The sequence below is a fragment of the Culex pipiens genome, chromosome 2 (assembly GCF_016801865.2).
Source record: "Culex pipiens pallens isolate TS chromosome 2, TS_CPP_V2, whole genome shotgun sequence".
NCBI classification, from domain to species: domain Eukaryota; kingdom Metazoa; phylum Arthropoda; class Insecta; order Diptera; family Culicidae; genus Culex; species Culex pipiens.
Genome location: NC_068938.1, coordinates 154,244,374 through 154,316,462, shown reverse-complemented (window position 1 = coordinate 154,316,462; position 72,089 = coordinate 154,244,374). Strand labels below are relative to the sequence as shown.

At 37.9% G+C, this 72,089-nt stretch overlaps 3 protein-coding genes across 3 annotated transcripts; 1 reads left to right on the top strand and 2 right to left on the bottom strand.

The window, feature by feature from the left end:
- Nucleotides 1–40,248: 40,248 nt before the first annotated feature.
- On the bottom strand, nt 40,249–40,602 carry LOC120424590 (uncharacterized). Its single transcript, XM_039588753.1, has one exon. It carries the CDS (start codon nt 40,600–40,602, stop codon nt 40,249–40,251), a length of 354 nt encoding a protein of 117 aa, XP_039444687.1.
- A 6,765-nt stretch (nt 40,603–47,367) lies between these two features.
- LOC120424589 (eggshell protein 1-like) lies at nt 47,368–48,244 on the bottom strand. The gene is made up of 2 exons (XM_039588752.1): nt 48,233–48,244; nt 47,368–47,703 (listed from the first exon to the last, which is right to left on the bottom strand). The coding sequence occupies exons 1-2, from the start codon at nt 48,242–48,244 to the stop codon at nt 47,368–47,370; spliced, it is 348 nt and encodes a 115-aa protein (XP_039444686.1).
- Nucleotides 48,245–51,808: 3,564 nt separating this feature from the next.
- Nucleotides 51,809–52,317, top strand: LOC120424587 (paraneoplastic antigen Ma6E-like). The gene is made up of 2 exons (XM_052708952.1): nt 51,809–52,130; nt 52,161–52,317. Exons 1-2 carry the CDS (start codon nt 51,849–51,851, stop codon nt 52,221–52,223), a joined length of 345 nt encoding a protein of 114 aa, XP_052564912.1. The 5' UTR covers nt 51,809–51,848; the 3' UTR covers nt 52,224–52,317.
- The last annotated feature ends 19,772 nt before the right edge of the window (nt 52,318–72,089 follow it).

Here is a 72,089-nt window from a genome sequence, read left to right as displayed (position 1 = left end):
AAAGAGGCTAATTGATGTTTACTAAGTCTCACCCAAACAACCCACCATTTTTTAATATCGATACCTCAGCAACTAATGGACTGATTTTCAATGTTAAAATATGAAACATTCGTGAAATTTTACGATCTCTTGGAAAAAAATATTCTAAAAATTTTTAAACCAACACTAACATTTTAAAAGGGCGTAATATTGAATGTTTGGCCCTTTTGAAATGTGAGTCTTGACTTGAAAGTTTTGAAAATATTGTTTTCGAAATGATCGGAAAATTTCACAAATATATCATATTTTAACATTGAAAATCGGACCATTAGTTGCTGAGATTTCGACATTAGAAAATGATGGATTTTTTGGGTAAGACTTAGAAAACATAAATTTTCCTGTTTTTAAACCTTTGCATGGCAATATCTCAGCAACTTAGGGTCATATCAACAAAATTCAAGAAAGCAAAATATAGAGAATTTTCTCAGCTTTTCAAAAATATTTTTTTCAAAGTTGGGCAAACATGTGCACTCATTTAAAAAAATGAAAAACTGCAACTATTTTCAAAAAAAGTCACCTAAAAATGGATTTAACTTGAAAACGGTGCACTATATCAAAATTTCACTAATGTACTTTTTGATTGCAGATTTGATTTAACATCGAAAAATGAAGTTGAAAAATTTTTACGATCAATATTTAAATTTTTTGAAAAAATCAGCATTAATTAAAAAAATCATAACTCGCTCAAAGATTTTTTGCACAACTGGGAAATTTCTGAAAAATTGGTATTTTATGTCCTCTAAAACATATCAAAAAATAAAAAGAAATTAAAAGTAGTGTGTTTTTGCCAATCAAGTTTTAGTGATAAAAAGTTCAATAAAAAATCACCAAAAATTTTTTTACCGTGTACCATTTTTTCCAGTGTAGTCCGTATCCATACCTACAACTTTGCCAAAGACACCAAACCGATCAAAAAATTCCTTCAAAAGATACAGATTTTTGAATTTTTTTACATCATTTTTGTATGGACAGCTGCCAAATTTGTATGGAAAATTATATGGACAAACCAATGATGCAAAATGGCTTCTTTGGGCATATCGAAGGCACCAAAAAAGTTTCAGCAGGATTAAAAAATACAAAAATTAAAATTGAAGAAAAAAGACCGATTTCGTAGAGAATTGCTCTAATCAAATAATGCGTCATAAATTTTGAAGATTTGGTCAACCTATCTAAAGTTATAGTCACATGAGTAAAATTTATGTACTTTTTTGAAGCCGGATCTCAGAAAACTTGATTAAAATTATGTCCGGATCTATCTTGTGACACATCGTTGGACACATCATTAAATAGGTAATTGAATTTTTTTTTTAATTTGTTAGAAACTTTTAAATTTGGTCACGCTATTTTGAAAGTTATTTAAAGATTTAAAATTATGATAGCTTAGTGATATTGATGTTCTATTGCGGAAGGGTTATCGATTTGATCAATCAAACTAAAGTAATTGACAGACTTTTCAAATCAGCTGGGAACATTGATTTAACCCAAAACCCGAATTATGACCACTTTCCAGAGCCTTAATGAGTCGTCCAAAAAGTTAGTTTTTTTTAAATTCAAATAAAAAAAGCAGGCAAAATTTTAAAATATAACAAAACTCAACAATTCGATAGCGGTGTGCTCTCTTATACTAACTGACATTTTGGTAGTTGCGAGAAAATCGATTTTTAAACTTTGAATTACTGTTTCTGGAAAACTATTCGACAAACAATTGTTCTAACAATTTTAAAGTATGCACCTGACATTACTTAAAGACATTGTGAAATATAAAAACTTTTGAAATGCTTAAAAAATTTTGGCAGAGAAAATACGAAAAAAAATCATGCTTGCAATTGGCACAAGTGTGTTTTGGGAGGTAATTTGTATGAGTTAGCACAAACGTGCACAGGGCTTTGGTACAAAAGCGTGCAAAGTAAATTTATTGTTAAAATAGTTCAAATTAGTTGTTTCAATGTTATTTTTTCACGAGTTGGTTAATTTAAGCGTAAGAAAAACATTTTATATCAAAACTTTTTTCAAACACTTATTTTAGTTTGAATTTGGTAGGAAAATTAACCTTTTGGAAAAATTAGCATTTAAATCAAATTTTTTGTATGAAAAAATTAGTGAAATTATATTTTTTATGAATATAATTGTAAAATCATCCATAATACATCAACTATGACGAATACTAGGTTGATGTATTCCTAAAAACATAAGAAAATGATGTTGTAAAAACTTTTAGCTTGTTTATTTTATTTCAATTACATCATACGACCTTTCAAAAACGAATGGTATCCAAGGCACAAACCGTTATTTAGATTTATGGTGAATTGCAGTTGGAACAAGTGTGTCTCATGCAATGGAAACGATGAATGTATTGAATAGAACAAATGTGCCTCAAACAAATTAAATACGTAATATTTTAAAGTATGGACGACCCATACAGTTGTGCCAAGTGTGCAAATCAACTATGAAAGATATTGTTACGTAGTTTTTTGCATGGACGACCCCTGCAGTTGAGCTAAGAGTGCACAACGACTTGAAGAATGTTAAAATTTGCCTTTTAGGTTGGGCTAAGTGGGTAATGGGTTGGGGAAAAATGTTGTTACGTCGTTTTTTTTGCATGGACGACCCCTACAGTTGAGCTAAGAGTGCACAACGACTTGAAAAATATTAAATTGGACTTTTGGGTTGGGCTAAGTGGGTAATGGGTTGGGGAAAAATGTTGTTACGTCGTTTTTTGCATGGACGACCCCTGCAGTTGAGCTAGGAGTGCACAACGACTTGAAGAATGTTAAAATTTGCCTTTTAGGTTGGGCTAAGTGGGTAATGGGCTGGGGAAAAATGTTGTTACGTCGTTTTTTTTGCATGGATGACCCCTACAGTTGAGCTAGGAGTGCACAACGACTTGAAGAATATTAAATTGGCCTTTTAGGTTGGGCTAAGTGGGTAATGGTAATGGTAATGGTTGGGGAAAAATGTTGTTACGTCGTTTTTTTTGCATGGACGACCCCTGCAGTTGAGCTAGGAGTGCACAACGACTTGAAGAATGTTAAAATTTGCCTTTTAGGTTGGGCTAAGTGGGTAATGGGTTGGGGAAAAATGTTGTTACGTCGTTTTTTTTGCATGGATGACCCCTGCAGTTGAGCTAGGAGTGCACAACGACTTGAAGAATGTTAAAATTTGCCTTTTAGGTTGTACTAAGTGGGTAATGGGTTGGGGAAAAATGTTGTTACGTCGTTTTGACGAAGAACTTCGTCTTAGGGCTCTATACAGGGTAGCAATCCAAAATTTCGCGGAGCGAAATGTAACGAAAAATTAAACGCGACTGCAAGATTTGTAACATTAATATCTCAGCTCCTGTTCAACACACGTAAAAGTGGTACCCACCAAACGAAAGGGGAGATTTCACGCATTCTTACTATACCTAATTAATGGCCATGAAATTTAGTTAAAGCACTTAAAAACTGAGTTTAAAATTATAAAACTGCTTCCACACAGCAAGCAAGCACGCACACAACACACACACGCGCACACTCTATCTCTTGACTCCGCCCCCAAAGCCTTGCCTGCGTTTGGCCTTGACACAATTTGGCGATTTATTCCTTTTGTGCTGCTGCTTCGCCAAACGCCAAAACGATTTGATATAAAAGGAGGTGCCGATCCAAAATCAAGGCAAATCAATTTTGGACGCCGACCTGGAAGGAGCTCCTGCTGTTGCTGATGCGGTACCGAGGAGGAAACCAGCCACGAGGAAATCCACGATCGGACGACGTTGCCGTGGAGATTTTGCGGGACGGGACCAAGGAAGGACGCGAGGGGTGAGGGATTTCACAGCTCGGCGAGCTGCCTTCACCCCGCTCCCCCAAACCGGTGATGGATTTCACAGCTCGAGGAAGCTGCTCTCGCCCGGCGCCCGGTTGAGGAAGCGGCCAGATTCCGTCCATCGTGTTGCCATGGAGATTTTGCGGGACGGAACCAAGGAAGGACGCGAGGGGTGACGGGATCCACAGCTACGCAGAAAGCTGCTCTCACCCCTTCGCTCTCTCTTTGACAAATTTGACATTTCGGTAGTAATGGCCACCACCTGGATTGGCCGGAGGCCCCGGGGATGTTCCGATAAGGGGACATTTGCGGAACCATAAGAGTTGGGGCAATATGGGTACCAAACATTAGGGATTTTGATACTGGACATGAAATTTGACATTTTGGCAGTAGTGGCCACCACCTGGAGTGGCCGCAGGCCCCGGGGATGTTCCGATAGGGGGACATTTGCGGAACCATAAGAGTTGGGGCAATATGGGTATCAAACTTTAGGGATTTTGATACTGGACATGAAATTTGACATTTTGGCAGTAGTGGCCGCCACCTGGAGTGGCCGCAGGCCCCGGGGATGTTCCGATAGGGGGACATTTGCGGAACCATAAGAGTTGGGGCAATATGGGTATCAAACTTAAGGGATTTTGATACTGGACATGAAATTTGACATTTTGGCAGTAGTGGCCGCCACCTGGAGTGGCCGCAGGCCCCGGGGATGTTCCGATAAGGGGACATTTGCGGAACCATAAGAGTTGGGGCAATATGGGTATCAAACTTTAGGGATTTTGATACTGGACATGAAATTTGACATTTTGGCAGTAGTGGCCGCCACCTGGAGTGGCCGCAGGCCCCGGGGATGTTCCGATAGGGGGACATTTGCGGAACCATAAGAGTTGGGGCAATATGGGTATCAAACTTTAGGGATTTTGATACTGGACATGAAATTTGACATTTTGGCAGTAGTGGCCACCACCTGGAGTGGCCGCAGGCCTCGGGGATGTTCCGATAGTGGGACATTTGCGGAACCATAAGAGTTGAGGCAATATGGGTATCAAACTTTAGGGATTTTGATCCTGGACATGAAATTTGACATTTTGGCAGTAGTGGCCGCCACATGGAGTGGCCGCAGGTCCCGGGGATGTTCCGATAAGGGGACATTTGCGGAACCATAAGAGTTGGGGCAATATGGGTATCAAACTTTAGGGATTTTGATACTGGACATGAAATTTGACATTTTGGCAGTAGTGGCCGCCACCTGGAGTGGCCGCAGGCCCCGGGGATGTTCCGATAGGGGGACATTTGCGGAACCATAAGAGTTGGGGCAATATGGGTATCAAACTTTAGGGATTTTGATACTGGACATGAAATTTGACATTTTGGCAGTAGTGGCCGCCACATGGAGTGGCCGCAGGCCCCGGGGATGTTCCGATAAGGGGACATTTGCGGAACCATAAGAGTTGGGGCAATATGGGTATCAAACTTTAGGGATTTTGATACTGGACATGAAATTTGACATTTTGGCAGTAGTGGCCGCCACCTGGAGTGGCCGCAGGCCCCGGGGATGTTCCGATAGGGGGACATTTGCGGAACCATAAGAGTTGGGGCAATATGGGTATCAAACTTTAGGGATTTTGATACTGGACATGAAATTTGACATTTTGGCAGTAGTGGCCACCACCTGGAGTGGCCGCAGGCCTCGGGGATGTTCCGATAGTGGGACATTTGCGGAACCATAAGAGTTGAGGCAATATGGGTATCAAACTTTAGGGATTTTGATCCTGGACATGAAATTTGACATTTTGGCAGTAGTGGCCGCCACATGGAGTGGCCGCAGGCCCCGGGGATGTTCCGATAAGGGGACATTTGCGGAACCATAAGAGTTGGGGCAATATGGGTATCAAACTTTAGGGATTTTGATACTGGACATGAAATTTGACATTTCGGCAGTAGTGGCCGCCACCTGGAGTGGCCGGAGACTCCGGGAGCAGGAGTGTACCTTCCCCCGTTATCCAACGTCAAATTAACATGAGACCATCTTTGAGCAGAAATAAATAGATCTTAAGAAATAACTCTTTCGTGATTGATTTTGTGGCCAAGAAACGCAAATATTAATAACTATAAAAAATTCATTTACTTTTGTGTCCGAAGTTCTTCGTCATGATGGTTATGCCTGTAGGATTACCACTGCACCTTTTTTTTGCATGGACGACCCCTACAGTTGAGCTAAGAGTGCACAACGACTTGAAAAATATTAAATTGGACTTTTGGGTTGGGCTAAGTGGGTCGTGAGTTTTTTTTAATCTTTTTAAGTACTTTGTATGGGATTTTGTATGAGCTTTATTGTGCAGGAAACATGTAAGCAAAGTTTCAGCTACGTAACAACATTTTACAAGTGGGTTCCAACCCAAAAGACCAAATAGAAAACATTCTTTAAGTCGTTATCCACTCTCAGCTTAACTGCAGGGTTCGTTTATGCAAAAAAATACTACGTACCGTTAGTGGGGGTGACACTGGGTCTGGGGGGTGAGATTGAGTCAAAGTATTTTTTTTACGGATTTTACCATTTCTCAGGTGCGTCTCTATGACTCTAAATTCTGTTAAAATGGTATAATATTGTATAGTAGCCCAACTCAAAAGTCCAATTTGAAACATTATTCATGTCGTTGTGCACGCTTAGCTCAACTGTAGGGGTCGTCCATGCAAAAAAACGACGTAACAACATTTTTCCCCAACCCATTACTCACTTAGCCCAACCTAAAAGTCAAATTTAAACATTCTTCAAGTCGTTGTGCACTCTTAGCACAACTGTACTGCCCATGTTCGCATAAATGTCCCATATGCAAAAACAGCAAGCTGAGAAAAACGCATTTGAAGTTTGTCCCACACATAAGGCTACGTGTTAAGTTTTCGTGAAAAAACTGGATTTACTCCTGATTTCTAGAACAAAGTACTAGATGTTATAGGCTTTTCTGAAAGAGCAAACGATTTTGAACCAAACTGCATCATTAACTCAAAAACAATGAAAATGCATATGGGACATTTATGCGATCATGGGCAGTTAGGGGTCGTCCATGAAAAAAAACGACGTAACAACATTTTTCCCCAACCCATTACCCACTTAGCCCAACTCAAAAGTCCAATTTGAAACATTATTCATGTCGTTGTGCACGCTTAGCTCAACTGTAGGGGTCGTCCATGCAAAAAAAAACGACGTAACAACAATTTTCCCCAACCCAATGCCCACTGAACCCAACTCAAAAGTCCAATTTGAAACATTCTTCAAGTCGTTGTGCACTCCTAGCACAACTGAAGGGGTCGTCCATGCAAAAAAAAAAACGACGTAACAATAATTTTCCCCAACCCAATGCCCACTTAGCCCAACCCAAAAGTCCAGTTTGAAACATTCTTCAAGTCGTTGTGCACTCTTAGCACAACTGAAGGGGTCGTCCATGAAAAAAAACGACGTAACAACATTTTTCCCCAACCCATTACCCACTTAGCCCAACCCAAAAGTCCAGTTTGAAACATTCTTCAAGTCGTTGTGCACTCCTAGCACAACTGAAGGGGTCGTCCATGCAAAAAAAAACGACGTAACAACATTTTTCCCCAACCCATTACCCACTTAGCCCAACCTAAAAGTCAAATTTTAACATTCTTCAAGTCGTTGTGCACTCTTAGTACAACTGCAGGGGTCGTCCATGCAAAGAAAACTACGTAACAACATTTTAAACTAACCTACAGAACCTAAATAAACTAATCCTAATCAATGGGTCGTCCAAACAAAAAAAAAAACTACTCCACTAAACCATTTTAACACACTACACTTAACTGATAATTCCTTCTCGCTTCCAAATGTGCACACTTGTGCTATTTGCCTTCCAAAATAGTGCTCCATAATATTGCTCAAACTAGTAAGGACACCTGGCAATTTACCATAATATTATAGTGTAATCGTATTTTTATGGATTTGCGTGTTTTCAAAAGGTCAAGCCATGATGGAAAATAAGAGAGCACATCCATGATGCGTTCGAAAATGTCAGTTAGTACAAATGGTTTCAAGGCGATATCTCCGCGTAGGAAACGAATTTTTCAGATCTGTTAGAAGCGTTTTGTAGGGAATTTAATTAGCTAATAGATGGCATCATTAACTCATTTTGGCCCAATTTTCAGTTAGAACATTAGAGCACACCGCTATCGAATTATGAAGTAGATGTTGTAAACGCTTAATCTTCGTCAAGGCATGGTAGATTTGGGCTCCCTGAACACGCTCCAATCGACAAAATTGAATTTAAGTGAATTCCCTGCCAGTGAATAAATGTAAAGTTGTAGGTACCTATATTAATGCTATGGAATCATGTTGAGCAACCAAGCAACATGAGGGTAACATAAGTACATAAGGGTACCCCTTATTTTTTACCACCCCCTTAGATAAACGTGGGTGCGCATGGTTGCTTATGATGATTCGTTGTATAACTGAAATTTGCAATTTTATTTACTGGCGGGGAATTTAATAAAATTCAATTCTGTTGATTAGAGCGTGTTCAGGTAGCCCAAATCTACCATACCGTGTCAAAACTGAAGCGCTTACTAACATCAACTTGAAAATAGTCAAGTTGTGTTATGTTTATCGGTAACGCTTCTGGCTCGTAAGTGGTAGATCGGGGTTCAAATCCCGGCTCGGACCAACACACTGGTGATCTTTTCCCTTCTGGATTCGATTGCTTAGTAAAGGGAAGGTAGTGTATCGTCACGTGTTAACATTAGTTGAGTGAAAAACTGCAAACTTTTCATTAATCATTTTTTAGTATTTTTATGGAAAAAATCCGGATTTACAATTCGACCCTTTGTTGGATACATACTTACTATAAAAAATCCTTTAAAATAGTATATTAATAAACTAATATATAACTTCCTTGAAAATATACAGGCATGAGAAAACCACTTGCTACATTTTCCTTCAAGTGATTCATCACCCCAACAAAACAAAGCCATCCGGCCCAAGCCCCTTTGTTGGCACAGTTCCCAAAAAGTATCACTTCCTCATTGCGCGCAATTCCGCGCGCAAGATTTTTCCCAGCATCATCAGCTTGCTATCAACAACCATACAACATAAGCGCGACTACAACCTGATCATCAGCGCATCGATTTTCCGCATCACTCCCATTAGTGTGCTCGATAAGGGCGGAAGGGCTGGGGGATCGCAGCTCTTAGTCGAGATGTTTTGCGATGATATATAATCTCCCTTGGCAACACAGTAGAGAGTGAGATTCCACAAGAGTGAGGTTTCGGTCGTTCCGATGGGATTGGGAACAAACATGTTGTACCCAGCATCATCGTCAAGGGGAACTTTTACCTGGATGTAGCATGGTCAGAGGCGTTCTGAGGGTTTGAGTTATTTTTGTTTTGTCATTTTTCAAAATAATAGTTATTTTTTAATATTTAAAAAAATACAAGAAAATATTGCAAACGCCTCTGCCCAAAGTTTCAGACCCTCCAAGTCTCCACGGAGAAGTTTCACAGGTTCCACCGAGCGATTGCGATGGCGTCGCGCTGAACCTCGCTCACACTCTCTGGGTGAAGAAAGCGAAAAAATCGTCACATGATAAATCAAAATAATTGTTAATGAGATCTATGCTCTCTCTAGGTGCCCTGCCCGGGTCGGTCGTCCGCACGGGGAAACGATTCGATTGGGTGGAACCACTTCACCCCGGTGATGGTCCCCACAGGTCTCCGTCTCTCCATCGCCAATGCAATACCGGAAAAGTCGCCAGAGAACATAATTAAACGACATCGCCACGTAGGTGTAACGGAACAAGGTCTAACGGTCGTCCATCGCTGGCTGGTGGACAAAAAAAAGAGTTTCAGTTCAGCGCAATGACTTCAACAGCGTCCCCTCCCCGTTAACATAGTGTACATGAACACCTCGACCAAACTCTCTATCGTTACATCTGCGGCCAGGTCACTGCTGAGGAAGCAACGGGTTCGTCGCTTACGTGTGAACGATATGGTTTTCCGTTCCGAGGCCGGCGCAGAGAGATGTTGACCATGGCGATTGACACGAGATGGGGGAGATGGGACGATCTGGGACGTTCGGGGTAAGGTTCATTATCGGCGGGATGTGGCGTGTTTGGGCAGTCTCGCACGGAATGAGGTGATTTTAGAGGTTATGTGAAAAATTTCAAATGCTTTTAGATATTGTTTTATGCTTTGATATTAATGGAAATCTATTTTTTTTTTTAAATGTATGAAGACTTGCAAATTTGAAAAAAAAATCAAATTGTTCGCTCTACAGCATTGCCTTGGCGTTCTCGATTGCGAGATTCCTACTCGAAACTAAGTAACCGAAGGCTTGATTGTTGAGGCAATTGCAAACCTCTTTTTACACCTTAGCTTCCATCCACCCCGGGATTCGAACTGACGACCCTTGGATTGTTAGTCCAACTGCCTACCAGCGACTCCACCGAGACAGGACCCAGGGAGACGACTCCTACACCTGGACTGAGCTAACGACCTAACCTTTAGGTTAGTCCGGGGCCAACATTTACTTCCCTTCCGACGGAAGGCGTGATCAGACAAATCTCGTCTCGAAAAATGCCACCGGGACCGTCTGGGATCGAACCCAGGCCGACTGGGTGAGAGGCAATCACGCTTACCCCTACACCACGGTTCCCGGCGACAAATTTGACAACCTGTCAATTATGCCGTGTTGCACAGCGTCATCCATCGAACCAAACACCACATTAAATAAAAAAAATATTCTTCTACTGATTTAACTTTTGCGTTCCCGCTGGTAGCTGCTAGCCATCATCGTCAATCGCGAGCGAAAATAACATGCAAATGTGTTGAAAATTTGCGCGCACTAATCGATAATTGCCCAAGGATGATCGATGGCGTTTAGGCGCGGAGGGTAGTAATTTGATGAAGTTTGCAGGCCGTTTTAGTTCATGATCAACGGTTTAGCTTAGAAAACATAATGGATTGTTCAATGATAAATTCGATGTCTTCTGAATTGTATTGCCTTTTAAAAACAATTTTAAAGTTTTTTTCTTAAATTTACATTTTTTATAGAAATAGACTTGCAATCAACTGAAATTTGAAAATATTGTTTTTTGTACAATGTCAATGTAAAATATTGTACTATATTGTAGAACATTTTGAACATTTTTAGAGCAATTATCTGAGACAACGGACAAGATTACTTTTTTGATTTTTTGATTTGGATGAATCTTTGTACATCATTAGTTCATCCAAGCAAGTATCTTTTGCTTTTTGCTTTTTGCTTTTTGCTTTTTGCTTTTTGCTTTTTGCTTTTTGCTTTTTGCTTTTTGCTTTTTGATTTTTGCTTTTTGCTTTTTGCTTTTTGCTTTTTGCTTTTTGCTTTTTGCTTTTTGCTTTTTGCTTTTTGCTTTTTGCTTTTTGCTTTTTGCTTTTTGCTTTTTGCTTTTTGCTTTTTGCTTTTTGCTTTTTGCTTTTTGCTTTTTGCTTTTTGCTTTTTGCTTTTTGCTTTTTGCTTTTTGCTTTTTTGCTTTTTGCTTTTTGCTTTTTGCTTTTTGCTTTTTGCTTTTTGCTTTTTGCTTTTTGCTTTTTGCTTTTTGCTTTTTGCTTTTTGCTTTTTGCTTTTTGCTTTTTGCTTTTTGCTTTTTGCTTTTTGCTTTTTGCTTTTTGCTTTTTGCTTTTTGCTTTTTGCTTTTTGCTTTTTGCTTTTTGCTTTTTGCTTTTTGCTTTTTGCTTTTTGCTTTTTGCTTTTTTGCTTTTTGCTTTTTGCTTTTTGCTTTTTGCTTTTTGCTTTTTGCTTTTTGCTTTTTGCTTTTTGCTTTTTGCTTTTTGCTTTTTGCTTTTTGCTTTTTGCTTTTTGCTTTTTGCTTTTTGCTTTTTGCTTTTTGCTTTTTGCTTTTTGCTTTTTGCTTTTTGCTTTTTGCTTTTTGCTTTTTGCTTTTTGCTTTTTGCTTTTTGCTTTTTGCTTTTTGCTTTTTGCTTTTTGCTTTTTGCTTTTTGCTTTTTGTTTAATTTACGTATTTTTCGATAATGCTTTATTGAACTGATAACAATTTGTTTTATTTATTTATGTTTGCTTTAGTTGAGTGTAGTTATTGTATGCCACACACTAAATAAGTTTATGACAAACTGGATCCCGTTCTGGTGCCTTATGCGTAAGCTCATCTGCAATTCAATTTTCCAGATTATGATGATTAGTTTTTCTCGAAGCACCCCCTCGCACCCAGCATCCCCAGAGCTATCCAATTAGTGTCTCCATGCTCGCAGCTTGATTGATTTTTTGATTTGGATGAATCTTTGTACATCATTAGTTCATCCAAGCAAGTATCTTTTGCTTTTTGCTTTTTGTTTTTTGCTTTTTGCTTTTTGCTTTTTGCTTTTTGCTTTTTGCTTTTTGCTTTTTGCTTTTTGCTTTTTGCTTTTTGCTTTTTGCTTTTTGCTTTTTGCTTTTTGCTTTTTGCTTTTTGCTTTTTGCTTTTTGCTTTTTGCTTTTTGCTTTTGCTTTTTGCTTTTTGCTTTTTGCTTTTTGCTTTTTGCTTTTTGCTTTTTGCTTTTTGCTTTTTGCTTTTTGCTTTTTGCTTTTTGCTTTTTGCTTTTTGCTTTTTGCTTTTTGCTTTTTGCTTTTTTCTTTTTGCTTTTTGCTTTTTGCTTTTGCTTTTTGCTTTTTGCTTTTTGCTTTTTGCTTTTTGCTTTTTGCTTTTTGCTTTTTGCTTTTTGCTTTTTGCTTTTTGCTTTTTGCTTTTTGCTTTTTGCTTTTTGCTTTTTGCTTTTTGCTTTTTGTTTAATTTACGTATTTTTCGATAATGCTTTATTGAACTGATAACAATTTGTTTTATTTATTTATGTTTGCTTTAGTTGAGTGTAGTTATTGTATGCCACACACTAAATAAGTTTATGACAAACTGGATCCCGTTCTGGTGCCTTATGCGTAAGCTCATCTGCAATTCAATTTTCCAGATTATGATGATTAGTTTTTCTCGAAGCACCCCCTCGCACCCAGCATCCCCAGAGCTATCCAATTAGTGTCTCCATGCTCGCAGCTTGATTGATTTTTTGATTTGGATGAATCTTTGTACATCATTAGTTCATCCAAGCAAGTATCTTTTGCTTTTTGCTTTTTGTTTTTTGCTTTTTGCTTTTTGCTTTTTGCTTTTTGCTTTTTGCTTTTTGCTTTTTGCTTTTTGCTTTTTGCTTTTTGCTTTTTGCTTTTTGCTTTTTGCTTTTTGCTTTTTGCTTTTTGCTTTTTGCTTTTTGCTTTTTGCTTTTTGCTTTTTGCTTTTTGCTTTTTGCTTTTTGCTTTTTGCTTTTTGCTTTTTGCTTTTTGCTTTTTGCTTTTTGCTTTTTGCTTTTTGCTTTTTGCTTTTTGCTTTTTGCTTTTTGCTTTTTGCTTTTTGCTTTTTGCTTTTTGCTTTTTGCTTTTTGCTTTTTGCTTTTTGCTTTTTGCTTTTTGCTTTTTGCTTTTTGCTTTTTGCTTTTTGCTTTTTGCTTTTTGCTTTTTGCTTTTTGCTTTTTGCTTTTTGCTTTTTGCTTTTTGCTTTTTGCTTTTTGCTTTTTGCTTTTTGCTTTTTGCTTTTTGCTTTTTGCTTTTTGCTTTTTGCTTTTTGCTTTTTGCTTTTTGCTTTTTGCTTTTTGCTTTTTGCTTTTTGCTTTTTGCTTTTTGCTTTTTGCTTTTTGCTTTTTGCTTTTTGCTTTTTGCTTTTTGCTTTTTGCTTTTTGCTTTTTGCTTTTTGCTTTTTGCTTTTTTCTTTTTGCTTTTTGCTTTTTGCTTTTTGCTTTTTGCTTTTTGCTTTTTGCTTTTTGCTTTTTGCTTTTTGTTTAATTTACGTATTTTTCGATAATGCTTTATTGAACTGATAACAATTTGTTTTATTTATTTATGTTTGCTTTAGTTGAGTGTAGTTATTGTATGCCACACACTAAATAAGTTTATGACAAACTGGATCCCGTTCTGGTGCCTTATGCGTAAGCTCATCTGCAATTCAATTTTCCAGATTATGATGATTAGTTTTTCTCGAAGCACCCCCTCGCACCCAGCATCCCCAGAGCTATCCAATTAGTGTCTCCATGCTCGCAGCTTATCCTAAAGCTTTGCATCAGCTGTTACTGCGTACGGACATTCCACCCTTGATCTGCACTCAACTAGCCACTGCTGCTGCTGCTGCACGGTGACCAGAGTCATAGATAGCCCCGCGCGACCTGTTCTGCGTAATACATCTTCCTCGGTAAATCACACTGCACACTCCGCGGCTGAGACATTAATATGGTTCCATCTAAACACACCGATTAGCAAATCGAACACGGCCTCGAGCAAAACAGCGCAAACTGCTTCTCAAGATCTGCAACCTGGGGGCTGGAACGAATTGCACTTTCCAGTTCAAGATAATAATATTCATAACTCTTCTCCTCTTAATTCATTCAACAAGTCCTCGTCTTAATAAATGCAGCAAATTGTTATTTCTTCTAATAAATAGATATCTCTCGGACGGCAAATAGTCATAACTCTTCCCGGCTGTTAAGCCGGCAGCAGCAGCCAGCAGAGATGCCCAATCTCAAGTGGTCAGGGCCGTGGCCAGCAACAGTACCAGCGGAGATATATCTATTAATATCGCAAATCCAGTTTAAAGAATTACTCAAAACTAGTTTGCTCTTCGTCTGGGCCCAAAGCGAGGAGGTGAACGATGATCACTGGTCCTACTCTGGAGTGGACCCATCGGAGGGAAACACGGCCACGGACAGGACAGGACACGACAGTTGTTTCTGCACATTTCGGACGGTTCTCCACCGTGTGGTACCCCGTGCGGTGCGACAAATATGTTTTGATAACAACAAGTGCAGCGACAAGTAGCCGGCAAAGTTCTCTTTCTCTTTTACTCGGAATTGGTTGGGCTGTGGATATTGTACAGGGAAACTTGGCAAACACCTGTGACTACAGCAGGCATACTTTTCCTAGGAAATGTTACCGTAGAATAGGAGCAACTTGAACATAAAAAATTACATGTTCTAAATGGCCAGGCCAACTGCCTAAAGTTAACCGCAAGGATGATTCTTTAATTAGATTGAAACTAAGAATTGTTAAATGTTATTTTTGAAAGATCTTAATTCAGATTTTCAAAGCAATAAATTTTCTCGAAATGTTTGACTTTTGAAATCATTTCTAAACAATTTTATTCACATCACATCACGGTACTCTACCAACTTCCAGGCTTCTAAACCAAGGATCTCAACCGTCTTCTTCACGGACGTCTCACAGTAATTATTATGCTCATGCCCTTCCAGCGGCACCAAGTCCAGCGTACATTCCTGCCTCGATACTACACACGCTTATCAAGATCGAATTTAGCGAAAAACTATTTACTCGTTTAGACTTTCTTAATGCGATTTTCTGCGGCAGACGTTCCTTTTTGTGGTTTGATTTAGAGGGCACCATCGGAATGGGTCTGGACGACGACGACAACTCCGAGATCAGAGATGGTAATCGCCCGGGCAAGTGGCCAGCAATTTCCAGAACAGGAATATATTCCCATGAAACATTTACAGGGTGGTTGAACATTTGTATGAGCAATTGTAGAACATGAATTGAAGGCGTCAACATAGTTATTATAAATTTATTGAGAAATTGTTTAGGTTGAATCTCGAACAGGTATTTAAAAGAACAAATGTATTTGCAGTAAGAACTGTAGAAGAGAAGTTCATAATTCCCATCATTCCTCCATATATCCCACCAGAAATGATAAATTCTCCCGGGGACTGCAATCGGTAACGATTCCAGACAAACGCAACGCCCGCGAACTCGTTTTTCGCCCATTAAGATAAATCCGCTGATAAGATCTCCCGGGCCGGCCGCATTGCGGCTGCTCTGAGCTCTGGCCTCCGAGCCAGATCCCTATCAGATAACTTTCGAGCAGTTCGAGGTCCCGCGGGGTGCATCGCCAAGTCAGTTGCATTTACGAAGCAAATTCAACATCTGAATTAATCCTCAATTTATCTCTCCGAGGAGGATCCCAGCATTCCCACGCCAGGAACCCCCTCCTTAGGAAGAGTTTGTTGTTTTTTCAATTATTTTCTCACCTTTCCTTACCTGCGGAACGAGGGTACGACTGACGTTACTCGATTTGGTCGGATTGTACGCACATTTGTCCCGTCGTGATATCATACTTTAATCATTTACCATTTCAGGTTCAGGTTCGGACCGCTGAGCTAGCCGCCCAACGGAACGCTATGGGTCTCTAGCAGAACTTGTAGCATGACACTTTTCCTCAACTCCCTCCTCCCCGAGTGGTTCTCGTATCGAGGTTACATCCAGGCGAGGTAATTAATCTGGGCACCCGATATGAAAAATGGTACCTCACACTCGGTTTTATGGAGCACATTTATCAGCAGGACTCGAAATCGGTTGGCTTTCACTTGGGCCAGAGAAACAAATAGGACCCTCCCGGCGTGGAAGGTGGACCGGATGGGATGACACCCTTGATGGTAAATGGTCTGATTTTATCGAATTTGGTTGGAAATTGATAGAGGTCGATGAAGATTCCATACCGAGCTTCGAAGGTTTGTTTGACCAATACACTTTTTTTTTACTATTTTTGACTCAAAATCATCCCACATTCTGGTGTTGCAACGTCACGAAATTTTTCACTTTTTTTCGAAATATGTCTCGTATGAGATCAAAACCTGTCCCAAATATTATTACAGATTCGGATTGGAAATTTAATTTTATACAAGTAGTGACTACGGTAAACTAATTTTAAGTAGAACTTTTCATTTGCCACATTGATCACTCCGTGACGTTGCAACGGAGTGAGAAATAGCAAAATGTGGTTTCAAACAAATTAAAAAGTCATGTTTTAGGTATTATGAACATTTCCAATGTTCAATACAGCCCCGTTTGATGATTGGAACAATAAAACAACGAATAAATAATTAAAATGTAAGACCTACCAGCCAAAACCAGGTCTAAAAATCAGATTTTTTGCGTTACGTAATAAAAGAACGCTCCCTTATTACGGCTTATGAGGAAAATGGAAACTATCCAATTATTTATCGTTTTTTTAAAGGTAGCAACAATTTTGTATGTTGAAAAATCTGTTACTAAGTTTTGATTTTAAATAAATATTATTTTTGAAATTTATGAAAATTGGAAATTTTATCGTTTGTTTAAAGATGCAAAATTATTTTTTTATTATTTTTTCATTTTTTTCGAAGGATTTTGTGAAAAATGGAAGGTGGGGGAATCAAATTGGGATAGTTCAACGTCAACTCATACGAAATCTGAAAAAAATGCACCGACCCCTCCTCAATTTGCGTGAAACTTTGTCTTAAGGGGTAATTTTAGTCCCTGATCATGAATCCATGTTTCTATATCCCCGAGCATGGGCAAATAACAAGGGAAATGCGTAATAATTCCTTTCTCTGGTATCAATACCATATTCCTGGACCCTTTAAAATTTGTCTTAAGGATTATGCAAGAGCAAAATGTAGTATCATACCAATTTAAGGTATTGTTTTGATATTGCAAAATTGCAGAATTTGTCAATGGTCGAACACCACAATTTGGTATTCTTTTGGTATTAAAGTATTTTATCAAATTCCTCTGAAACTATTGGAAAATTTTGACCAATTTTGACAAAATAATTAATTTGGCGCTAAAATGATGTCTCAAAGCGAATGCTTTCATTGAAAACCGGAAATTTCAAACTTGATTTTAAACATTTTTGATATACCCCCTAAAGAAATGACTTGAAATTGTGGAAAATTTTCTAAGTCAGGATGGCACATTTTGGTATTATTTTGGTATTAAAGTGTTTTATCAAATTCCTCTAGAACTATGGGAAAATTTTGACCAATTTTGACAAAATACTTTGAAAAACGAGTTAATCGACAGATTATTGAATTTTGGTGAATTTCAATCCAGTTTCATTTTAATAACGCTTATTTTTCAATCTTGTTATTTTTCAGAAGCTTCATTTACTTCAAGCACAGGCCGTTCATCAATGACAAATGCATTCGATGTGGTGAAGAATATCACTAAGAACAACATGGAATCATCAGGTGAGTAGATTTGGCTGTTGCATATGGATCATTTCCGTTTTTTCACTAACTGCAACTGTTTCACTAAAAATGGTATGAAAATACAAAATTTTGGTATTCCTTGTGCAAATACCAGCGACCAAAATGTGCTCTTGGTTGCCCAGTAATAGATGGTGAAATACCATGAAATCATTCCATGAAATACCAAAATTTGATTATCCAAGTGCGCGGAAATACCTAAAAATTACACCATGGCAATATCAAGTTTTGGTATTCAAGCAATGTTCAAAAATCCAGAAGACCTCAACTTGGTATTGAAATGGTTTTATTTTGAGGTATTATTTTACCCTTGGAATAACATGGTTTGGTATTGTTGTGCCTTTCCACATACTAGACTTCGTTATGATTTCATGGTATTTTACCATCTATTACTGGGCAACCAAGGGCATATTTTGGTCCCTGTTATTTGCCCAAGTAATACCAAAATTTGGTATTCCCGTGTTATTTACCCCTGCTCGGGTCTTGTGACGAAGGTCGGAACGACCCCTTCCATTTTTGAACATGCGAAACAAGACGTGTTTTTTCAATAATTTGCAGCTTGCTGATGGTGTGGAAATTTGGTGTTTAAGCGACTTTTATGCAAGATTAGATGCCCGATTTGATAACGTACTCAGATTTTCGAAATAACGTTTTTCTCATCGAAAAAAATAAAAAATAAAGTTGAAAATTTTTGTCATATTTCGTTACTCAAGAGCCAAACATTTTGGGATATGTATTTTTTTTTTTTTGAAATATAATATACATTCCGAATCTGCAAAGAACCAGTACCGTAAACCGGGGTGACTTTGATAGGATTTCAATTTGTTTTTGGAATATTTTCCAGCAGGTAACGTTTTTCTCAAGATTATTATTTTTAAAACATGTACTGGGGTAGGCCACACAAAGTCCATGCATTATTTTGGAAAACAAGTTTTGCATTTTGGAAAACGTTAAAAAATCTTAGTTTGAATTCCGGGGTGACTTTGATAGTTATAGTTTTTCTTGTTAAAATCACATTTAAGATGTTCAAACTTTATTTGTACGTTAAATATACCATCACTAAAGTAGGTGATAGTTTTCAAGAAAAACAAATCAATGTTTATATTTAGTTAACTATGTTTATAAGCTTCGATTTGTTGTCCAATAATTGTATGTATAATTGTAAACCTTAATAATTTCATATATTATATATTTTTGATAAAAATAACATAATTTTTTACAAAGATGTAATTTTTTCCGCCAACATCAGTAAAAATACCGTAACTGGAATAGTTCAAAAGTTGTAAAATTAAAATTGGCGATTATGGAAGATGCTCCCTAACGAAAAACTTTATCTTCCTAGTACAGTCATCCCTCATATTCGGAACAGTTTACAGATCGGTCAATGTTCAAAAAATCAAAGCAAATCGATAATTGAACAGTGATTTGCTTTTACCTCCATGTGAAAGCTTTTTTTGTGATCTTTCGATTAATGTATTGATCAAGTTTTTAAAGAAAAATATTGACCCTTGAAATCCACAAATTCGGAACACTTATTTCTAACGAATGTAAACAAACTTTGGTTCTCCCCAAGAGCACATATTTTTTTACAACATAATGACTTCACACATTGAAACCAATGAAACCCAAGCTTTGTTGTTTTATGAATGGTCTGATAACTTTTTTTGTAAAAATTTCCGAGCCACGTATCTCAGTGGTAAAGCTTCCGCCTCGTAAGCGGTAGATCGGGGTTTAAATCCCGGCTCGGACCTACACAACTGGTGATCTTTTCCCTTCGGGATTCGATTGCTTAGTAAAGGGAAGGTAATGTATCGTCACAAACTGGACCTTATCAAGACACCTTAGGAAGAAAACCTGTGGAATGTTAACATTAACCTTAACATGTTAACATTAAGTTGATTAATAAACTGTCACTGAATCCGCTTTGTAAATGCCGGCCCCGATACTCTTCACGGGTGCTCCCCTCAGGAACAGGGAAAGATTTACTTTACTTCAATAACATCCCACAATTATGGAACAGGCAATTTGGAGGCAGTGTTTTGCTGCTCTGAATAAAATAGTCTTGAAATGCAGGTTTTCGTTCAAAACGTACTACTTTTACTACTGAAATAGCAAGAGAATGTCCAAATAAAGGTCCTAAAAATAGTAGGGTCGCCAGAAAAGATGCATTTATCATGCTATTGACAAATCATCACAAAAGTTTTCCGAATTTGTGGGTGTTCCGAATATGACTGTAAACAAAATGTCGAGTTGTGTTATTAAAATCTCAGACTCTAGTCTAAGGTAACCAGGTTACAAGATAAATCTGGGAATGCCAGATTTTTCAAGTGTCAGCCAAAATAAAGATTAATAATTAGCTTTGCCAGATTTTGTAAGATTCCGACAAAATTTATTTTGTTTTGACAATTTCGAACAAATTTGTGAGTACTAAACTACTAGAACTAACTAAAATTAATAAAAATTAGAAAAAAAAAATCTTGAATGAATTTGAAAATTTAACCTCTTTGATGCAGAAATAGCCACTGCCTAATTTTCCCAGTTTTTTATCGGTACCTGGCCAGATTTTTTTTTTTTTCAATTTGACCTGGCAACTCTGCTCCAGTCTGCGATATAGGTTTAAAAACAAGAAAATTTTATCCAAAAGATTCATCAACATGTTCGTACTACATACCGATATCAAAAACATTTGCTCTTAAAACCGTAAGCGCCCCCTACCATCGGAAAGTCCCATCAATTCGCCCAATCTTGCGATTATCTGGAACAAGCCTCTAGCCTAAAGTTCGGCGCAGACAGGCCGCCACCGCCGTAGGTCGACCACGTTAACGTCTTCATAAATTCCAGATTAGACATGCACTGCCGGGGCCAACTCCAGCCTACTCCCAGGGGTCAACCCCGTGTGACATCTCCCGAGATTTTTCGTCGTCGTCGTGATTGCGGTACAATCTGTTTTTCCCCCACCGATGCATTAGATGTCCAACCCCTTCTCTCCCCCCCAGCAGGAGACGCTGATGATGATGATGCTAGCAAATCACTGCACGGCTGGGCGCGCTGCGACCTGGATGGCAAACATAAATTGTAGCACGTTGAACACGATTTCTCAAATGTAGATTGTTATTTTTCATGTTTCTGGTTCAGTTTGGGCTGCCGACGACGTGGCCGAGGATCGTGTGGCCCTTACCCCGGCCGGCGGTCGAGGAGTTTGGGGGATATGACCCCAAAAGTGAGCCACGAGCGCTGAGGACGATCGACGACAGGGCGGTTGGAAGAATGCCGCAAGCTACTTGAATTTTGCCCTAAATCACGACCTACGGCAAGGTTTGGGCTTTTCGGGACGCGCTCCGCGGAGATCTGGAGGTTGGCGAAATTCGTGATTTATTAAAGAAATTTGCTGCCACATTTTTCCGCTTATTACACGGGGAAGGTTCTAGGGTGTAGTCAGGTTAAAGTGGCGTAGAATGAAAATATAAACTCAGGATACTGAGGTCCAACTATGAAGTCATTACCTTTGAGAACCAAATACTTCAATTTGCTAGGACAAACTTCAACGGAAAACAAGGTCCCCTTATCGTTTTGGTGGCACATATGTTGTCTACGAAGACGTGGTACAGGAAGCTGGGCCAGGTTGTGGTCCAACCTGGTGACCACGAAGAGGTTCCACTGCGGTCCAAGGTTCTCTTGCATGGGACACCGAGGACTGATTGCCTGATGGTATTTCCTGCATTATTGTTATTTGATTTTAATGGTTTTCTTGGTTGAGCTGTTCCGACCTTTCTATGGTCATGCGGTAGAGTTCAAAATCATTCAATTTAAAAATAAATAAACTGATAAACAAGTAATAATTCCAAAACAAAGCTTCTTTTTTGAAATTTACCCAATGTCAATCGCCGCTCATTGGTCCCACACCAGTCAAACATGTGCTGAAATTAGTGTTGTGATTAATGAAGCCACCCCAAACTCATCAATCAAACCAAACCATAACTCAACCAGACATCGGTCGCCACCAGTCGGCAAGGCCAGCAGACTCTTCTTCGCGGCGCGGCTCAGCCCAACATCGACAAATTAAAACGACGTCTTCATCAATTTTGATTAGCATCTGAACTTCCATAAGCGTCGTTTTTGTGCAACCAATTCAGTTTTCTAATCAGATGTTTTCGAAATGAGCTTGGAGGAGGAGGAGGAAAAAGAAGTAAAATAAAATGTTGACAAACATGCCAAACATGTCGATTGTTTCGCAAATATATGATTCATTCATTATGTTGGGAGAAAACGAAGAAGATGACGACGTTGGCTTTGGTATGTCTAGATTCTCGGACTCCAATGAGGTCAATAGTTCCCCCTTCTGAATTGGTAACTGTTTGTGAACCCTCTGCTCTTTTCTCTGAAATTTTTAAATTTGAATGGTTTAAAAAACTAAATAGACAATATATAATTCACCCTCTAACTCAGTCACTCTCTCATTCACACAGTAAATTATTTATACGTTCATCAATTCATAAGCTCATCACTCACTTACTCACTCACTAACTCACTCATTCACACAATCGCTCACTCGCACAATTTAGAATTAAAAAACGCTCACTCACTCACAAGACTAAATTATATACTCATTTACTCCCTCACTCGCATTCTTATCCAATTATTAACAAATTCATTTACTGACTCACTCGATAACTGACTTACTTACACACTCACTCATTCACTCGTTATATCATTCCCTCACCAAATTGCTCACCCACTCACTCATTCACTCAACTAATTCACTCACTAACCCGCTCACTCGTTCGCTGCTAGCTCACTCACACTGAAACTCTTTTCCACACTTATTCACTCACTTCACTAATTAATTCCCTCACTCACTCACTCATACGTTCGTTATTTTCTCAATCACTCTTTCTCAAGTTTAAGGACGGTTTGAAGAAATTTTAAAAAACATTTGAAAAGCAAATAAACAATAATGAAGCAAAAACAACAATTTGGTACACAACAAAATAATGCTCATTCACTCACATGACTAAATCACAGACTCATTAATTCCCTCACACGCACTCTCATCCACTTATTAACTTATTCATGTACTGACTCACTCGCTTACTGGTATACTTACTCACTCACTCACTTACTCACTGAGTTAATCACTCATTAATTCATTTATTCATGAACTCACTCACTCAACCACACATTCACTCACTCATTCAATCGCTTATTAATTCATTCACTCACTCACACAATCACCCGCAGATGCTACTATTTCACTCACTCATTTATTCACTTGTTCACTCACTGGCAAGATCTTTTCCACACTCATTCGCTCATTCATGTGAATTTACTAAAGTTAAGCTTAAGTCCGGAAGGAAAATTCAAATAAATTTTTAAATTTTAATGGTTTAAGTAACAACTTTTGGAAAGCAACTAAATAATATTGATGAAAAATCAACAATTTCGTGCAATAAAAATGCAATAAATCATAGACTAATTCACTCCCTCACTCGCTCTCTCACCCAAGTATTCACTGATTCTCTCGCTAACTGGCTGACTTATTCACCCCTTCACTTATTCACTCAGTTAATTACTCTTTCGTTCATTTATTCATGAACTGAACACATTCACTCACTCATTTACTCACTCACCCACTCACCTAATAACTCACTAACTTATTCACTCACTCACCCACTCTCTCGTTATATCATTCCCTCACCAATTTACTCACTCACCCACTCACTTAATAACTCACTCACAAGTTCGTTACTTTCTTATTAACTCACTATCAAGTTTATTTTTTTAAATTTTAATTGCTTAGAAAACAACTTTTGGAAAGTGAATAAGCAATATTGAAGAAAAGACAACAATTTATAAGAAAAAAACCCCTCACCTACTCACATGACTTAATCACATACTCATCAACTCCCTCACTCGCACTCTCATCAACTTATTAAATAGTTCATTTACTGACTCACTCGCTATCTGACTGACTTATTCACTAACTAACATACTCACTAATTTAATCACTAATTCGTTTATTTATTCATGAACTCACTTACTCATTCACTTACTAACTTATTCACTCCTTCACTCACTCAATCATTTAGTAACTCATTCACTCACTCACTCACTCACTCACTCGTTATATCATTCCCTTACCAATTTATTCATTTACTCATCCATTCACCCATTCAATCATTCACTCAATAAATTATCATCTAAATCACTCACTCAAAAGTTTGTTACTTTCTCATTCACTCACTTTCAAGCTTATGGAAGGTTTAAATATTTTTTTTAAATTTTGAATGGTATAGAAAACAACTTTTTGAAGGCAAATAAACAATATTGCAGAAAAAACTAACTTAATCCACCTATGTGGTTGATGCCTTCCTCACTTTTTACCAACAATGGGTAATATGAGTGGTTTGGACACATACCTCAGCTATTTTTTTTAGATCCAGAAAAATAAGTACACAGATATAACTTGAGTGGTAATAACTCGATACAGAGTTGCCAGATCTTCAATGTTTTGGACTCGTTGGAAAGGTCTTTTGATTATCTAACCAACGATGGGTCGGATGATGGACCCGGACATAGTTTACATACATTTAAGTGAGATCCGGATATATGTGAAAACGCATTTTTATACATAACTTTTGAACTACTTATAGAAACTTCAATCTGTATAAAACTCGATCTATGGGACCCTAAACCAAGTCGAATGCAACAGGTTCGGGTCAAATCGGTTCAGCCAGTGCCGAGAAACATGAGCTAGTTTGTTGGTCACATACATACATACATACACACACACATACACACACACACATACACACACACATACACACAGACATTTGTTCAGTTTTCGATTCTGAGTCGATATGTATACATGAAGGTGGGTCTTTGAGCTTTTAATAAAAAGTTCATTTTTAGAGCAGGATTATAGCCTTACCTCAGTGAGGAAGGCAAAACAACAACTTACACCCAAACGGCGGTCGCATGAAAGTATATCAGAATCTGCATGAAAACTGTCCTCATGCATTTTTTGCGATATAGGGGTATGACATTTTTGCCCGTTACCGACAATTATCGACATTACCGACGGCTTTTTGGTAGTATTTCACAAAAAAAAACCTTAACAGAACGATGATTAAACCACCAACTTCTGGGTTATTGATCCGACACGCTACCACCGCGCCATGAACGCTTGATGAAATGTGAGTGAAAGAGCACCAACATATTCTTCTCTTTGAAGTGTTGCTCGGGGTCGGGCCAGCCTTATATGTGTTGGTGAGAACTGCAGAACGCTGAAATGTTTACACGCGGGCAAAAATGATCTACGGGCTTGCTGCAAAAAATGTTATAAAATGTGACATTTTCTGCAGCAAATCCACTGTTGCTGATTTTGAGATATATTTTTCCTTTGGGTGTAGAAGAAAAATAACCGCTCACTCACATGACTTGATCACAGACTCATTAACCATTAACTCCCTCACTCGCACTCTCATCCACTTTTTAACTAATTAATCTACTGACTCACTTACTCACTCACCCGTGTAATCACTCATTCATGGACTCACTTACTAATTCACTCACTCGCTCACTCACTCACTAACTAACTCAATCATTTTCTATCTCACTCACTCACTAGTTTGTTACTTTCTCACTCATTCACTTATTCACTCATTTTCACGCTCTCTTTTACACTCATTCACTCACTCTCGTGAGTGCTAAAGCTATGCTCAAGTCCGTAAGGTTACAAAATTACTGATTTCTCACAACAAGAACTTAAATTTTGTTTCCATCGTTAAGGGTTAATCGGAAGCGCCCCGTCACTAGAGCTAGACCTGGCACCGGATTGTCGCGGCGACTTTGTCAATTTGTGCGAGCTGAAGAGCCACAATTCCCAGCAGAGAGAGTACAAAAAACGCACTCACGAGTGGTGGCGCTACCGCCGAATGCGCCACTCTTCTCCTGGTGCAGCTTATGTTGACATTATCTGGCACATTTGCATGCAACACAATCCTATTCAGAGAGGGGGGGCAATAACCAGGATCACACGCTTGTTACTGATATTATTAATAGGACACGAACCTCGGACGAGGCAAACATAAAGTAGTCAGCTACTTCTTGGCCCCCGTACAAATGTCTCTTTAGGTCTAAGCCAATCTTGGCGACTTGGGCAGTCGCCCGGTCAAACTGCGATAAAACGACGTCCGACCACCCCAACTTAGAGACATCGAAGAAGTGCATTTTGATGACTTTCACCTCTTCAGCTCTCTGTGGCGAGTTTCGAGGGTACCACCAACAACGGTCATGACCAGCTTCTTCAAGATTACTTCCTCATTCGAGCGGGTATCGAGAAAAAAAAGTTCAACGCATTCTATTGTTATTGTTCATTAAACCTCAATCATCAGTACAGCCCAATTGCCATATGTTGCGTTGCCACCGAGATTCGGCAATTGAACAGAATTTTGTTTCAAGATATTGAACAATGACTGGGCGGGAAATCAGTGTGTCTAGCGGCAAAAGCTGCTGCCGGTAAACGATAGATCACTCGATCTTGAATGGAAATTAGAATTCTAAATCAAGGCAGATGGTGGCAGCGGCCGATCTTTAGTGCGTGAGCGCTGGGAGTTGAACTGCTATGAACTAGCAAGTGGTGCTCGATCTTGAGAAAAACTGGCCGTTGGCCAGCAGCTGGAAGCTGGATCATCGAAATCAAGGGCAGTTTCTTGAGAGAGGGAGTTTTTTTGGGGAAAAATTATCGAAATTCATGGACAAAGTTTTATTTAAATAATAACAAATACTGGCTGGAATTTTTTACTACTTTTTTTGAACCGAAATCAAATCAACAGTAGAAAAGCAATAAAATAACATTTCCAATCCTCAAACCGGCCTTTCCAATAAAATTTAATCTACTTTCTTTCTCCAAACCCAAACAAAGAAACCCAAACCCTAGAACCCAAAACCGATATACTTCGGTAGCAAGCCTATCGCTCCTACCCGGAATGGCATTACTGGGTTTCCTCTCCCGAGATCCCGATCATATCGGGATCGCCACTTTTACGACTTTGAAAGAAAATTAATTTAATTAGGTCTCCCCATAAAAATCGAAAACGTCCAAACAAATGGAACCGCGAAGCCGACCTCGCCAGTTCAGAGTTCAGGGTGCTTCCTGGTCTCACAACAGCGACTTACGGTTTGGTTGGTACGGTACGGCGTCCATCAATCCCCGCGTTCATATGACCATTTTAGGATGCTTATCTGACCTCTCAATTTGGTCAATAAAAAATATTTTCATTCAAATGAGCAGATTGATCTTAACGACTGCTCTTTGGGATGTCGGAGAGGGAGGAGGATCCTCTTCTAAAGGTGACTTTGCAGCTTTCCAGAAGTACTCGTCTCAGCTGGGGGGAGTTCATCCGAACTTCAAGTTACTCCAAAAAGCAAGTATTCCAAAGTTTCGAAGAGGAGCTGTTGAATGGTTTATGTGGGTCTTTCGATGGGAGATTTATTACCACGTGGTGACAGTATGGAAGTACCAATTAAAATCGTTTTGTGAGCGATTTGTCTTTGTTCGGCTTCTCGGAAGCTGCCGGGCCAGATCCTCGGGACCGAATACCCGCGCACGCGTTCGGTCATTAAATTTCGGTAAGCTCTCAATACCTGGCGATAAAAACCGAAGCTCGCGGCGGAGATTCCAGCTTGCAGATAGGGAACGCTAATGGAAAGGGGATGATGATGACGAGTCGGTGGCGACGCGATGTTCGTCAGAGAGGGTTTGGGTTACCCTGGGAGTCGGTATAAACGGGTTAGAATATGATTTATTCTTGGGACGCCAAACGGGATGGGGATGACAAATGATGTCATTTGGTGCTGAGAGGATCGAATGATGCATAGGAATTTATGGTTCTACAAATAATACGACATTTCAAGTTACATGTCACCAGTTAAATATTTAAGTTTGAAAAAAAAACGTTACTTAATCCACCTTTAGGTGGTTGGTGCCTTCCTCACATTCATAAAGTCAATACATTCAGTAAAAATAGCAACATTCCCCCTTAACATGTTTAATAAATCAACTTTATTACTCATTTTTTTTTGATAGGGTTCGCAGACCTTCAATATTTCTGGCTCATCGGCAAGGTCTGATAAAAAACCTATTCAACGATAGTTCGCATGGAAGATTCAGCCAATATTTCTATCACAGTATCTGAAATCCGGCCTCCAAAAAGTGTATAAATAACACTTAAGTGCTAATAACTATTAATAGGGTTGTCAGATCCTCGATGTTATAGGCTCATTTGAAAGGTTTTTCGATTATCTAACTAACGACAGGTCGCATGATAAACCCAGACATTATTTTCATTGAAATATCTGAGATCCGGCCCCAAAAACTGTATAAATAGCACTTAAGTGCTAATAACTTTTGATAGGGTTGTCAGATCTTCATTGGAAAGGTCTTTTTAATACCTTTCTGAAAATGTATAACATGATAGGTTTTCTTGCAAAAACCACCCTTTTTACAATCTTCCGGACATACGACAAAATTGTTTTTTTTTAGCATATCTTTTGAAGTAGTTAACTAAACCTGCTGATTTTAAATAGAGACATATTGGACCCTAAGACGGATCGAATGAGACTAATACGGTCAAAATCCGTTCATCCAGTCCGGAGATAATCGAGTGACAATTTTTTTGTCCGCCCACTTACACACATCCACACAGACATTTGCTCAGAACATGATTCTGAGTCGATATGTATACGTGAAGGTGGGTCTACGAGGTCAAATCAATAAGTTCAGTTTTTGCGTGATTTTATAGCCTTTCCTCAGTAAGGTGAGGAAGGCAAAAATAATTGTCCCTATTGGTTGAGTCATGCCTGAGAACAAGCGAGTTGAAGTTCCAACTTTTTTGATGGGTTGGGAGTTGGAACGTTTAATCGGGCGCGCAAATCGAACTAGATCGTAATTTGTGAAAAGAGCTCGTTGGAATCGGGAGATTCTTCCCGAGGTTTACAGTAGCCCAGTTAAAGCACCTTGAAAGATTCCTTCTTCGGTATCTCTTCCTGAATTTGCCTATGAAAGGAAGCTGGATCCCGATTTTTCTGTCAAATAAAAAATCAATCAATCAATCACACACTTACATTTGGTTGACAAAGTTGTAGGGCATGACGGCCTGTTCCGCTTTTCCGCAAATTTCGCGATCCCCGCGTTACAATGTCCTCGCACTTGAGGTTTGCCATGTTCTTGGATCGGGATAGACATAAGCTCCGGGACGCGGTCTATCATGACGAGCGCCTCGCCGCGGTACATTTTGGCCAACGCTTGGTGGGTTTCGGGGAGGCTAGGGTTTCTTGGGCGTATTTAAGGGCCACATGTAATCTGCAAGGCTGAACGTAGCTGAATGTGCTGAGGATTACGTTTTCTGTGATTGCGAAGGATTGCACGAGACGCCTTCGTACGCTTTGTACCAGAAACCGGGCTTGTCGGAGGCTTACACTTGTTTGGCCAGTTCGCCAGAGAGGAGCTTGATGAGAGTGATAGCATTTCACAGATGGCCGTCTTCGGAGTGGAGAGGCTGCTTTCGTAGGAACTTCCGGCGCTGGAAGACAACCTGCGCCATGTTCGTGAGTTACTCATTTGGGTTTGCTGGTTACCGAAGACACAATCTCGGATTGTGTGAAATTAGCACGGCCAGTAGGCATTCGATGGCCTTTCTCGGCTTTTGCAAGTGAAGCTGCTTTATTCCGAGATTCCAGCGCCTGTTGAAAGTCTAGCCGCCAACGCGTTGTTTGACAAGCAGGTGAACGTCTCTCTTCATCGGCGGAACTCAAAATTTCCTTCGCTAAAATGCACAACCGCAACACCACCAGCTCCGGATGTTTCACGATCACCGTGTCAATCTCCCCAACCAGTTCCGTGATCTGGTTCATCATCTTGCCGAAGTGCTCGTATCAGCGTAGGTCACTGTGGATACTCGGCTCTAAAAGGACAGGGTTGTTGCGGTTGTGGTTACACGTTACGGAATCATACTTGGACTTACTTTTGAAATTTGCTGAAGCCGGCCACTTCCAACAAGCCACTTTCGCAAGGACCTCGCCGAGTGTTCGTTGCCGATGTCGTTTATAAGTTAATTTCCAAAATTCACTTAAAAAAATCCCAAGCTTGTTTGTAAACACAGATCAAAATGACGTTTCTAGAAGTGTTGCCAAGTTTTTACGATTTTTCCCCCAAATGGGTGCACGAGAGTGCTGCAGGGTGCGCGAACAATGCGTGGCAATTTAATTTACTCGGAGCACCAACTCCTGGTGTGGAAAGTTTTTTGTTTACATGTTGACTTTCAATGATTTAGCAATTTGGTCAATTTGTTTTATGCGTTGTATATTTCACTAAAAAGCTCGTGTAATTTCTTGTCGAGACAAAATTGTTCAGCAACATAATTAATACAGACTTTTTCCAGAGTACGCAGACTCTCATATTAAGCAATTTGGCATCATTTTTTTTGCATCTGCGCGTCCCTTTCGCGTAAACAAAAAGATCCGGCCATTTGAGGGTATGCAAAAATCACCCTTTTTTGTAGCTACAAAAAAACTTTTTCATGGCATAACTTTAAAAGTACTTCACTAAACAGAATAAAATTTAATAGGGTCTTAGGGGACCCCAAAACGAACAGAATGAGGCGGATCCGGCCAAAATCGGTTCAGCCAGTTCTGAGATAATCGTGTGGAAAAAAAATCATGTCTACACACATCCCCACAGACATTTGTTCAGAATTTGATTCTGAGTCGATAGGTATACGTGAAGGTATATCTAGGAGGTGTATTTAAGAAGTTCATTTTTCGAGTGATTTTATAGCCTTGCCTCAGTGAGGTGAGGAAGGCAAAAAACCAAACTTGCATAATGACAAGACTCCCATAGTAATGCAAATTATCTAAACCAATAAACCAGTTCCAGCTAACAAAGTGAAATCAAAAGCTTTTCTCTCCTTCAAAGCTGCCGAGTCGCATTCGAAATCCTTGCCAATGGCGATTCCACTATCATTCAAATGTCGCCTCACTCTCTCTCTCTCTCTCAAAAGAAGACCCACACCTCAGGCATAACCGAAATGATACCGCATCTTATCAAAGTCCCATCAAATCACCGGCTCTGTCCAAAACGAATGCAAATTCGTCTAATCCAAATTAATAATTTCCAATTTGATTCGGCAGCAACCAGGCAGCAGAAGAAGTCACGAGTCAAGCCCATAAATCAACGAGTTATGAGAACTCGGGCCACACGATTTCTAGGTGATGATATCACCCTCGCTCACTATCAGGACAAGGGGGAGGGGGGAAGGGGGGGGAGGAAGGTGACATAACCTGCCAAGGATATGTATTCCAAACTGAGAGTGTGGTCGCTGGATGGACGGACACCTGTTACACAGTTCAACAAAAAATCAAATGTTTCTTGTCTCTGAGACGAGAATATGTGTTCCTAGTAGAATTTTGCCTGCTGAATCCGAATCCGAATCCAGAATTGCTCCAAATGGTCCCAATTTTGAGATACACCCGTTTGAAATGTTAGTTTAGGCCAAAATTAGCTACTTTGTCGACTATTTTACAAAAAAACTATTGAATAAACAACTAAACCAATACATGTATCTTAAAATTCACGTTTTCCCCTTTCTGAAACACCTCTGGTTTTTAAAATTTGATTGTTTCTACGCTTATTTTTAGCCATTTTAAAATTAGAATTTGACTTGCATGCAAGTTGGAAAAACTTGAATGAGAACCAACTGAAAATATAATTTTAAAATGGCTATAAATATGCGTAGAAACAATCAAATTTTAAAAACCAGGGGTGTTTCAGAAAGGGGAAAACGTGAACTTTAAGATACATGTATTGGTTTAGTTGTTTATTCAATAGTTCTTTTGTAAAAAAGTTAACAAAGTAGCTAATTTTGGCCTTAACTAACATTTCAAACGGGTGTATCTCAAAATTGGGACCATTTGGAGCAATTCTGGACCCGGATTCGGATTAAGCTGGCAAAATTCTTCTAGGAACACATATACTCGTCTCAGAGACAAAATCTTGATGGACTGTGTTATTGATGCTTCTTGAAGTCTGGCGAACAAAACGGTTTCGTTCCGGCACAGTTATTGATGCTTTCATGGTAATATTTGGCTCTGGACGGCATAAGTAAGGCGATAAGACGAATGAACATTTTCAGTGTGCACTGAACAAAAAATTTTGTGGGTTCTTTTTTATAATTTTCAACTTCTACTTAATTGAATTCGTTTCAAAACTTTATTTAAATTTATTTTGATCAAATCCAGATTTTGAGAAAAAATGGTTCTTACCAATTCAGTTACATAATCTTTAATCTTTTCAGGGAAAAAACCACGGTAGTGATTTTTATCTTATTTTTGACTTAAAATCTTCTAACTGGACGCTTCCAGTTGCATACGATCCGGATGTTTCTATATTTAAAAAAGCCAGAAGGAGAAGAAATAAAGTCAAGTAAGACCAGTAAAATTTCGATTTGCGTTGTGGTACTTTGAGCCTCAAATTTGGGGTATATGGTCAATATAATCAGATTTTTCAACTAAACAATGGCGAAAATCATAAAAAATACCTTGCAAAAATTCAGGACATCAACTATTCAAACTTTCAGTAGAAACATATGCAATTTACTGAATTTAGGTACTGTATAACAGTATTTTTAACACATTTCCCTGCATTTTTGGTAAATTTCAGCATGTTTTGTCATACATCTCAAGCACGTTTCGTCTTGCTTTAAAATATTATGAATATTAGTAAAAATATGTTTTTAGTTTTGTTTCCGCATTTTTGGAATTTTTCCACAATTATCTTATAAAGTTGTTGAATTTTTTTTCAAAGTTTTTATCACCCTCTTTTTCAAAATCGGCCAAAACAAATAAAGTTTTTTAACTCCAAAAAATCTATTTCAAATTAAATTAGAGTCTGAAGTTCGATTATCCGAAGGTTTGTATGGGACTTCCGATAATCGAATCACGAGCAAAACAAATTGTTTCTATATTTTCTTATTTCTAAAATCAAATTAGAATTCTGCGACTCCATTCTAGTCAAATTTGAATGGATGATTAAATTACAAAATGCAGTTTTCCAATATCTCAACATCGCCAGTTTAGCCGCCATCTTGCATTCAAAAGTTCTAAATAACTTTAGAGTATTTTATAGATCATGCTTAAGCTCAACAATAAATTATTTTTTTCGTAATTCAATTTTCCCAAGTGAAATTTTTCCAAAGCCTTCGGATAATCGAGTCTGGACTGTATTACTAAACTGTATTCATCTATCAAACGCCGAAACTAAAAAAAATAGATTGAGCATTCGTAAAATTTTCTGACCTTTCCAATTAAAAATATTATCAAAATTTTGAACACAACACTAACATTACAAAAGGGCCTATTTTTACATCTTTTAAAGTCCTTTTAAATGTGAGAAATGGTTTTAAAACTCTGATAATATTTTTGCGATAAGATGGAAAATTTCACAAATGTATCATTTTTGTCATTGAAAAACGGATCAATAGTTTCGGCATTTGAAAGATGAATTCAATTTGAGTGATAACCAAAAAACCAAATTTGACTTGTTTTTTATTAGTTCTCTATTTGTATTTCAGCAACTAGATATTTATCTTTAATGTGTTTTACACAAAATTATAGATTTTTTATTTTACTTTTCTTCCAAGACTTGCGCCAAGAAGAAAAAACTAAAAAATGCATAGATTTCGTAAAAATCAAACTTTGGGAAGATTTCTCCGAAAACGCTGCAATTTATCAAAATTTTTGTTATGTAACTTAGATTTAAAATCCAATTTTGCATCTTAAATTGATGTGAAATTTTGTTTGACAGATTGTTCAAAGTTTTAAAAAATCAAAAATTTCAAAAAATAGCACCACTGCATATCAAACAATTGAAATTTTCAGAAATAATAAACTTATGCAAATCGATTTTGTGTGAAAAAATATGAAACAAAAAGTGAGGATTTTTTTAAAGAGTGAACTTATTATCCCACATTGTCCTTAGCTATACCATCCATTTAATAATCAAATTTTGAATAGCTTTACTGAAAGTGAGCAAGCATGTTTCTGTCAAAAGTTACGCAAAATTATCCGTTTATGTACAGAATCCTACATAGGAGTTCAAGGCTTTACAACTGAATCCTAACAACATCCTCAAAGCCTTGATAAAACGTTACTTAATCCACCTTAAGGTGGTTGGTGCCTTCCTCGCATTCATGTTGTATTTACAAATTAATTTAAGAGTTTTTTTTTGATTTTTTTTTTTCATTTTTTTATAATTATTGATTTTACTTGAACAGCAATTTTCAATTCGTTTTTTTTACCAACTCTCCAAAATAAAGGAGAAAATTCTCATGAGTTATATATTTCAGTAAAAAGTTCGTGTAAATCTTTGTCGAGACAAAATGATGTATATTCAGCAACATAATTAATACAGATTTTTTTCCAGAAGAGACGCAGACACTGCTTAAGCAATGTGGCAACCGGGCGATACGCATGCAAGGGGGTGTGGCTGCCAATCCCCCGCGTGGTCAGACCAAAATCCCTACGCATGCTGCGCGACTCTCGCGCGTAAGCAAAAAGATCCGGCCTTTGAGGTTATGCAAAAATCACCCTTTTTTGTAGCTACAAAAAAACTTTTTCTTGGCATAACTTTAAAAGTACTTCACTAAACAGAATAAAATTTAATAGGGTCTTAGGGGACCCCAAAACGAACAGAATAAGGCGGTTCCGGCCAAAATCGGTTCAGCCAGTTCTGAGATAATCGTGTGGAAAAAAAATCATGTCTACACACATCCCCACAGACATTTGTTCAGAATTTGATTCTGAGTCGATAGGTATACGTGAAGGTATATCTAGGAGTCGTATTTAAGAAGTTCATTTTTCGAGTGATTTTATAGCCTTGCCTCAGTGAGGTGAGGAAGGCAAAAACTTTGTTAACTGACACCGCAAAGGAAAAAAAAAGAAAAACTTTGTTAAAACCTAGTCAGGACTGAAGGAAAAATGACATTTCATACGTCTTCAAACGTCTTATGCCAAATAAGTTTTATTTTGGCAAAAAATAAGTCTTTGTCTTGCTAAATGATAAAAGGGAGATGGTTGTCAAAAATGGCGATGATAAATAATAGATATTAGAGGTAATTCAAATAATTTGAAAGCTTATTTCTCGCAATTGATGGCTCAAATTCAGCTGCGGTTGAAATTTTATTGATAAATGTAGGGGAGATAGAGCTAAAAAATTCAACTCGCTTCATCAAAAATAAATATTTTGTAATCATAGTGTTTAATGTTAAAAAAAATTTTATTGCAATTCTTTGAAAAAAAATTTAAAAATATTTTTAAACATAAAAAAAAATCAAATCAAATTATTCGCTCTACAGCATTGCCTTGGCGTTCTCGATTACGAGATGCTATCATTAAACCTCAATAAAACTAATTGGTGGCTAGTTGGTTTAAAAATGTTACTTGGGATAATTGTTATGTTCAAAAATATAGAAAACAAGGTGCAACGGTACACATCTACCAAAGCTTTTTACACCAAGATTTTTGCACCAGTTATTTTATTATCTTCATAACTATGGACACTATACAGCAATTCCATTTGAAAAGAGTCTTATCCGAATAAAAAAGTTCTCCGAACGGGCTCAACAATTTTCTGGGGGTTTCTTAGCCGAAATAATTAGACTCGTTTTTTTTTGTTAGGCCGTACACCGTGCTAAGGTGGTCCCAAAAATGGCAATTTTCGTAAAGTTTCGCAAAAGCCAAATTATTCTAAAAATTACATTGCGTCTTTCAATTACGAATATTTTGATACCAAAACATGTACAGTCAAACCTCTTTTTACGCGACCTCAAAATAACGCGAACTCAATTTACGCGAAAAATTCAAAATAACGCGGTCCGATTTTAAACTGTCGGAAGTCTTAACCATTATGGTCATATCTTCCTGTTCAACGGGGACCACAATCAGGGTTTTTACCATCAGTAGCTTCGGTATACTCTCTGCGATCTGTTAGAATGTACGAGGTCATCCAGGGACTCCCGGAAGTCATGGCCTGGATATCTACCTGATCAACGGGAGTCTATATGGCTATATTAACCAACGGTATAGCTTCAGGTAGCTTCAGCGGACCATGATGGACACTCTGTGGCGTGTTGGATTGTTTTGGGTCATCCAGGAACTCCCGGAAGTCATGGCCTGGATATCTACCTGATCAACGGGGCTGTATGGCTATATTAACCATCGGTATAGTTTCAGGTAGCTTCAGTGAGCCACGATGGACTCTCTGCGATCTGCTAGAATGTACGAGGTCATCCAGGAACTCCCGGAAGTCATGGCCTGGATATCTACCTGATCAACGGGAGTCTATATGGGTGAATTAACCATCGGTATTGCTTCAGGTAGCTTCAGTGAGCCACGATGGACTCTCTGCGATCTGTTAGAATGTACGAGGTCATCCAGGAACTCCCGGATGTCATGGCCTGGATATCTACCGGATCAACGAGGGTCTTTATGGCTATATTAACCATCGGTATAGCTTCAGGTAGCTTCAGTGGACCACGATGGACACTCTGCGGCATGTTGGAATGTTTTAGGTCATCCAGGAACTCCCGGAAGTCATGGCCTGGATATCTACCTGATCAACGGGGGTCTGTATGGTTATATCAACCATTGGTGTAGCTTCAGATAGCTTCAGTGGACCACGGTGGACACTCTGCGGCATGTTGGATTGTTTTAGGTCATCCAGGAACTCCCGGAAGTCATGGCCTGGATATCTACCTGATCAACGGGGGTCTGTATGGTTATATCAACCATTGGTGTAGCTTCAGATAGCTTCAGTGGACCACGATGGACACTCTGCGGCATGTTGGATTGTTTTAGGTCATCCAGGAACTCCCGGAAGTCATGGCCTGGATATCTACCTGATCAACGGGGGTCTGTATGGATATATTAACCAACGGTATAGCTTAAGGTAGCTTCTGTGGACCACGATGGACACTCTGCGGCATGTTGGATTGTTTTGGGTCATCCAGGAACTCCCGGAAGTCATGGCCTGGATATCTACCGGATCAACGGGGGTCTATATGGGTGAATTAACCATCGGTGTAGCTTGTTTTGGGTCATCCAGGAACTCCCGGAAGTCATGACCTGGATATGTAATTGATCAAATGAGGTCTATATGGCTATATTATCCATCGGTATACCTGCAGGTAGCTTCAGTGGCCCACGGTGGACAATTTGTGACATGTTAGATAATGTTGAGACATCCAGGAACTCGTCCTCAAATGCGAATGCTAATTCTAATAGGACATTTATGCGTTGATCAGGAAAATATCCAGGCCAGGACTTCCGGGAGTTCCTGGATGGCCCAAAACAATCCAACATGCCACAGAATGCCCATCGTGGTCCACTGAAGCCATCTGAAGCTATACCGATGGTTAATTCACCCATATAGACCCCCGTTGATCAGGTAGATATCCTGGCTATGACTTCCGGGAGTTCCTGAATGACCCAAAACAATCCAACATGCCACAGGATGTCCATCGTGGTCCACTGAATCTATCTGAAGCTATACCGATGGTTAATTCACCCATATAGACCCCCGTTGATCCGGTAGATATCCAGGCCATGACTTCCGGGAGTTCCTGGATGACCCAAAACAATCCAACATGCCGCAGAGTGTCCATTGTGGTCCACTGAAGCTATCTGAAGCTACACCGATGGTTAATTCACCCATATAGACCCCCGTTGATCCGGTAGATATCCAGGCCATGACTTCCGGGAGTTCCTGGATGACCCAAAACAATCCAACATGCCGCAGAGTGTCCATTGTGGTCCACTGAAGCTATCTGAAGCTACACCGATGATTAATTCACCCATATAGACCCCCGTTGATCCGGTAGATATCCAGGCCATGACTTCCGGGAGTTCCTGGATGACCCAAAACAATCCAACATGCCGCAGAGTTTCCATCGTGGCTCACTGAAGCTACCTGAAGCTATACCGATGGTTAATAGAGCCATACAGACCCCTGTTGATCAGGTAGATATCCAGGGCATGACTTCCAGGAGTTCCTAGATGACCTCGTACATTCTAACAGATCGCAAAGAGTCCATCGTGGCTCACTGAAGCTACCTGAAGCTATACCGATGGTTAATATAGCCATACAGATCCCCGTTGATCAGGTAGATATCCAGGCCATGACTTCCGGGAGTTCCTGGATGACCCAAAACAATCCAACATGCCACAGGATGTCCATCGTGGTCCACTGCAGCCATCTGAAGCTATACCGATGGTTAATATAGTCTTATAGACCCCCGTTGATCAGGTAGATATCCAGGCCATAACTTCCGGGAGTTCTTGAATGACCTAGTACATTCTACCAGATCACAAGGTAACCATCGTAGGTCACGGAAGCTACCTGCAATTATTACGATGGTGGATACACTGGTACAGACCCTTGTTGAACAGATAGATAATCAGTTCATTACTTCCGGAAGTTCTTGGATAACCCAGAACATCCCAACCTGCTGTAGAATATACAGCGCAGGTCACTGAAGCTATTTTGAATAACCTGGAATTACATTATTATTATTAAAAAAATAAAATACTTTATAAATCTAAAAAATACTGAAAACTCTTTTTACGCGAGCAATTCAAAATAGCGCGAACTTTTTTTACGCGATTTTTTTTTTACGCGAGAACCAAAATTCGCGTAAAAAGAGGTTTGACTGTATAGGTCATCGCTTAAATTTTCAGGGTATCGCAGTTTTAATGAAAAAACTAGTTTTTTTTCTCGATGTTGCACGTGGCGCTTCGAAAAACTCAGTTTTTTTAAATCATATCTCGGAAACGCACGGGTCGACATCGTCATTTTTTAGTAATATTATGTGAAATTTTCTGAGGAATCAGATAAAAATATTTCCAGACAAAGGCTCTCATACGACTATTTCAAATGTTTGGCTGGGTTTCTCGGATTTCAAATTATGTTTCCTTGAAAGACAAACTAATCACTAAATAATTTGCGTCCAAGACAGCTAAAATCGATTGAAATGGCACGGAGTTATGAGTTTATGAAAAATGTGGTTTTTGCGAAAATTGACAAAACTTGCCGTTTTTGAGCCACCCTAGCTAAGGAACCCCCAGAAAAATTTTGAGCCCTATCGGAGAACTTTTTTTCGGTTTAGGTTTTTTTCAAATGGAATTGCTGATAGCTATATTTTACAATCAGAATATTGTAGAATTTGGTCCGTAAGTTTGACAGTTTTGGAATAGGAAGAAAACAACTTCTTTGGTTGCTGTGCACCCTTAAATTTGAAATATTGAATTCATTACTTTTTTTCTGTGCATTCGATCTGTGATTTTCGGGAGTGGTATCAACCGTACGTGTGAATTAATTTCCCTTTTCCCATCAGTCCGAACAACACACAAATCCGAGCGCCTCACCCTCACTCGTTATGTGTGCCCGATCGTTGGGTCATTTCGCAACCCATCGCACGGGGCCCGATAACAAATCGTTCAGGTTTGTGGCGCGTGTGTCGTCTTCGGAGTGACCTCGGTGGGTCATCTTCGAGAATAAATAAAGGCGCGCGCGCGTTCGAACACCAGTTTTTAAGCCTTGATAGGATTTTTATTCAAAGCAGGTCGGGGTGGGGTGGCGAGAGATCCACCTTGCTCGGCCGAACGGCACCTCCGCGGATTTAATCCGGGTGAAAAATGAGGTTTTATTCCAGATTACACGCGAATTAGCATACGTGTGTTTGAGGGATCGCTTGCAGGGGAGACGGTAAAGATTTTTGGTGAAACTTTGTCCTAAGGGGTATTTTTGCACCTGCAAACCGACAATAGATGAGACCATTTTAAGGAGCAGCTCAGCACTTCAAGGACAACCATTTCATCAGCTTAACATGTCATTTAAGCAAAACAGCCGCTTTAACGGGGAGTGTGTGTGTGACAAACTGCCGGAAAGTCAGTCACGACGACAACCGGCAAATCGCTCAACGATTACGGATTTGTACGACGAAATGTTAGAGGTCGATCGATCAGTGGATCCATAAACTGGTAGATTCCATATATGCCCGGGGATGTGAACTTCGTGATGGAACGGATTAGTGTCATCGTGTATCGAGATCCCCCCCTCCCGCGGTCCAGCAGGCTAATTTGAATCATGAACTGGGGACAGATTAACCGGTCATATATCATCGTTGTGCTGAAATGGTGGATTGAGTCGTTTCGATTGGATATTTGAAACTGTGCAAAAAGCTGAATGAAAAAAAAATGTTTTCTTTGCTTCTAATTTATTAGTTTCATCATAAAATCAACTTCTCAGTTCTTTCCCTGTCCCTTACCCTTGTTGGCCTGACCCTTGGCTCTTTTTTCCTTGTTGGCCTGGAACTTGCCCTTGCCTCCCTTTTCTCCACCCTTCTCGCCACCCTTTCCTCCCTTGCCACCATGATGTCTCTTGCCCTTGCCGTGTCCCTTCTTGCCACCATGCTCCTCCGACGATGATCCACCAGCTGCAGCAGGTTCCGGCTTTCCATCCGATCCAGTTTCAGCAGCTTCTGCGGGGTCAGTTTCAACGGCAGTTGCTACGTCCTGAGGAGCGGCCTCAGCCGCGGGCTGGAACACGGCCAGGAAGGCCACGGTGGCCACCAACAGCAGGAAGAAGGTCACTTTCATGGTTGGTTATTGGGGGATTCGGGTTGTTTTAGACTGAAAGGTAGACTGAACTGTGATGATTTGGTGAGGAATTGGACTGGATTTTATACGGATTTGAAATCTATTTTGATGACATTATAATTGGAACTGAGGCAAATTTTGTACGCTCAACTCAATGATTATTCTCAAGTTAATAAAAAAAAGTGTCAACCACGTTGTTTAATTTCTCTCTTTTAACTTTGATCAAAATCATGTTCAAAATATTAATTTTATAATAACGGCGCTTGCACCTCACAAGATTGAATACCATAGACTGTTCGTCTTGATCTCAGATCCAAAATACATTCAATCTACAGCAAAACCCACGAACACCCTACGAGAAACCCCAAAAATTCCAGAAGGTGTCCGTCAAGTGGGCCAAACTCCAGCCCCAACAAAAGATTATGAAATCATAACAAATCAGATCGATCAAAAGAAATCAACTCTCGCGGACCCCGCGGGAAGCTTGGAACACGATCAAACTGTCAGTCTGCGGAGTTCCAGAACGTGTAAAGCGCTTAATTCAATTAGACTGCGTTAAACACGCACACCTCGAACCTTTTCACCGCCTGTCATTTAATTTGGATCGTGGACTCCCTTTTGAAGAGTGAACCCCACTCCGTCTGAGCTCTCCGGGTGGACCCCCTGGCGGGTTTCTAGTTGAAGGGTTGATCTGTAACGTGCCTATCTACCTTAGAAGGGGGCATACTTAAAGAACGTGACGCAACCTCAGAAGACGATCAACTCTCCAACACAATATGAAGCAACTTTTTAAAATGTCGTAACACCAAAATAAATTTAAACAAAAACATAATTTTTCGTTACGTAACCTAAGGTTACCCCCCTCAACTGACAGCTCAGACCGTTTGGAGTCTCTTCTTCTTCCTTTTTTTGGGAGCAGTCCACCGACCCCGGTGATCCATCACTCCCGCGCGTGATTGGGACCGGGTACGGCACCACATGGTCTCGAGTGCTGACCGGGGATCAACCCCGGGAGACAGCTGGACGCGCTTAGGAAAGTGTCTGAAATGATCAAATTATCAGCGATTCGAAGAATGGGAAACGGTCACTTTCGGAGCAAATTTGATTTAATCAAGTCAAATCGGAGAGACTTGAACGCCTGTCACTTTTTTCGGTGGCAACGAACCCCCAAATCTCAAACCGTTTAGTGTGGGCGCGATGCTTTCCGGCCAAACAAATTGCGGAAATTTACGAACCAGCTGTGGACAGCACGTTTAGCACAAAATCATGAACCTCCACCGAAGTGGAGGGGGTCCCCGAACAGGTACATGACTTGTCATATTTCAATTAAATGATGCCCCATTATGAGCGGTCATAAAGAAAACAGTATAAACGTTTTAGAGTCATCCGCCGTCTGGTCGCCTGGAATCCGGAGTGATAAAAGACATTAATATTCTACCCCTGAGTTCTGACCTGGGGGAAGGTGGTCAGCGTCTTGTGTGGCCGGCCAACCTGATCACTAAGGAAGATTCCGAGTTTGCAGAAAACACCAATTGTGACCTCGGGGAGGATGGTATTTCTTGCAGGTCGATGATATTCCCCTGGCGAGGAAAATGGCTTTTTCCACGGGATTTAGCACTTCGAGAGAGATTCGACGTGTGTTAGACGAGGGACAAAACATTTGTTAAAGTGTAAATATCACGCCGGAGGGTTTGATAACGCGGGAACACCGGCGATGTTTCCACAAGTTGTACCGTAAGGTGCAATTTGATACAGTACAAATGGTCGTAGCTTAGTAGAATCGCGGTAATATTTCAATTGAAGTTTGTCATCATTATGCTATCTTGTAACAAAAAAAATCAAATTGATTTCTACCAAATTCATTGGTTGATTGAAGATGACCACCTTTAAAATCAGTTCTTATTCCACTTTAATAAAAATAATATCTTAATTTATTTAGCCTTGTTACAACTAAATCAGTGTTAGGAGGGTCATTCACTTCAAAATTGTAAATTAGTCTGTGAAAGTAGTCTCAATTATAATGTCATTAGAATAGAATTCAAATCCGTATTAAAGCCAGCCCGATTCCTCACCAAATCATCACAGTTCAGCCTACCTTCCAGTCTGAAACAACTCAAAATCCCAGAAATTCCCAACCATGAAAGTGACCTTCTTCCTGCCAAGGGTCCTGATTTTCGGTTCATTGAATGGAAACCACTCACTCATCGCCTATCCATTCGTCGCCTATTCCAACCCGCTAGCATTCATGAGCGAATGATACTCGCAAGCAGCTAGCGAGTGGCCCGAACTGTTCACTCAGCGAACAAATACATCGTGAAAATATTTGTCTACTCCGTCACTTGACGACACACACACACTACCATGCTCAGCGAAGAGCCATTCTCACAAAATGCCAGCGCGGCAGTCTTTTTGTCTCCATGCCTTCAGTTTGCCATCAATTTGATTTTTTCTTGGTGGAAATTGGTGTCTATAATGTTATGAAATCAAAATAAATGCACAATTTAATTGATAACAGCCCAAATCAATGAGTATAACGCAGCGCATCAGAGAAAAAAATGTGTTCAGTTCAGAGTGATCGGCGACGTTCGGCTTGTCTGAGCCGTTCGGAGACTGAGCCGATCAGAGAGAGAAGGAGAGTAGAAAAGAGAGTGTCCGGGAGCGAATGGTGTGAAAGTGACAAACGGTAGGAATTCATCAGGGCAGTATCGCGTCGCCTGCTATTTGTGCTCGCGAATGGAGTGGTTGATTTTGAGCAATCAGGACCCTTGCTTCCTGCTGTTGGTGGCCGCCGTGGCCTTCCTGGCCGTGTTCCAGCCCGCGGCTGAGGCCGCTCCTCAGGACGTGGCTGCTGCCGTTGAGTCTGGCCCCGATGGAGTTGCTGAAGCTGGATCGGATGGAAAGCCGGAAGGAGGCGCTGCTGCTGGTGGATCATCCTCGGAGGAGCAGGGCGGCAAGAAGGGACACGGCAAGGGCAAGGGACACCACGGTGGCAAGGAAGAAAGGGTGGCGAGAAGGGTGGAGAGAAGGGAGCCAAGGGCAAGTTCCAGGTCAACAAGGAGAAAGGAGCCAAGGGTCAGGCTAACAAGGGTAAGGGACAGGGAAAGAACTAAGAAGTTGATTTCATTGAATAAATTTGAAATTTGAAGCTTAATTTGTTCTACTCATTTGGAAGAAATTTAGTTTTCAAGGCAAAAAAATTGTTTAGGTTAACCAATATTGTATTAATCAGAATCTAGTTAAGACTACGCCCATACAATGATTAAACGTAAGTATAGCAGCTCGAAGATCTGGCAACCTTGTCTCAAGTTATGACCACTTAGTGATAATTATATACTTGATCGAATCTTGATCTCACTTATCTGTATAAAAACAGAGTTGGGATCCGTCATCAGACCTATCGTTGGATAGTTAATTGAGTCTAGAAGTTCGAAGATCTGGTAACCCTATCTTAACTTATGACCACTTAAGTGATATTCATGTCCGTTTTCCAAGCCGGATCTTAATTATCTGTACATACAGTGTTCGGATCCATCATCCAATATATAAGTAATTGAGATATCTTCTAAACGAGTCAAAAAATACTAAAAATAAATTCTTACTTGCAGTTTTGTAGCTGCTTGAAACGCTGCTTAACAAAAAGTTGGGGTTTTAATTACCGACCACCCGTACACTTTTCATACAAAATAAAATAAAATTCTTGTTACTAGAATTTATAGTTTAACACTTGTAGCCCCAACGGGGTCAAAAAAGTTGGAAATGCATTTTCACCGGCTCATACAACCCTTGGAAAAAAAGATGGAAATGCCTTTTTTATTATAACTTGAGGTAGACACATCTGTTTTGGATCTACCTTGTTGGAGGAGATTCTTGACATTCTTCCGGATCGAATGCAACAAGAATCATCCAAATCGGTTGAGTTTTTGCCGAGATACAGCCGGTTGAAGTTGCATTTCCAACTTTTTTTACCCCCTTGGTGCTTCGCGTAAGTTTTGACCCCGTTGGTGCTACAAGAGCAGTTCTTTACGGAATCGGTCTTTTTTCTTTAATTTTAATTTTTGTATTTTTTAATCCGGCTGAAACTTTTTTGGTGCCTTTGGTATGCCCTAAGAAGCCATTTTGCATCATTAGTTTGTCCATATAATTTTCCATACAAACTTAGCAGCTGTCCATACAAAAATGATATGTGAAAATTCAAAAATCTGTATCTTTTGAAGGAATTTTTTGATCGATTTGGTGTCTTCGGCAAAGTTGTAGGTATGGATATGGACTACACTGAAAAAAAATGATACACGGTAAAAAAAAATTGATGATTTTTTATTTAACTTTTTGACACTAAAACTTGATTTGCAAAAAAACACTATTTTCAATTTTTTTTTATTTTTTGATATGTTTTAGAGGACATAAAATGCCAACTTTTCAGAAATTTCCAGAATGGGCAAAAAATCTTTGACCGAGTTATGATTTTTTGAATCAATACAGATTTTTTCAAAAAATCGAAATATTGGTCGCAAAAATTTTTCAACTTCATTTTTCGATGTAAAATTGAATTTGCAATCAAAAAGTACTTTAGTGATTTTTTGATAAAGTGCACCGTTTTCAAGTTATAACCATTTTTAGGTAACTTTTTTGAAAATAGTCGCAGTTTTTCATTTTTTTTAAATAGTGCCCATGTTTGCCCACTATTGAAAAAAATATTTTTGAATAGCTGAGAAAATTCTCTATATTTTGCTTTTTCGGACTTTGTTTATACGACCCTTTGTTGCTGAGATATTGCCATGCAATGGTTAAAAAACAGGAAAATTGATGTTTTCTAAGTCTCACCCAAACAACCCACCATTTTCTAATGTCGATATCTCAGCAACTATAGGTCCGATTTACAATGTTAAAACATGAAACATTCGTGAAATTTTCCGATCTTTTCGAAAAAAATATTTTCAAAAATTTTAAATCAAGGCTAACATTTCAAATGGGCGTAATATTGAATGTTTGGCCCTATTGAAATGTTAGTCTTGATTTTAATTTTTTGAAAATATTTTTTTCGAATAGTACCAATATTTCGATTTTTTGAAAAAATCTGTATTGATTCAAAAAATCATAACTCGGTCAAAGATTTTTTGCCCATTCTGGAAATTTCTGAAAAGTTGGCATTTTATGTCCTCTAAAACATATCAAAAAATAAAAAAAAATAAAAATAGTGTTTTTTTGCAAATCAAGTTTTAGTGACAAAAAGTTAAATAAAAAAATCACCAAATTTTTTTTACCGTGTATCATTTTTTTTCAGTGTAGTCCATATCCATACCTACAACTTTGCCGAAGACACCAAATCGATCAAAAAATTCCTTCAAAAGATAAAGATTTTTGAATTTTCACATATCATTTTTGTATGGACAGCTGCCAAATTTGTATGGAAAATTATATGGACAAACTAATGATGCAAAATGGCTTCTTTGGGCATACCGAAGGCACCAAAAAAGTTTCAGCCGGAATAAAAAATACAAAAAAAATCGAATGACCGAAATCTCAGAGAATTGCTCACAAGTGTTAGTATGTTCTTTATCAAGTGAATTTCTTTATCAACTGAAAACTGTAATCCAAGATTTCAAATACCAGTTTTGTCTTTTCATTTTGAAGTTTGAAGTGTAATTTAGTATTTCTCTATGATAAGAGAATTTTCTTTGAAACACGTCAAAGTGGATATGTGGAAATGTGTTTGGCCTAGTTTTGTCATGTTTTTCCCTCCAGCTCTAGAAATCAAACATATTTTGTCCATATAAAATGCCTTCAATCGTAATATTTTCCAATATTTGTTGCTATGTTTTAATTTTCATTTTTCATAAATTTTGTCAAAATTCATAAAGTGTTAAAAAAATTACTGAGGAGCAATTCCAGCTCAAATCAGGATTTTTTTTTGGTACTTTTGTACCCGACCCTCTCCGATTTCAATGAAACTTTTTAGACATGGTTTTTGAAAATTTTTACATTTAGACCACTTTTCAAAAAAACAGTTTTAGTATATGATTTTTGTATTTTTTTATGAGAGACATACCATCCTACCTACCTTTTTGTTACATTTTAGGCTATTTCCTCAAAAAATTTGAACCAAAAAAAGCGTGACATCACCTTCAAATTTAACTTTTGAACTTAAAAATTGAAAAATCTCATGCGTGTATTTTTTTGTCAGTGTATTTTTTTCAGAAAGCACGTCCAATTTCCTACAAGTTTGCATTTGACCACTTGTTGATACGATGCAACGGCTTTGAGTAACAGTAATTTTTAAATTACAAAATACCAAAATATTAAATTTACTTACGTCCTTCTCAAATGTCATTTTCGAGTACAATTGGCTCCTTATACACAAAAATGGCTTATATAGGCCCAGGATAACATGTCTACAAAGTTTCATTGAAATCTGAGAGGGTCGGGTACAAAAGTACCAGAAAAAATCCTGATTTGAGCTGGAATTGCTCTGAGGAAGAATTTCTAAAGTATGTCAATATCTATTTTGAACCAAATAAGTTATGGTTCAATGTCCACATTTAAGTTTTATGATAAAATCTGATCTGGATCAATTCAGTTTGAATTGCTACAACAAAACGGTTCGCAAAAAAATTCACTTAAACATCTTATACTTGACAATGTTTTGACACAATTAACACAATTTTACTATTGCATTCCTTAAGTTAAATAATAACCAACTTTCTGTCAAAATCAGTAAAAAAACATGATTGCATCAAATTTTAGATTTATTCCTTGAAATCAAAGTATTCAGTTCTTTCCATTGACCTGTCCCTTACCCTTGTTGGCCTGACCCTTGGCTCCTTTCTCCTTGTTGGCCTGACCCTTACCCTTGCCTCCCTTCTCACCTCCCTTCTCTCCACCCTTTCCTCCCTTGCCACCGTGATGTCTCTTGCCCTTGCCGTGTCCCTTCTTGCCACCCTGCTCCTCCGAAGATGATTCACCAGCGGCAGCACCAGCTTCCGACTTTCCATCCGATCCAGCTTCAGCAACTCCATCGGGGCCAGACTCAACGGCAGTAGCTACGTCCTGAGGAGCGGCCTCAACGGCGGGCTGAAACACGGCCAGGAAGGCCACGGCGGCCACCTACAGCAGGAAGAAGGTCACTTTCATGGTTGTTTTTGGGGTTTTTGTTGGATGTTGCAGACTGGAAGGTAGACTGAACTGTGATGATTTGGTAAATATCAGGCTGGCTTTTATATTGTGACAAATTCAGTTTTGATTTGATTTTAATTTGAACAATCAGCTAGGATTATTCAAAACTATTTTCAGGAAATTTACAACACGTGTACTGCGGAAGTGTGAAATGACAAAGTAATTTTCATGGAGCAAGTAATGCCTGGTTTAAGCTACTTCAGTTTCTTAATTAATTATCGTATTTAAGTAACTGTTTAACTAAACCCAAACTTTCCCAAGACATTTCTCAAGTCGATATTCCCAGCACAAGTTCAAACACACCTGAGCAAAAAAAAAACTCATTTCACGAAACTAGAAAAACTCGTGGTTCAATTATGCAAGCCCCATTAATAAACGCGAAACAAAGTGTTTTATCCCGGTCCAACTTGCTTGCGCCACACGCTCTCTGGCTCTCTCCGAGCATAAATACTCCACCTACAACTTGTAACATGCTACATTTCTTCCCGCAAATTGAGCCGAACGGGGTCCTCCTCCGAGGTTTGAGAAATGTACTGCAAAAACACACTGAATCCCGCGATCCCCATATGGATCCGCCACTACTGGAGGTGGAGAAACCTGGCAAAAATAATGCAATAATAATTAACCTTTAGCCATCCACTTCAATATATCTTCGATCGATAAGATGGTTCAACGTGGAGGCCGGTGCTGCGGTGGTGGCTCCGGTCTGGATTTCGCATACCGCTCTGGACTGGTATGGGCTAGGGAGCTGGACTGCTTGGTGTGCTCTATGGGATCGGATGCAACTGTTGTTGCCATGCTCTTACCGATGCTCTCCTTTTGTGGAGATTTTGCACGGAAAGTATCTTGATTAAATTGAGAGTTAAAAAAAAATAATTTACACTGAAATTTAATAATAATTTTGACTAAAGTAAGACATAAAAAAATATTCATCACAAATTGTCTAAATTTAACAAAACAAAATTTGTTTTTAAAACCCATATCTTGGGTCCTGATAATGAACACCTCCCATTTTTGAGAATATCATCTAAAATTTCTCGGGAAACCCGAATTAAAATATGTTTAAATATCGGCTGTTTTCTTATGACATTCTTAAATTTAAAGACAGTTTTTTAAACTTCAATCCACTTTTTGAGCACAACTTATCACTTTTTTTTTGCTACCCGGAGAACTGAAATTGGTTAAAACGGCGCGGAGTTGTTTTTTTTTTAGGTGAATTTATGTTGAGCATGTTTATTTTAGGTACAACCCTGATATTGCTTGGATCATTCTAATAGTTATATAAAAACAATAAGAATTGGGCCAAAGAAGTCCCATTTTAATTTTGACCCAAATCGGTTCATTTTTTTTTTGTTTATTTTCAAGTGGAACTACGGGAGAGCAAGTTTAAATAAAAAAATGTCCATTTATAATAAAAATATTATTGAAATATTCTTATACGTTTAGAATAAATCATTTTTTACAATGTTGTAAATTAAAATAAGCTTATCATGTGTAAGTGTCTACATTTTCGCCACTCGACTTTTCTTTTTATTGTTTTTATTTGAATGAAACTTTGTATATGAATTTCCTATTGAAATGATTCCAATTTACATCATTGATTTTTAAATACAAGTCTCGATACTTTTTTGAAAATAAAAACTTTGGATTTTCTTATTTTATAATTTATTTTATGTTGATGATTTTTTCAGGGGACTTAACACTCTGATGACTCTGATGCAACATATTTTTCCGGAGTTATGAATTTATAAATATATTTTAAGTTATGGAACAAATCGAAAATATTGTCAAATGTTGTTTTTGAGTGCAAAATCAAGTTTGTGATATAATCAAAATCAACTTTATATATTTTTTGATAAAGATCACAATTTTCAAGTTATATGCATTTAAATTTGAACATTTCCGATATCTTTCTATTTTTTTTTATTTTAAAACACTTAATGAAGGAAAAGCGGTGACAATTCTGACAATTTACTTTTTTTCACACTGCTGAAAAAAACGTTTTTCTTAGTGCCAATTAGGTCCTTTTTTTGCAGCCTGCGATTTCTTAGAATCTGTTGGGATTAATTTGCAACTAAAACTATTGTATTATGAAAACTATTATGAAATATTTTACTCTAACTTAAAAAAGATTTCAACTTTTTAACTTTTCAAAAGGACGTTCATTATATTTTTTTTAAGATTTTCAAATGCTGTATATTTTTAAATTTAAAAATTATTTTATAGGACAAGCAAAAAAAAAAGGAAGTTTCATTTTTATCATTGAAAAGCCAACCAAAAGTTTCTGAGATATCGCGATTTAAAATATTAGGGCTAGTTAAATAACAATCAGAAAACCTACATTTCCGTGACTCTTAAACTTTATGAGACTTTATCTCAACAGTCCGATCAGCAATGTTAAAAAAATGGTAGGAAATATTCTCAGCATTTCAAAAACATTTTTGCAGGAGTGCTTTTTCTTCTTAAAGTACTTTTGAATTGCAAAAAAAAAATGGAGAAAAAATCGCTAATTTTCACCATAAAATGCCAACAAATTCAAAACGGTAAGTTATTTTTGTAATTTTGTTTGACAGTATTTCGATTTTTTCCACAATCACAATTTTATAAGTAAAAAGTTTCAAAATTATAAAAAAGTCTCACAAAATTAGCAAAATTACTCTCTATCAAAGTGCAAGTAAACTTTAAAGAAAATAATTATATTATACAATCACAACAAACAGTTTTGAAATACTCGTTTATGCAACAAGTTGCAAAAAAGAGAAGGTCTTTTCGGCACGAGTCGTACTTTTATCCAACGAGGTTCACCGAGTTGTATGAAAACGACGAGTGCTGATAAAATCAAATGTTGCAACGAGTTCCATACAAAAGTTTTTGCAATTCTGAAAAACATTCTTGAATAGAATTATAAGTCAAATGTGTATGTTTTTAAGTCATTTAAACATTTAAATAAAAAAAAGTTGATAAGTATTACTTTTTGATACAAGCATCCATTTCAGTGCTGAAAAGTAGAAATTTTCAGCACTGGTTTTTAAAAGTGTTGCTATTCGATTCTGTTTCTCTTCTGACAGGAAAAAGTAAGTCACGACGAAATCGCATACATAATTTTTCTGCATTTAGTTTTCCAGTGTTGATTTAAGCAGGGATGTCCGACTAAATGCCAACACGTCGATAGACTATGTTACAATTTTTCATGTCCCCTCTTGTTTTTCATGGCTCAAAACTCTCCTTAAAGTAGGGTAAATGAACAAATTTCAACTTACGACATAATTGGTTAATAACAAGTTACAAAAAGTTACAAGTAATAATTATGAACAAAATGAATATATTTGATACAGAGTCAAATTCAGGACGACCCACCCTACCACCAGATCAGATCCTTGGGCCACCTCCAAGAGAAAATATCGCTTCGGAACTGAAAGCTAAAAAATATTGATCCACCGCCCACGGCGTTTTCGGGGCCGGGCCCAGAAGGCGGGAGTAATTATATCTTGCGGACTAATTCAATCCTGTGGGAAGATTTGCGATTTGTTTGCTTTGCCGCGTCCGTCCCGCACCCACCACCTGTTACTCTTGTAGACCGAGGAAGAACTTCCTTCAATGAATCCTTCAACATAAGGGGAAGAGGGTGTTGCGATCGATCGATGATAGCGAAGGAAGACAAACGGCTCAGGCTTGAAAAGTGAGGGAGGAGCGTCAGTGCGTTGGGAATTGGATCGATTCCGAGCATTCAAGAAAAGAATAACGCAAGAATTTATATTAATTTCACAGATTTATTCTTAATATGTTATTCAAAATGTTCAAAATTATTCTGTTCCAATAATATAATTTGATCAAATCGAGGTGATTTATTTTAACACGTGTTGAAATGTCTTTTTAAATGACAACGCAAATTTTTTGACCATTTCCTGGAAATCATTTAAAAAAAATTGAAATATCCGGGTCAATTTTCCAGAATTAAAATCGTATCAAGCAGATTATTTGGTCAGTATTAAAGGCACTCAAGTTCCTCACCAAATCATCACAGTTCAGTCTACCTTCCAGTCTGAAACAACCCAAAAAACCCCCCAAAACCAACCATGAAAGTGACCTTCTTCCTGCTGTTGGTGACCGCCGTGGCCTTCCTGGCCGTGTTCCAGCCCGCAGTTGAGGCCGCCCCTCAGGACGTCGCTACTGCCGAAGTAGCTGATCCCGCTGGAGTTGCTGAAGCTGGATCGGATGGAAAGCCGGAAGGTGGCGCTGCTGCTGGTGGATCATCCTCGGAGGAGCAGGGTGGCAAGAAGGGACACGGCAAGGGCAAGGGACATCACGGTGGCAAGGGAGGAAAGGGTGGTGAGATGGGAGGCAAGGGCAAGGGCCAGGCCAATAAGGAGAAAGGAGCCAAGGGTCAGGCCAACAAGGAGAAAGGAGCCAAGGGTCAGGCCAACAAGGGTAAGGGACAGGGCAAGAACTAAGTTGAGGTCGATGTCATGATGAAATGACTTGAACAATAAATTTGATTTAAAAATATGTTGTTTTTGTTTGAAATGATTTATTTTATATTATGAAGTCCTTGTTTTAATCCAAGCTTCCGGGCTAAGGTGCAGTACTAGATGAGTAAGGTGCAGTACTAGATGATCTAGGGTGGAGAGGCTAATGTTTGTTCAAATAGAAATCCAAATTTCATATTTTAAGATTAATGATCTTCAAAAGTTTATCCTAAAATCAGTTCTAGTTCCTTAACCTCTGTAACTATGACAGATATCTACTTATACTGTATAATGCGGGAATAAAATTATCATAAATAATTCCGCACATCAACGACTGCAATTCTTCACCGCTAATCTCGTACCAAGCCCAACCAACACCACCGTCAGTACACCCAAAGTCACCGGACATTGTTGAGCCTACATTTGCGCGTAAAACCCACCAACCTTTTCACGCAAAAGTATGATAAATGATTTATTCACTTGCGTTTGCGAACTTAACGCCAGCTTGCAGTTCGTACCTTAGTCTTCAGTGTGACAGACAATTAACTCTGGGGCCATTTAAAGTTACACACGTATACATTTTGCATTAGACTGGACAATGACCGCAACTTCAAACGTTCTGCTGTTCACGCGATTATGAGCCTTTTGTGTTGTTGTTGCTTGTGGACTTTGGGAACAAAAGACACCGTGGCCGTTGTGAGGCTCCAGAAGGCACAGCATCCCAAAAAAGGATCGCCCGTTTTGTCAGCAATAAATTGAGACAAATTTTTCATGCTCACTTACTACGCCCCGGCAAGATCGGCAAGGGTAGATTTGGAGGAGGCTCTGGATGGTTGTGGTCACTTTTTGCTTTTGATTCGGGAACAGTTGTGCAGTGAATCTTTCGGGGTATTATGATACGACCTCGCAGTAGGAGGTCGGTTTTTGGCGAAATCGAGAACTGATGCAGCAGCAGCTGGTTTGGGCGCTTGTTGAAATGTAGTAAATCTTGGCTCTCATGTGGTGTGATGTTTCCAAAACAATTTGATTTAGTTAGTTATGGTTGGGCACAAATTGGTGACTTTTGTTAGGGAGGCTACCAGTATGCGGGTTGTGATTAAAAAGATTTTGCTTTAATCAAGAGTTTAGATCCAGGGTTGATAGAGGTAACAATCAAAGTTTTATGGGGAGTTGATTTTATCTTAGAAATTTTTAACTCTTGTCCTGAAACATTTTAATATTTCTTGAACATTACTCAATGCAACAAATACTACTGAAATGATGGTTTCGAAGACAGACAGGAGACATGCCAGGGTACATGGCACGTGACTACCGGGTATGGTACTACCTGAAGAGTTACCTCGTGACTGGCTTGTTTGCTTTTGCTTAAACTGCTTTTTTTTACCGGTCTGGTCATTAAGATATTGCAGTCAAGCAACGGATGTATTTGGTCGCGTGGCAAATCTTGCAGGTCAGTTGCGATATCATTCCTTAAAAGTGGCTACAGCTGAACAATGAAGTTTCATACGGAGTGAATCTTGAAATCATTAAACTTTGTGCTCCTTTTTTTTATTTGATTAAAAATTTAAAAAAAAAAACTAACTTTATCCATCTATGTGGTTGGAGCCTTCCTCACTCTTTACCAACAATGGGTGAAATGATGGGTTTGGACACTAATTTCATCATTTTTTTCAGATCCGTAACAAAATAGTACACAAATATCACTTAAGTGGTCATAACTCGAGACAGGGTTGCCAGATCTTCAATGTTATGGACTCGTTTTTCAATAACCTAACCAACGATGGGTCGAACGATGGAACCGGACATAGTTTACATACATTCAAGTGATATCCGGCTTCAAAAAAGTACATAAATATCACTTAAGTGGTCATAGCTCGAGATAGGGTTGCCTGATTTTCAAAGTTTTGGGCTCGTTGTAAAGGTCTTTCGATAACCTTACCAACAATGGGTTGGATGGTGGATCCGGACTTAGTTTACATACATTTAAGTGAGATCCGGCTTCCAAAAGTACATACATTTTACTTAAGCGACCAGATCTCGAGACAGGGTTGCCAGGCCTTCAATGTTTTCGACTCGTTGGAAAGGTGTTTCGATAACCTAACCAACAATGGGTCGGATGGTGGATCCGGACTTAGTTTACATACATTTAAGTGAGATCCGGATGTATGCAAAATCACATTTTTATACATAACTTTTGAACTACTTATCGAAACTTCATAAAAATAAATAGGTACGTATGTAACCCTAAACAAAAACAAACTCCAAATTTGATCAAAATTGGTTCAGCCAGTGCTGAGAAAACTGAGTAACAATTTTGGTTACATACTTACACACACACACACACACACACACACACACACACACACACACACACACACACACACACACACACACACACACACACACACACACACACACACACACACACACACACACACACACACACACACACATTTGTTCATTTTTCGATTCTGAGGCGATATGTATACATGAAGGTGGGTCTACGAGCTTTTAATAAAAAGTTTATGTTTAGCAAGGTTTTTATCGATAAAATTATCGAGATTCGATAACTATAACAATAGTTCTATCGTTATTGTTGTATATGTTGAATTTTTAAGCTTCCTCTTAGATTTTTTTTTTGATAATATGGCAAGTTTCAAAGCATTAATACTAAAAAACATCACAAAACACCGTATTTTTGAAAGTACTAAAATTTTCATGACTTGCAATATGGGTATCAAATGCAGCGAAATTTAATTTGCTTTTTCATTCAAAAAACTCGAAAACAGTTAAAATACATGCAACATTTGGAATAGTTTGATAACCATTTTGTAAATCATAAAAAAATGGAGTATTCTTTTAAATACGGTATTTTGTGAAAATTTTAGTATTTTATTCAAAAATCTCTAAAACAGTTAAAATTCAAGCAACATTTCGAATCGTTTGATACCCATTTTACGAATTATAAAAATTTTAGTATTTTCGAGAAAATACGGTATTTTGTGAAAATTTAAGTATTTCATTCAAAAAACTTCAAAACAGATAAAATTCATATCCTTATTACGAATTATGAAAATTTGAGTATTTTCGAGAAAATACGAAATTTTGAGAAAATTTGAGTATTTCATTAAAAAAAACTCAGTAACATTTAAATGCTTTCGATATTTCGAATCGTTTGATACCCATATTGTGAATTATAAAAAAATAGTGTTTTCGAGAAAATACGGTATTCTGTGAAAAATTTATTATTTCATTCAAAAACCTCTAAAAGTTAAAATGCATGCAAAATTTTGAATCATTTGATACCCATATTGCGAATTATAAAAATTTGAGTATTTTCGAGAAAATACGGTATTTTGTGAAAATTTTAGTATTTCAATTTTAAAAAAACTCTGAAACAGATAAAATACATGCAAAATTTCGAATCGTTTAATACCCATACTGCGAATTATATAAAAATTGAGTTTTTTTTAAAGAAAATACGGTATTTGTGAAAATTTGAGTATCTCATCAAAAAAAAAAAAAAACTCTAAAACAGTGAATATGCATGGAAAGTTTCTTATCGTTTGATACCCATATTGCAGATTATTAAAAAAAATGCGTACTTTAAAAAAATACGATATTTTGTGATTTTTTTTTAGTATTTATACTTTGAAACTTACCATATTATCAAAAAAAAAATACTAATAGGACTCTTGAAAATTCAACACAATTTGGTTGGTTTTAGTCAATTTGAGAAATATATTAAATATAAACTATCGTCCGATAACGATAAAATTATCGTTATCGTTAGACGATAATATTATCGACGATAATTCTATCAACCTTGATTTTTAGAGCAGGAATATGGTCTTACTTCAGTGAGGAAGACAAATCGTTGTACGTTGTGCTCCTCTTTTTTATTTGATGGAAATTTAGGTTACACTTGTATTGGAAAGTTTAAGTTACACTCGTATTGGAAATCAAATTTTGTTGAAAATTGTCTAGTACAAACTTTCTTACTAAATTATATTGTTAAAACCAATAATGCAATAAATATAGCATCTTGTAACATTACCATCACCCTTCCAAAACAAATTTATCATAGCCAAAAAGTTCCTCCAACCATCAGCAATTTGAACGACTTCTCCCCCTGCGGCCAAATCTGCGTTCCGGGGGCTCACGCATTTGTCACGCATGGCCACTCTCAGAGACCAGGACCACCACCGGATTTGCCAAAATGGAATCAATCTTCTCTTCCCCCTCGGTCTACGCTTTCTGCTACCGTTAATCTGTCATCATCTGGTTTCCTTTCAAATTGAAACAAAATTGCCTTCCGGACGTCGTTGGACCTAACCGCGGTCGCGGATCATCAAAAAGCCGTACCTCCTGCCAGCGGTCGGTCGGGGGGACATTAATCCCGTGTGAGACCCGGACGCCGGTAGCATCAATCGCTGGAACCCGACATCTGTGACCACCGGAACCGAAATTAAGTTATCATTCCAAATTACATCGAACGAAATCATCTCGAGCCCCGACAACTCCCGGGTGGCTAATTGATGTTTCTCGTGGTGGTGGAATCACAACGCGCCGGGGTCGTCATGATTAGTGGAATGTTTGTTTTTTTTTTCTGCGGTTTTCCAGAGGTTCTACTTTCGACTTGAAAGAAGCCGGCCCGGTTGAGTTGAACACCCACGGGAAAAGGTAGCAAAAATACAAGCGAGTCGTATCATCATCATTAAAACAGGTCAAAAATTGAGTTGGAATCCCCGATGTGAACGAGGATAGATGTTCGAGTTTGGGTAGACTTTTTAAGAGAGGTAAGAATGTTAGATATTTATCATACATTGTGAAGTTTGGAGAAAAAAAACTTTGAAACAAATTGAAAAACGAGTTGGTAGTGTCCTCAATCCTCCTGTTGGTATTACTAGAATCATTCCTCTCACACGGAGAGACCGGCCGGGGCAAATCTAAGAAAATCTTGGTTAATTTAACTAAAAGTATGGGTTAATTTTTTACACAGCTTTTTTTCAACAATCGATTGTTGATTTTGTTAACCTGAAATTGCTGACCACCAGTAATTAAAATTAACTAAAAAAATAGTTGGAATTGCATTTTTTGTTGGTTAAATGGCCGAAAAAAATTCTAGCAGTCGACTGCTAGAATATTTTTTTCAGAAAATTAACTAAAAATTTCTTGTTTTCAACTGAAATATTGTGGAATATTCTGTTAAAAACTGGCTGGAACATATTTTTCAACTATTTTTCAACATTTTTTTTCGTTGTATCAACCGAAATATTTTTGCATGGAGTAAATTATTAGTGGTTTGTAACAAAACATTTCTTAATTAGACATAATTTATGTAAGTGTTGATATATATTTTCTTTAATTATCTAACGATATAGGCTGGGCCGATTTTCTAGCTATATTTTAACTAATGCCTTACTTGAATACAAAAAAATATTCGTACATGTAGTCAATAATTAGCTGTTGTCAGCAATATTTTTATTGAATTTGCAGTAAATTTTATAATAATGCCTCACAAATTAATGCTGAGTTTTTTTTTTATTTTCGCATTTATTCTGCCTAAAAATTTAACGTTTTGTACTCATTGGTTTTTTTTTGTTGCATTAAGTTGTTAAATTACTGTTAAAAAGCATCAAAACATTTTTTTTTTAACTGTTGTTATAAAACATGTGAAATTTGACTAATGTTTAAAAAAATTACATTGCATTAATCTAAAAAAAATAAATAAAAAAGCATATTACAAATTTCTCGTGAATTCCTTAAAAATAGAAACCGAGCAAAATTTTCACCAAACTTTAAGCTTATATTTGTATTATGTTGTATAAAATTAAGTGTTGTATTCACTTACCATGACTGTGAAATCATCCGATAAGTCATCATCATCTACAACGGTCTCAGGACACAGAATTTTCACCAAAGTGAACCTTTTGCTGCAAATAGACATTTGGAATTTATTAGTAATTTAATACAAAATTCTTAATTTCGGTTATAAACTGAAAAAAGGAACGTAAATAAATGTAATTATAATGAGGAAAGAAGAAATATCAATAATGCTACTTACCAAGCTTGCATTAATTTAACAATTACTTTTGGCAACACACTTTTACTGCATTTGATTTAATTTATACAACGTACTCCGAATCCTGAAAAAAATATTTTGAGTTTAACTTACCAGTTTATTGAGCAGTCGTATTGCAACAAAACTTTCAAGATAATAATTATCTTCTTTTATATATTTTATATATTTTTATTTTTTGATATTTTACTTCAACTCTATTTTTTTATGTTGTCATGTACGCATTTCTATGTATTTTATAATTGATGATTCTGAAAAAAATAATGGTTCATTAAGATTATATCCGTCGTAAGCGTAAAGCTTTTAAATGATTCAGTTTTCTTATAAGAATCACATTAGATAAATTATTGTGCAAAAATAAACCCATACTTACTTGGATTAACCAGCATTTTGTTAAATTTGCCCGGGATGCTCCATCCGTTAATAGTTGGCCCGCATCTCCCTTCTACTGCCCTCTCTTTCCATCAAACATTCTTATAACGTGTTCAACTCACTTGCATTAGAGGTCCTCATGGTGAAGGTCGTCCTCTTGCTCTTCATAGTTTATCACCTGCAAAGAAACCATCAACAAACCTACTCACCAATTCCACCTCCCCAGTTGCAACACTTTGATTTACCACTTCAACATTAGCCAAATAGTGTAATTTTCACCATTCACATCCTCTCACTTCATAATTAACAACACAAACTCAACAAATCGACCGCTCTCGTTTGGATCCAGACTTCAAATGACAGACGTAAACAAACCCAAGTTTATCTTTTAAATATTCAACCAATTGTTAATTATATTCAATAAAAAAAATCTTGATTTTTCTAAAACCAAAGCTAACAGCCGAGCACGTTCATTCGAGTTCGGGAAATCTGTTAGCTTTTTGCCTTTAGCATTTTCAACAAACAGGTTATTAAATTAATACTGAATTTTGGTTAATTTAACTGAAAATTGGCAGTGACAAGTACGTTTTTGTTAAAATTTACGAAAGTAAAATCAACAATTTTAATTGTTAAAATTTCTGGGCACAGTCTCTCCGTGCATAACTCTGTCAACACGAGACTAACTGTTTCCAAATAGCTGGAATTCCTCGATCAATTGAGGTATCAAAATCCAATAAATAAAACGATATTATTTGCATGTTTCTTTCCCGCAAGTTCCCGCGGAATCGTGAGTCCAAGAAGCTATGAAAGAAAGAATGGCATCATCCATCGTGCATCCACTGCATCGTCTTCCTCTTCCGAATGGACCTGCAATTGGGTCGTTATCATCTCCTGAATGCTGGATATTACCTACTTTCCTGGTGGTGCACTTGCTACCTCCATGATGATGCGTTCAATTTTTCTTAAAGACAGAACAATGGTTCAGGAATTCGTGTAGCTCCCGCTGAATCTGGTTTGCCAAAGATTAGTTTGACAACTCAAACTTGTTTGTCTCACTTCAAACAACGTCAAATTATCGCCTTAATTTGTCGGTGTCCCCCCACAAAACAATCCACCCCCACCAAGCTGTACCCTATCATTACCCACGTCGGTGACAAACGACAACAATTGCGCGGTTGGCGGTTCTGACCTTGGCTCAGTTGATTTCGTTTTCCACGGATCAGCGCCCCAACGTAACCACAATTCTGCACGGGGTTGACACGTCGGACCACCCACCCCGTTGTCGGGGCCCTGTGCGTATTGTCTCGGAACGGAGCGCGGAAAATTCGACTTCCAAGTTGTGGTTGGTCTTAAGGGCGAGAGAAAAAAACACACAATAGCGTTTCAAGGTCTCCGGGCGGAAATTCACGTATGTAGATTAGCTACTGTTTAGGTGACCGTGAACGGCACTGAGGGTGTGTGTGTTTGAATGTGTGTGCAGAGCTCTCACACCTTTGACGACGAGACAATTGGCGTGTGATACAGACAAGATAACGAACGGGGGGAAAAATACGCGTCTGTGACTTTATTAAATTATCTTGCTCGTGGAGATTTGTTGATTAGCTTACTGTTTTGAAATGAAAATGTCTGAAGTTCTTACTAAAATAAGTAAACACGTTTTACGTTTTTTTTTCTGAATTTTGAGTACGACGGGTGTTCAATTTTACCTTTGACAACAAATTTCCAAATCATCGCCATTTTAGGCTGTAATTTTTCGAGTGTCTGAAAATGAAAGAGAAGCAATACTTTACGAAACCAGTCGTTTTCAAACATTTTTTTTTTGTATTTTTTATATTTGGCTCAATTTTTTGGCGGCCTTTCCTATGACCAAAAATGCAATGCAAAAATAAATATTAAAAATATAAAAATTTCAATAACCAGCCATGGTTTTAACATTTGATGGAAAAAGTGTTATAAAATGCATTTTACACCTGTCCAATTGTTTTGCAATCATTAGTTTTCAAAATAATTTCACAATTTGAAATTTCACATAAAATTAAAATATTTTTGATGGATATCAAACATGCTAAATATTATTTTAAAAGCAGGAAAATGGGTTTCAAATTTTTTTCAATTGATTTAAATTCCATTTTCTTTAAAAATTTTAAGTTTTTTTTAATATTTATTTGTTACCTGATTTAAATAAATAAAAAAAATATATATATTTCCGGGAAAAGAAGAACATAGACACTATTCAGAAAACAGAGAGCATTTCTCTACGAAATCGGTCTTTTTTCTTAAATTTTAATTTTCGTATTTTTTAATCCAGTTGAAACTTTTTCGGTGCCCTTGATATGCCCAAAGAAGCAATTTTGCATCATTAGTTTGTCCATATAATTTTCCATACAAATTTGGCAGCTGTTCATACGAAAATGATTTATGAATATTCGAAAATCTGTAACTTTGGAAGGAATTTTTTGATCGATTTGGTGTCTTATACAAAGTTGTAGGTATGGATAAGGACAACACTGAAAAAATATGATAAACGGTAAAAAAAATGGTGACTTTTAATTTAAGTTTTTGTCGCTAAAACTTGATTTGCAAAAAAAACTTTTTTTTTGTTTTTTTTATTTTTTGATATGATTTTCAGGTTGTGTAAAAAATTAATGACCGAAAAATTAATTTTTGAATCAATACCATTTTTTCCAAAAAATCGAAACATTTGTCGCAATTTTTTTAACTTTGTTTATCGATGTAAAATGAAATTTCCAATCAAAAAGTACTTAGTGAAATTTTGATAAAGTGCACCGTTTTCAAATTATAGTCATTTTCAGGTAATTTGTTTGAAAAAAGTAGCAGTTATTCATTTTATAAAATCAGTGCCCATGTTTGCCCACCCTTTAAAAATATTTTTGAAAAGCTAAGAAAATTCGCTATACTCTGCATTTTTTAATTTTGTTGATACGACCCTTAGTTGCTGAGATATTGCCATTCAAAGATTCAAAAACAGAAAAAATGTTTTTTTTATAAGTCTCACCTTAAAACTTATGGTCCGATTTTCAATGTTAAAATATGAAACATTCGTGAAATTTTCCGAAATAAATATTTTTATTTTTTTTAATCAAGTCTTACATTTCTAAAGGGCGTAATATTTAATGTTTGGCACTTTTGAAATGTTGGTCTTGATAAAAAAATGACAATATTTTTTTGAAAAGATCAGAAAATTTCTCCAATGCTTGATACATTAACATTGAAAATCGGACCATAAGTTGCTGAGATATCAACATATTCAACAAAATTTAAAAATGCGAAATATAGAGAATTTTCTCAGCTTTTCAAAAATATTTTTTTATGAGTGGGCAAATATGGGCAAATAAAATTTCACTTAAGTACTTTTTGATTGCAAATTTGATTTTCATCGATAAATTAAGTTAAAAATATCAATATTTCCATGCTTTTCAAAAAATCTGAATTGATTCAAAAATTCATAACTCGGTCAAAGATTTTTTCCCATTCTGGAAATGTCGATTTTGCTAAATTCCTTTTTTGTGATTCAAAGTTAACTGAAAAAATGCAAAAAAAAAATCCGTGTACCAATTTTGTTCTGAACAGTTCAAAAAATGTTGACCGAAATAAAAAAAAACATCAAAAAATAAAAATTAATTGCTCACGTCTATTTTTATTCAAATTGTGAAATTTCTTGAAAAAGGGTTTTGTGCCCTCTGATTTTCGTCCCAATATTGAAGGACATTCATCGATTTTTTTCAAGCCATTTTTTAGATCTCAAAGTTGTCTGTGATTTTGACGAAAATCCCATTAAATTTTTGTTCAAAGTTTTTGTTTTTAGCTATTTTGATCATTTTCCAGGCACGGTGTATTTTTTCGAGACCTCAAAGATAAAAAATTCGGTATGTCTGATTTTTGGCACCGTGAAAGAAGGGCTCTTTCCCGACATTTTGCGGGGTATACCGAAATATTTCATCGGGGGTCTAGAGTAACTTTTTTTTTGAAGATTATTTTTCGATTTTATAGGATTTTTGGATTAGGTTTGGCTTTCGGTCTGTTTGCGGAATTAAAACACTTGTATGTTCTCTTCATCCGACGTTTCGACCTAACCTAAAAAATTTCCTGATACGGTCGAATAAACAGCAGGATATAGGATTTTTGTTCAAAAAAGTCACAGAAAATTGGTGCATTCATGTTGATATCACTCAAACTTCTTATGAATATGCCTTGGGGACTCTAACCAACTATATTTGACCCATATTAGACCTCCTCAAAAAAAACGATCCAAATTTACCAGATTTCTAGCATTCTTTGAAATTACTCCAAAATCCAATCTGAAACCTCGATACGACCAAAAATAAATATTTTCTTTGTACAATGTGTCATGAAAATACAGCAACACATTGCCCGGATACGAATTTGAGCATCAAACAATGCAAAACATAGATTATTTATTTAATAACCTGTTCATTACCCAATAGCACAGAGAACAGATGTATATCACTGAACAAACAGCATTGAAAAACGTATGTAAAAATTCAAACCAAAATACGTTGAAAAGAGCTAGGGTGTGCACCATCCGCCTAGATAGCGCCACTTCCAAAATCATGATGGCCTACAGTAGTAGAACGTTGGACCATCTAATCACTGCATAAAACATTCCGTACGAACGACATCAGACCAATGTCTGACTGTCCTTCATCAGAGGGTTGCAATTTAACGCGCCACAAAAGGTAAAAAAACGAATTCGGACATAACATGTGTGAAGGGACTATTTTAAGTTGTCGCTTGAAAAATCATTTTTGAATGAATTTTCTGTTATGTTTTTTTTAATGTTAATGCATTTTTGCATTATTTTTAGCCAACTGGAATTATACAGAGGTGAATTTTATATTTAAACGAGGTTAGCATTTATTTTCTTTCGAAATTATTGAGCCTTTTTCATTGTTAAGTCAAGTATTCTCAGCCGTGACGGTGGCGCCGCCAAGCGTATCCTTCACATTCTAATTTCTTTGATGCAAGATTGTATGCAACGCATTTTTTTTAGTGCAACAGTGTTTACACACAAGTTAGAGCCTAGATGTACATCTGTTCTCTGTGCCAAAAGGTTTCGAAAATTATTTTTTCAATCCTCTGCCACATCACACCATTACATTTCAAAACATTTAAGAATCAATCACATTGAAGAAAACAGTTTTCTGAACAAATTCCATAAAAAAAGTATCAGTTTTGGTTCAACATAAGCAGAGATATGCCCAATTTCCTGGAATAAATAGTGCCTTTCTCCAAAATTTCTTAGTTTTATTACCTGCAAGGAAGGAAATTAAAAAAATCTCGAAAACAAAATTAAGGCAGTGAAGGGTTAATCTACACTTCTAAGTGAATACCTTTACCACTCAAAACAAAAACACAGCTTTAGAGGCCATATCTTCAACCACCCCCTTCAAGAAGAATGGTCGTGTTTTCACGTCGTTACTTTAATTCGTTTTTTTCCTTTGCATATCTCGCGAGCAACATTCATACTTTGTGACTGTTTTTTTTGCCCTCTTCTACCATTTCGCGTACGCGCTAATCTAATGCAAAGTGGCGTTTATGTTTATTAAACTGTTTACTCCACCCAGCCGGGCATAGTCGCGCTAGTCGCGCTGCTGATCACCTGCCCGATAGAGACCTGACTTTGCCGAGCTTTGCACGCAACCTGTATCAGCCAGGCTTGGCAGGCAAACCAACTCTAATGAACAATTTGCTCAGCTGCGTGACGACTGATGCGAAAAATGTGCGTACACGTGTACTTAATTATGATGCAATTTCCCGCCCCCGACTCATAACTGCTGCTATGCTGGCTTGGCTGAGGCTATGAACTTCGCTGGGTGACTCAATGTGACTGTTTTTTTTTGTATGCAACATGATGGATTTGCATGTGACTGAAATGGCTTCTGGAGAGGTAGAGGTTATCCGCTGGTTTGGCAATGCGATCGCGACATACGCAAATCGTCGTGAGGGTAATTGAATGCACCTGTTGTTCTGGAACTGTTGTAACCGTTGTTTGAGAACAGAAGTGACATCGCCTATAATTGAGCAATAGAAAATTTGCTTTTATGGTTGAATTTCAACCGAATAAGAAGTTCATCAAAGTTTGAAATTTCAAGGATTTGAATAAACCAGAGAGGTGATTGTACTGATCTAACATCACTTAGAATTTTTAGTACGGTTATCTGTGAATACCGATACTCACACCTGTGCTTTATAATTACTTGAGTCCCTGAGAACTTGCTCCCACAGTCCTGCTAAAATGTATGAAGATTCAACTTAAGCACATCTCCAGTACCTCCTCCAAGTGAAGGCAGAGCAATAGAGTTCTGCACAAGGAAATAGCTTAGAAAAATACCTGAGCGCCAAAGTAACACACGAACTGCTGCAACTCTACCTGCTCACCACAATCTGGACATCTTTATTGTGCATTGTCTCCTCAAATCGAAGAAGTGGGCAGGGGAAGCGAGCCCTGTGATCGCAAATTTATTGCCAATCCAATCCCCGAGCCTGCTCCAAGTGGAGAATATCTTGGAGGCCTCTCGCAGCTGATGGTATTGTTGGGGCTCATCGATGGTGACCCAATTGGGGAAGATAACTCCGACTGGCACCAGCGGTGGCGGCCAAAGGGTTAATCGCAACGACTTGTTCCGAACCCTGGCCTGGTTATCGCTTGGGATAGACAAAGCAAGACGAAGTTTTTCTAGGCTCTTCAAAATATACAAACTGAATAATACATGTAGTCAGTTAGTTTGCAGAGGGTTAGCCGGTACCCTCATCCTAGCAGCAATACATCTGAAACAAAAATCCCCTCTCAAAAGTGACTTAATTAACTTCTTATTGTTAGGCCGGTCGATCTTGATAAATTAGCGCCCCGCAAAACGCAACCGAAACGGTTCAATTAATAATAAATATTTTGACAGGGACACTACTTGAGCGAGCGGAGGACCCTTTTTGGGACAACTGCTTTTCACGAGACATGGTTTATGGTGTGTGAACGATGTGCTCGCTCTAACGTGGACATAAATTTAGCTTCAACTAGTCAACCACCAGATGAGAAATGAGCCTCAAAAGTTCGAACAGTGAAATACCACACACAATCAGCGCATTCTTCTTCAATTACCGAGTTGATTCAATTTCTCGATGAGGTTCGAGAAGGGATGAAAGCATGGGAATTGTGAAAGGAACAAAAAAACCAACTTAATCCACCTATGTGGTTGATGCCTTCCTCACTTTTTACCAACAATGGGTAATATGAGTGGTTTGGACACATATTCCAGCTTTTTTTTTAGTTCCTGAAAAATAAGTACACAGATATAACTTAAGTTGTCATAACTCGAGACAGGGTTGCCAGATCTTCAATAATGAAAACTCGTTGGAATGGTCTCTCAATTACCTAACCAACGATGGGTCGGATGATGGATCCGGACATCATTTGCATACCTTTAAGTGAGATCCGGCTTCAAAAAAGTACATAAATATCACTTAAGTGGTCATAACTCGAGACAGGGTTGCCAGATCTTCAATGTTGTGGACTCGTTGGAAAGGTCTCTCGATTACCTAACTAATGGTGGGTCGTATGATGGTTCCGGACATCGTTTACATGCATTTGAGTGAGATCCGGCTTCAAAAAAGTACATAAATATCACTTAAGTGGTCATAACTCGAGACAGGGTTGCCAGATCTTTGATGTTGTGGACTCGTTGGAAAGGTCTCTTGATTACCTAACCAACGATAGGTCGGATGATGGATCCGGACATCGTTTACATGCATTTAAGTGAGATCCGGCTTCAAAAAAGTACATAAATATCACTTAAGTGGTCATAACTCGAGACAGGGTTGCCAGATCTTCAATGTTGTGGACTCGTTGGAAAGTTCTCTAGATTATCTAACCAACGATGGGTCGGATGATGGATCCGGACATCGTTTACATGCATTTAAGTGAGATCCGGCTTCAAAAAAGTACATAAATATCACTTAAGTGGTCATAACTCGAGACAGGGTTGCCAGATCTTCAATGTTGTGGACTCGTTGGAAAGTTCTCTCGATTATCTAACCAACGATGGGTCGGATGATGGATCCAGACATCGTTTACATGCATTTAAGTGAGATCCGGCTTCAAAAAAGTACATAAATATCACTTAAGTGGTCATAACTCGAGACAGGGTTGCCAGATCTTCAATGTTGTGGACTCGTTGGAAAGTTTTCTAGATTATCTAACCAACGATGGGTCGGATGATGGATCCGGACATCGTTTACATGCATTTAAGTGAGATCCGGCTTCAAAAAAGTACATAAATATCACTTAAGTGGTCATAACTCGAGACAGGGTTGCCAGATCTTCAATAATGAAAACTCGTTGGAATGGTCTCTCAATTACCTAACCAACGATGGGTCGTATGATGGATCCGGACATCATTTGCATACCTTTAAGTGAGATCCGGCTTCAAAAAAGTACATAAATATCACTTAAGTGGTCATAACTCGAGACAGGGTTGCCAGATCTTCAATAATGAAAACTCGTTGGAATGGTCTCTCAATTACCTAACCAACGATGGGTCGTATGATGGATCCGGACATCATTTGCATACCTTTAAGTGAGATCCGGCTTCAAAAAAGTACATAAATATCACTTAAGTGGTCATAACTCGAGACAGGGTTGCCAGATCTTCAATGTTGTGGACTCGTTGGAAAGGTCTCTCGATTACCTAACTAATGGTGGGTCGTATGATGGTTCCGGACATCGTTTACATGCATTTGAGTGAGATCCGGCTTCAAAAAAGTACATAAATATCACTTAAGTGGTCATAACTCGAGACAGGGTTGCCAGATCTTTGATGTTGTGGACTCGTTGGAAAGGTCTCTTGATTACCTAACCAACGATAGGTCGGATGATGGATCCGGACATCGTTTACATGCATTTAAGTGAGATCCGGCTTCAAAAAAGTACATAAATATCACTTAAGTGGTCATAACTCGAGACAGGGTTGCCAGATCTTCAATGTTGTGGACTCGTTGGAAAGTTCTCTAGATTATCTAACCAACGATGGGTCGGATGATGGATCCGGACATCGTTTACATGCATTTAAGTGAGATCCGGCTTCAAAAAAGTACATAAATATCACTTAAGTGGTCATAACTCGAGACAGGGTTGCCAGATCTTCAATGTTGTGGACTCGTTGGAAAGTTCTCTCGATTATCTAACCAACGATGGGTCGGATGATGGATCCAGACATCGTTTACATGCATTTAAGTGAGATCCGGCTTCAAAAAAGTACATAAATATCACTTAAGTGGTCATAACTCGAGACAGGGTTGCCAGATCTTCAATGTTGTGGACTCGTTGGAAAGTTTTCTAGATTATCTAACCAACGATGGGTCGGATGATGGATCCGGACATCGTTTACATGCATTTAAGTGAGATCCGGCTTCAAAAAAGTACATAAATATCACTTAAGTGGTCATAACTCGAGACAGGGTTGCCAGATCTTCAATGTCTTGGACTCGTTGGAAAGTTCTCTCGATTATCTAACCAACGATGGGTCGGATGATGGATCCGGACATCGTTTACATGCATTTAAGTGAGATCCGGATATATGTGAAAACACATTTTTATACATAACTTTTGAACTACTTATCGAAACTTCAAACAATTCAATAGCGATGTATGGGACCCTAAACCAAGTCGAATGCAACTGGTTCGATCAAAATCGGTTCAGCCAGTGCTGAGAAAACTTGGCAAGATTTTTGAACACATACATACATACACACACACACACATACACACACACAGACATTTGTTCAGTTTTCGATTCTAAGTCGATATATATATATGAAGGTGGGTCTTCGAGCTTTTAATAAAAAGTTCATTTTTAGAGCAGGATTATAGCCTTACCTCAGTGAGGAAGGCAAAACAGTAACAGAAATGAGACAAATGCTGTTCTTTTGGGCAACCCCATGTGGTGGTTTGATGTCACTTTTGGGTGTTTAGTTTTTCTTAGTCCTTGATGGGCTTTCTTTTATCTGGGTTGAGGAAGCTTTTCTGTTGAATTAATGATGACAATCTATTTTCTTTGAAATTTACACGTGTGGTTATCGATGAAACCCCTCTAAAAATTCACGAAAAAAATCAAATGTCTTTGTTTTTGTTTAAGTTGACTTGTTTATCTAATGTGTACACAGAAAAAAAAATGATGAATATATTCATCAAGAAATGGAGACAGATTTTGTGTCAAAAAATGTGTAATATTACATCAGGAATTGTTGAATTTTCATAAGTTTCTGATGTATATTTATCAGGTTCACATTTCTACACATTTTTTTTGAGTAATATTACTAAAAAAATAGATAGGTAATATTCAACCAACCAAATTTTCAACATTCCAAAATTCTTTTTTTTGCTGTTTAGCTATTTGATATTGGAAATATATTTTTTTAGATTTACTCTAGTTATTATTCATTCTATAATTATGATAATAATTTTAGAAACAGCAATCAGGATTTCAGACGTTACGTTATGGATAGCAAACTACAAAGTGTCTCGATTTTAATGTTGATTAGCTCTATTAATTGTTATTTCGTCACTTGTGTGCTATTTTATGGAACGTCATATCTTTTTTTCAGCTGACGTGTCACAAGATAGCACACAAGCGATGATTTGTTGCTCAAGTTTTTTTTTGTTGTGAAGATTACCATTGTAAGTAATTTGATTTGCAGCGATTTTGTTATTTTTAACATTTGAAATTGGAACGCATGGCTCTCGTCAATACAAATTCGACACTTTTTTGGTCTTGATTTTGGTGATCCTGGGCAGACGGTAATAACAAAATTCATGCCATTTCAATAACAAATACTGTTGAAATAACAAAAAGTATTATGAAATATTTTTGAAAAATCCATATTTGCATAAGAGTCATAACAAATTTGTTATACAACTTTGGAATAACATATTTTGTTATGGAAGAATACCGCCAACTGTTATTGAGATGATCGGATTAGTTGTTAATTAACAAATAATAATAACATAGATTTGTTCGAAGAATAATTAAAAATGTTATACGTCTGTTATTACAATAACAATTCAATAACAAAAAAATCATAACGACGAATAACAAATCTTGTTATAAGTAACGTAAAATGTTATTGGCCAAGTATTTTCGAATATCAAAATTGTTTATTCCCAAGTTATTTCCGTCTGCTCGGGATGTCATTTTATTGCTTTTCTCAGCAAACAATTGGACGAATCTTCCATTTTGTTGTTTTTTCTGCATTTATAAAAAGCGGATCGGATTCGTATATGAGTAATTCTCCGCCAACTCACACAGCAGTTGCCCCGACCCCTCTTCGATTTGCGTGAAACTTTGTCCTAAGGGGTAACTTTTATCCCTGATCACGAATTTGACCATGCGAAAAAGTGGTGTTTTTCAATAATTTGCAGCCTGAAACGGTGATGAGATAGAAATTTCGTTGTCAAAGGAACATGTATGTAAAATAAGACGACCGATTTCATAATTCCTAAAAACGTATTTTTCATCGAAAAAACACTAAAAATGTTTTAAAAATTCTGCCATTTTCCGTTCTCGACTGTAAAAGATTTAGGAACATGTTTTTTAAAGGAAATTTAATGTACTTTTCGAATCTACATTGACCCAGAAAGGTCATTTTTTCATTTAGAACAAAATTTTTCATTTTAAAATTTCGTATTTTTTCTAGCTTAGCATGGTTATTTTTTGGAGTGTAACAATGTTCTACAAAGTTGTAGAGCAGATAATTACAAAAAAATGATATATAAACATAAGAGGTTTGCTTTTAAACATCACGAGTTTTCGCGATTTGACGAAAAAAAGTTTTGAAAAAGTTGGTCGGCCGTTCACGGTCACCCGCAACAGACACGGACGACGAAACAAAGAGAAACGCAACTTTTCTCATTTTGTTTGCAGGGGACCCTTTTTTTTAAAGAAATATTTTTAAAATTCGCATTCGCATTCGCATTCGCATAGGGATGGTGATCTTAGCGGGTTGCAGACTGGATTTCGTCATGTATGTGTGATGATTGTCCAGCCCAGGTTGCTTATAAATTGATTAAAGGGAATTAAAACCAATTCTACCAGAACCGGACAGGCAGCACCATGAAAGCCATCCATTGCCGGCCGCTCCCATCTCCACCATTCACCGGGGCAGGAATAAGGATTTGGAGCACGGGAAATGTTGATGCTTGACTTACTTAGAAAAAGGTAGCGAAACCGCAGGCTCTTTTTCCCAACCCTATTGTGGAACTCGATCAAATTGACCGTTTGACCAAATTTAATTGAATTTAAACAACAGGGCTGCGTAAGTGTCGCGTGGAGTTGGTAGTTGTGGAAGGTAAAGGTCTGGGAGTCGCCCTAAGCAAGCGATACGACCAGTGGCATAAATCAGGTTAACGGATTAACTATTATTCTCAAGGCAAGCAATCGGATGCTGCTGTTGAGACAATTCCCGTTTAGCGAATTCGCGGAATTCAGTATTTTAGCAGATTAAGAATTTATTCTCAAGCCAACAATAAGATGCTGCTGTTGAGACTGTTTACATTTAGTTAGTGTATTTTTTTTCATAATTTTATCCCGACGCGTATATTTGTTTAGAATCCAATATTAGACAGCCGGCTGTGGAAATAGAAGATCCCGTAATAAAATTCAATTGATTAAAACGAACAGATTGTAGTGAAACTCGTTATAGCAAACTTATGAAATTATTTCTAAAATCTATCTTATTGATGGAGTAGTAGAACTTTATATGAATGCAATTCGCGGATAAAAATCTATTCTATGAATAAGTAACTAAATAATTCGGCAGTTGCGGTTGCGGTGCAATCATACGGTACATTCCGAAGCATATCGATCGAACATACTGGGATTAGAAAACAATTATACACACACACACACACACACACACACACACACACACACACACACACACACACAGACACACACACACACACACACACACACACAGACACACACACACACATATCAAGCATTATCATGGAACGAACTCACCGGGGAGATCCATCGATACGTGGTGTAGAAAATCCTCATAAACACCGGCAAAGACAGCTACAAACTTTTCTACATTTGCACAGATTAACGACAAATCATTCGGCAACTCCGACGCAAAAGCTCGCTCTCGAAGTAAAAAAAACAACTCCCGGGGTAAAAAGAGATGCTGTCATCTCTTTCTAGAACCGCGCGCGCTCTCTGGTGGCAAGTAGTGGAATCTTCTCCTGACAGATTATCCCAGGGAAAGAGAAAAAGAATAAAACAAAAACACAAATGCCGGGTGGCGCACTCGGATTTTAACACTAGAAATTTCTTAATAATTTTGAGTTTTTCTCTAAAATTCCA

Excerpts from the sequence above, each read along its gene's own strand:
- LOC120424590 (XM_039588753.1), bottom strand. The coding sequence starts at position 40,602 with ATGAAAGTGACCTTCTTCCTGCTGTTGGTGGCCACCGTGGCCTTCCTG.
- LOC120424587 (XM_052708952.1), top strand. The coding sequence starts at position 51,849 with ATGAAAGTGACCTTCTTCCTGCTGTTGGTGACCGCCGTGGCCTTCCTG. Across the intron at positions 52,131-52,160 it reads GAGGCAAGGGCAAGGGCCAG|GCCAACAAGGAGAAAGGAGC; the intron begins GCCAATAAGGAG and ends GCCAAGGGTCAG.